General features: G+C 41.0%; 1 protein-coding gene across 22 annotated transcripts; it reads right to left on the minus strand.

The window, feature by feature from the left end:
- Nucleotides 1–13776: 13776 nt before the first annotated feature.
- LOC104231137 (uncharacterized) lies at nucleotides 13777–40805 on the minus strand. Of its 22 annotated transcripts, none has more exons than XM_070168307.1 (8): nucleotides 40655–40805; nucleotides 38915–38965; nucleotides 37508–37701; nucleotides 17532–18835; nucleotides 17223–17437; nucleotides 16788–17152; nucleotides 15032–15099; nucleotides 13777–14058 (listed from the first exon to the last, which is right to left on the minus strand). In XM_070168307.1, the coding sequence occupies exons 6-8, from the start codon at nucleotides 17010–17012 to the stop codon at nucleotides 14043–14045; spliced, it is 309 nt and encodes a 102-aa protein (XP_070024408.1). In that variant the 5' UTR covers nucleotides 17013–17152; nucleotides 17223–17437; nucleotides 17532–18835; nucleotides 37508–37701; nucleotides 38915–38965; nucleotides 40655–40805; the 3' UTR covers nucleotides 13777–14042. The 22 variants fall into 22 exon arrangements, 21 of the variants coding, with proteins under 21 accessions (XP_070024408.1, XP_070024410.1, XP_070024407.1 ...); XM_070168309.1 differs by having other exon boundaries at nucleotides 37508–37728; XM_070168306.1 differs by having other exon boundaries at nucleotides 38915–40458.
- Between the last annotated feature and the right edge of the window lie 31284 nt (nucleotides 40806–72089).

Consider the following 72089-nt stretch of genomic DNA (forward strand, 5'->3'; position numbering starts at 1 on the left):
GTTCTTCAATAGACTACGGAGGTACAACCTGAAACTAAACCCCGCAAATTGTGCATTTGGGGTTCCTGCTGGAAATTGCTTGGTTTATTGTAAGCCGATGAGTAATAGAACTGGATCCATCGAAAGTCAAAGCCATTCAAGAACTACCACCGCGAAAGAACAAGAAGGATGTGATGAGTTTCTTGGTAAGACTTAACTATATAAGTCGGTTCATAGCACAGTTTACAGTTATCTACGAGCCAATCTTTAAGATGTTGAAGAAGGACGCCGCTACCAAATGGACCGATGACTACCAAAGGGCATTCGACAGAATCAAGGAGTACCTGTCAATACCACCAGTCTTAGTCCCGCCCAAGCCAGGTAGACCCTTATTACTCTACCTTGCAGTGTTAGATGGAGCTTTCGGCTGCATTCTGGGGCAGCATGATGAAACAAGGAGGAAGGAACAAACCATCTATTATCTCAGTAAGAAGTTCACCCCGTACAAGGCCCGATATTCTCTATTGGAATGCACCTGTTGTGCCTTGACTTGGGTAGCTCAGAAGCTGAGACATTACTTCTGTGCTTATACTACGTATCTCATATCGAGAATGGATCCTTTAAAGTACATCTTTCAAAAGCCCATGCCCGCCGGTAAGCTAGCCAAGTGGCAAATCCTGTTGAGTGAGTTCGACATTGTTTACGTAACTCAGAAAGCGGTCAAGGGACAGGCACTGGCAGACCACCTTGCTGAAAACCCCATGGATGAAGGATACGAACCCCTGAAAACGTATTTTCTTGATGAAGAGGTATCATTCATAGGAGAAGACATTGCAGAATCCTATGACGGTTGGAGAATGTTCTTCGATGGAGCAGCAAACTTCAAAGGAGTTGGCATTAGGAGCAGTCCTAATATCAGAAACCAATCAGCATTATCCAGTGTCTGCCAAACTCAGGTTCCCCTGCACCAACAATATGGACGAGTATGAAGCCTGCATCTTAGGACTCAAAATGGCCATTGACATGAACGTTCAAGAGCTGCTAGTAATTGGAGATTCAGACTTGCTTATACATCAGGTACGAGGAGAATGGACAACCAAGAACTCCAAGATACTCCCGTATCTACATCATGTACAGAAATTGAGAAATAGGTTCACAAATACGGAATTCCAGCATGTTCCTAGAATCTAGAATGAGTTTGCCGATGCATTGGCTACCCTATCATCTATGATACAGCATCCAGACAAGAATTTCATTGATCCCATTCTAGTGAAAATACATAATGAGCCATCTTACTGTGTCCATGTTGAAGAGTAGCAGACAGAAAGCCTTGGTTTCATGATATCAAGGAATATTTGGCAAAGGGAGAGTACCCAGAGCTTGCAAATCCCACTCAGAAACACACATTTCGGAGATTGTCCAACAATTTCTTTCACAACGAAGGAATCCTGTATAGGAGGACTCCCGATTTAGGATTATTAAGATGTGTCAACGCAAAGGAAGCATCCAAGCTACTAGAGGAAATTCATGCTGGGACCTGCGGTCTACATATGAATGGTTTTGTCTTAACAAAGAGGATACTTCGGGCTGGTTACTTTTGGATGACTATGGAAACGAACTGCATCCAGTATGTCTGGAAATGCCACCGTTGTCAGATACATGGAGACATGATAAAGGTACCTCCAAGTGAGCTTCACACGACAAGCTCACCGTGGTCATTCGCTGCCTGGGGAATGGACGTTATTGGACCAATCGAGCCTGCTGCTTCCAACGGACACGTGTTTATCCTAGTAGCCATCGACTATTTCACCAAATGGGTCGAAGCAGCATCTTACAGAGCAGTGACTAAGAAAGATGTGGCAGACTTTGCCCGTGACCGCATTATTTGTCGATTTGGGATTCCAAAGTCAATCATTACTGGTAATGGCTCCAACCTCAACAATGACTTGATGAAAGCTATGTGTGAAACTTTCAAGATCAGACACAAGAATTCCACAGCCTACAGGCCTCAAATGAATGGAGTTGTAGAAGCCGCCAATAAGAATATTAAGAAGATATTAAGGAAAATGATGGAGAAGCATAAGTAGTGGCACGAGAAGTTATCATTGGATCTATTGGGGTATCGCACCATAGTCCGCACATCAACCAGAGCAACCCCCTATATGTTGGTTTACGGTACGGAGGCTGTCATTCCCGCTGAGGTAGAAATTCCTTCCCTAAGGATCATACAAGAAGCTGAGCTCGACGACGCAGAATAGGTAAAACGTCATTACGAACAGCTAGCCCTTATAGATGGAAAGAGAATGAATACAGTATGCCATGGTCAACTCTATCAAAACAGAATGTCCAGAGCCTTCAACAAAAGAGTCAATCCAAGACAGTTCACACCGGGGCAACTGGTGTTAAAGAAAAAATTTCCGCATCAAGATGAAGACAAAGGGAAGTTCTCTCCCAACTGGAAGGGTCCATACATGGATCACCAGGTTTTGATCGGAAGAGCCCTCATACTTGTAGAAATGGACAGAGAAGTCTAGCCAATGCCGATCAATTCAGATGCAGTCAAGCATTACTATGTGTAATCTTTATGCTTTTCTTATATGATGTAAATTGAACTACGCCTGACCTGATTCCCGTTTAAGAGGGGATACGTAGGCAGCCCTAGGGGTTCGGTCACAATTCAATAAAAATTTCATTCCCCCCGCAATTAGAAACTGGGCCAGAATTTTGAGGAGGACCCTCAAAATTCCGAAGTAATTTCAGCTGATCGCCACACGAGCAACAGTCAGAAATGTCAACCCATCAAACTGGGGCATAATTTTGAGGAGGACCACCAAAATTCCGTAGCAAGAGAGATTGCAATGTCTTTAACTACGTCATAGTCGTCGGTTCATCTGAAAGCTATTTTTAATTATACATTTATGCCATACTTTTACAAAATCATGCATGTTTATTATTGAAACTGCTCTGTTTAGCAACGCTACCCCAATAATACAGATGGTATCACTAGATCAAAGCAGAACGAGTCAAGCAAAAGCCAGCGGGGATACGAACTAACCTCCCCCTTACAAAACTCACAATTTTTCTTTGGATGCAGGCACTAGGATTGCGAAATCGTTAAACATACTGTATGCCCAGGGAATACGAATCTCCGAACCGTTGCACTTGCCAACATTTACTATCAACACATACCAGTGATGTTCCGTTCGTCATAGTGCTCCCAGTAATCACAATGCTGCAATCTGCTATCAGCTAAGAAAACTGTACTGTCATTTGTTATTTTATTTCTTACATAAGGCTACCATTCTTCCTTCTGAGTTTAAGCTCTACCTCCATCTGCATTCTTGCATAAGGCTACTATTCTGCCTTCCAATTTGCATAAGGTTGTCATTCTGCCTTTCGGGACTAAATGTTGTTTCCATCTGCATCTGCATTGCATAAGGCTACTACTCTGCCTTCCAATTTGCATAAGGCTACCATTCTACCTTCCGAGACTAAATGTTGTCTCCATCTGCATTGCATAAGGCTACTACTCTACCTTCCAATTTGCATAAGGCTACCATTCTGCCTTCTAAGACTAAATGTTGTCTCCATCCGCATCTGCTTTGCATAAGGCTATTATTCTGCCTTCCAATTCGCATAAGGCTACCATTCGGCCTTCCGAGACTAAACGATGTCTCCATCTGCATTGCATAAGGCTACCATACTACCTTCCGAGGTTAAGCTCTACCTCCATCTACATTCGCATCTTTGCATAAGGCTATCATTCTGCCTTCTGAGGCTAAGCTCTACCTCCCATTTTCTTCGAAACTATGCACTATCCCAACCACTATTTATCTCGATTCTCTTACGGGCTAAGCTCCGCCCTTCAATTCACAAGACTAAGCTCTGTCTTGTCTGCATCATGCTACTACATCTTTCATGGGATGAAATATCGCCAACTCATCCAAAGGCATCATCGTTCGGAGGCACCATCTTCATAGCCCGAGAACACCATGTCATAGCCTAAGGATCTCTTTCAATCTTTTACATATCATTATTCAAAGACGTCATGGTTCGGAGGCACTATCCTTATAGCTCGAGAACATCATTTCATGGCTTGCGAATCCTTTATCATATGCTTCATGGCCCAGGACATCATGGTCTAAGGACATCATTCTCATCGTTCGAAGACAACACTCATGGTCCAACGGGAATTTGCATCATGTTTAAATTTATGCACAATATACGCTTATATTATTCCTAATTGCAAGTAAACCGGCGAGAAACAGCTACCCCAGCAGGAGCGATTCTGCTCTAGTTCCCTCAGCCATATCAAACCTAACTCGTAAATCTCTCACTCACCCGGCCCTAGATATTGCGTTCGTTCTTCAGCATACTCCGCAGGTGAATCCTGAACTATATACGGCCTGATTCGTGTAAAACCAGGGATATATAGGTAGCTCAGAAGCCAGGGTACGGCCTAACCTCTTCAAACCGTTTCACTCGGTCAAAATTGGCCATCATTTCTTTACCCGAAAACTCTTTCATCTTCCCGGATAAAGAGGGGCAGCCGTTGATACCCAATTTTTTCCTATATATATTTTCAATATGCAAAATACCTTCAAAATAGCATATGTATGCATATATAAGCATGTCCAAGGGTTTTATTATTTTTCCATAATTTTAAAGGTTTAAAATTGATTTATTGTCTCCCTTTTTATCCATAAAATCCCCAATAATTATTTCCAAAATTATGGTTTTGATAATTCATCTATTGTATTTCTATTTACGCCAAAATATGGCTACAAAAATTTTTATAATTATTTTTTATTTTTAAAACTAAATTGCACATAATTGCAATATTAGCCATTTTAAGGTTTAATTATGTTTTATACGCATAAAATTGGATCCTGTATTTTTAAATTGTTAATTATATGTTATAAATCATTTTAGGCCTTTAAATTAATTTTCAGAAACTATTTACTATTTTTTATAATTTAAATAGGGAAACAATGACTATTTAAATTATAGCCAAATTTGGCTTTTAATTATAGCCAAATCAATACCCCAATTCCCAGCCCAATTAAAACCCACCATACCCAAGCCCAAACCTAATTTTATAACTCGTCCCCCCAAACCTTTCAATCCTTGCGGTTGATCACAGAGATCAACGACCACCGTTCACTCTTACCATAATTAATTCCAAACGACCCCCCAAACCCCCCCCCCAAACCCTCTCATTCTTACAATTCGCCGCCCTTGAATCCCCTCTCCTCTCCAGCTCTCTCAGAAACCTAAAGCTAACCCTAGCCGCCTCCACCCAAACTAATCCTAATCCCTTCAATCCTCACTCAATCCATGGACTCTCATGGCTGTTTGAGACGTATACTTGTCTCTTACGTCTCCTGGTTGCCTGTTTTCATGATTTTGTGGAAAGATCTCAAAGAGATCTAGTCCAGATCTTGTTCAACTTCTATCCATGGTCTTTTATGCTACTTTCCGGCCATCCATGGCCGTTCGTGTAAGGTCCATGACTTTTCTGGCTGAAACCGGTAACGATCTAATGTTTTCTCATCCTCTTTGGGTTCTCTGAAACCCTAGCTCTTGAGATTTTTTTACTTATCTTTAGATTTGTCTTCGATCTAGGTGTATCCATGAATTTTTAACTGATTTTTTCTTCGTCTCTGCTATTTTTGAAAAAACCTAGCTATAAATCTTCCGATCTTTTTAGATCTGTGATGGATCTATGGGTTTTAAGGTTTTCACTTGCTTTCCTCAAAATATTTCTCCGATTTCAAAACGATTTCTTCATTTTTCAGACTAGGGTTTCAAAACCCTTTTTGCAAAAAACGATCCTTTTCTAATTTTAGCAATTACTTTGTTCTTAGCATGTTTAAACATTACCCGAGTCTTTCCTTTTTGCTCGATTCCTTTTGTCGGGAAACCCTAATACTTATGGGTTCGATTCGAAGTTTTAATTTGTTTGCAGTATGCCTATCATGAACGTTCTAGGCTTTATGTGTGTTCTATATGCTCTTGTGCTTCCTGTTCTAATTTGTCCTTAAGGTTTTTTTGATTTTGTCCAAACCCATGTTATTTATTGTTTAATAAGTCCGACTATTTGTTTTATTGATCGTTCACATAATTTATGTTGATTCTGTGTAATCTCCTTAAACCTACATCTTTGATTTTGTATATTTTCCTTGTAATTCTGTATTAATTTTTCGAAATAGCTTCCTTACTTTTATGATACTTTCCTTAGTTAGTGCTGATTCCCTGTGATTTTCAATCTCATCCGTGATTCTTTGAACTAATTTTCATAATCAAATTGTACTCTACCTTGTTTATGTGCACAAATATGCTGTTAACGTGCACTTTCCTAATGTTGAAACTATTCTGTACTTAGACCTTATTACATGCGACATGCTTTTACTATTCCTATTATGGTAAAATCAGTCTTACAAGCAATTCTTTTCCTTATTTGATACAACTTATGCCCGTTTGAACTATGACTCCCTAATTGAAGGGAGTCTGGGTCTTTAATTGATTCTGATTTGTATTATTTCTATAATTATGCTAAGTTAGTACTTATTACCGTATTTTCCTGTCTGTTCTCAAAAACTATAAATACTCTACCCACTCTTTAAACACACGAACAATAGTTCAGAACACACACATACACACTCAAACTCTCTCTTATTTCTTTACTACTTGTGCTACTGCTTTGTCTAGCCGTCTGAAATCCAAGGCTAGACTGTAGGACTCTAGTTGCTTTGCTTTTTCTACACTTTGCTTCCTTAACTGGTATGTTCCTAGTTCAATTTTGAAACTCAACTCTATGTGCCCCCCCCCTATTTGTCAGTGTCTGTCTCTTTCTGCATTAACTTAATGGCTCATGTTGTTTAATTGCACTTCTTGTTCCCTGCTTTACTCAGCATGTTTAAGTTTTGCCCTTTCTTGTTCAAGTATAACCAGTATGTCTACTTGAGTTTGGTTAAGTCCCTCAGTTAGTATGTCTCCTAATGTACTTGATTAATGCTAAGTCCTGAATAATTATATGTAATAGACCCCTGCATGATTACTCTCATACCCTGTCCCTATGTCTTATCACAATTCTAATTTCAAGCATGATTCTCTTGTTAACTCTTTGAAGTAATTGCTTGTGTTCTAAAGGCCAATAAGTCCATACTTGTTCCTTGTATTTGCTGGTCTATATGCATCTCTTCTCAGCCATGTTTATGAGTTTTTTTATTAGGTTTCTCTACGTCCCCAACCCCTTACTTCCTTGCCTGTGAATGCTGGAATGATACTGTTCTTTGGATTTGTTCTGTGTGTGTTGTCTTATTGGTCCTATTCCCTTCTCCTTTTCAAAAACTGTTCTGTTGTCTTTTGCAAACTCACTTCAAACATGACTGTTTTCAACTCCTTTAAATCTATGTCAAGCACCCTCACATATACTCTTAGACCACTGGGTTATGCCCCTTTTGTGTGAGCCTTTCTTTGGGACCCTTGAGCTTCCTCTGAACCTGGACACATAAAAGTTGGCCATTCCACACTGCACTCACTCTATTTTGGTTATGAAATCTGGGTGTGAGCACTGCCCGGGATCCCTTGAGGTCCTTAGGGAACTCTAACACACCTAGATATGAGAAGGGCTATGGAATAACATTGGCAGTTGAGGTGGTCTATTACATAACTCAGAGAGGAAGTCCTAATCAGGCTTCCTATAGTGTAACTTCTTATTTTCATTACATAATTCATTTCAATGTTGGTCTGTAATAACTTGTTGTAAACCATGCTTAGGGCTCATGCATGCATTAGAAATCATGCCTTTAGGTCTCATGTTTATTGTTTCAGCATGTGCACCCTTTCAAAATCATGTGTTAAAATCTGCTAATAATTAGCACTTTACTATTATCTACAATCCTGCCATATGCACTTAGAAATCCTGCTCTTAGAAAATTTTGCAATCCTTCCATGTGTATGTAGAAATCCTGCTCTTAGAAAATTCTGCAATCCTGCCATATGCATTTAGAAATCTTGCTTTAGGAATTCTGCGTCATGAGTTTTATACATGCACCTTAGATACCATATTTTTGGATCTTATTTGCACTTGCATTCACACTTAGTGTAAATTGCTGATTATAAAAGAGATAAAAAGAGCTTCACACTTGATTATCCCATTTAAGATAACTGGTAATAATCTCTACATTTGACTAGAACAGCATGCTCTTAGGGTAAAATAATTTCCACATCGCCTTTCAATAATTCTGAATAACTACTGCATATTATTTTACGCCTAGGCAAGCCTTAGGTAATAGATTAAATAAAATTAGAATCGCCTTTGTTTAATTATCAACTGTTGAAATCAGTAGGCAAACCTGATTCAGACTTCTTTTCTGAGTCATATAATAAATCTGGTTATGTTGTTATCACTTAGATACCATGCTTTAGAATTTAAATATGGACCTTAATTGTGTATGAGTCATGCCGTCTATGTGTATTATTTGTGGAGGTATATCTGATCCTTCTACTTGTTTCTATGTTTTTCCCTTTAAATGCAGTCATACTTGTTTTGTATGTCGCCTTAGTATTTTTCCCCTTTAAACCTGAGGGTCTGCCTAGAACCTCCTTCTTATAGGATAGGAGTCCTAAATTCTTCCGGGACTAATAGGAAGGGACTAGTAACAGCATGTAATCGGGGTCGAGAACAACCTTCGCTTTAATTACCTTCACGGGCGGGGTAGATATGGATATGATGATCGGTGCGCTAATACCACGTTTAGCCCCTCTTTTGAGGAGTGTCATACTGGGTTTTGCATTGATGTGATCTATATTACAAACAAACCTAGGACACCCCCTTTACATTCATAAGCATGCTTTAGATTGTAACTCTTTTCAAAATTTCGCCTTTCACTAGTTGTTTTCTTACGTTTGTGTATCTAAACTTAAATCTCCTATTATTTGAGTCATACTTGTTTATTGGTTAATTGTACAAATTCACAAAAAAAACTGTCTGGCTGGGAACCACACTACTGGATCCTGAGGCGTGCCTAACACCTTCCCCTTAGGATAATTTCAAGCCTTTACCATGTCTCTGGTTATCAAACATAGTTAGAAATGAACCCTATAGGTGCCCTAACGCACCTTAAAATCATTAGGTGGCGACTCTTCAAAATTGCAAAACCCCTTTCCTAAAAAGAAAGAGTTGTCCCATACCAAAATGTCATAAACCCGATTTATGCGAAGGGAAAAAAGGGGCTCGACACCCACAATCAACATATCATCCACATATAGCAAGAGGATGATAAAGTCATCATCAGAAAATCTTTGTACAAACACACAGTGATCAAAAGAAGTCTTCTTGTAGCCTTGCTCCCCCAAAACAGACTCAAACTTCTTATACCACTGTCTGAGAGCTTTCTTCAATCCGTATAGACTCTTCTTAAGTTTGCATACAAGATTTTCAGTGAAGAAAAGCAGTCTTCACCTCCAGCTACTCAATCTCAAAAATCAAGACTAGCAGTCAAACCAAGAACTGTCTGAATGGAGGACATTTTCACGACAGGAGAAAATATTTCGTCAAAGTCAATACCTTTCCTTTGACCAAATCCCTTGAAAACCAATCTAGCTTTGTATCTGGGCTTCAAACTATGTTCTTCAGCTTTAACTTTGAACACCCACTTGTTTTTCAAAGCTCTCATGCCCTTAGGCAATTTCACTAACTCATAAGTATGGTTCTCATGTAGAGATTTCATCTCATTTCACATGGCTTCAATCCTTTGATCCTTGTACTCATCCTCTATGGCCTCCGTATAACATCCAGGTTCTCCTCCATCAGTGAGTAATACATACTCATTGGGTGAATAACGGAAGGAAGGAGTACGAGGTCTAGAAGACCTCCTGAGTGGAATATTTAACTCGTCCACAGCTTCGTGAGTAGGAGCATCTACCTCATCAACATTAGCATTATTATCACCATCACCATCAGTATGCTTATCTGGAATATGATTTTGGGCATCATCATCATCATTAAGCCCACCAACGTCATCCGTATGTGTATGAGGAACTTGATCAAGATTAACTAAACCTTCAGAACTTTGAGATTTTAGCTTCTCCACTTTGTTAATATCTTCAATGGTTTGATCCTCCACGAAGATAACATCACTGCTTCTCACGACCTTCTTCTCAATTGGATCATATAGACTGTAACCAAACTCATCAAGGCCATAACCAATGAAGATGCACTGCCTTGTCTTAGCATTTAATTTTGACCTCTCATCTTTAGGCACATGTACAAAAGCTTTGCAACCAAAAACTTTCAAGTGGTCATAGGAAACATCCTTGCCATACCAAACTCTATTTGGACATCACTTTGCAAAGCAACTGCATGGCATAGATTAATAACATGTGTGGTGGTCAACAAAGCCTCACCCCAAAAGGAATTTGGCAACTTTGCTTCAGAAAGCAAACATCTGACTCTTTCCATCAAGGTCCTGTTCATCCTTTCTGTTAAACCATTAAGCTGAGGAGTCTTAGGAGGAGTCTTCTGGTGTCTGATACCCTGTTGCTTGCAGTATTCGTCAAACGGTCCACAATATTCACCACCGTTATCAGTACGAATACACTTCAGCTTCTTTCCAGTTTCTCTTTCAACTGAAGCCTGAAACTGCTTAAAGACACCCAACACTTGGTTTTTAGTCTTCAAGATGTAGACCCAAAGTTTCCTTGAGCAATCATCAATAAAGGTAGCAAAATAAAGTGCACCACCCAAAGTTCTTGTCTTCATTGGGCCACATAAATCTGAATACACCAACTCAAGCAACTCTGTCTTTCTTGAAGGAGGATGAGACTGGAAAGAAACTCTTTTTTTGTTTTCCAGCCAAGCAGTGCTCACATTTTTCTAATTTTGAACTTTTAAAATTTGACAACAATTTATTCTTGACCAGAATATTTAGTCCTTTCTCGCTAATGTGGCTAAGCCTCTTATGCCATAACATTGAAGAGCTATTGCTCTCAACGGCATTCACCATATCAACACAGGTAGAGGCCGTAGTCCAGTATAGACCACGACGTTTTTTCCCACGAGCCACAATAATGGAACCCTTAGTGAGCTTCCACTTTCCAGCACCATTGGTACTGACATATCCCTCATCATCCAAAACACCAACAGAGATCAAGTGCAAACGAACATCAGGTGCATGTTTTACATTGTTTAAAACTAGTTTAGTTCCAATAGTAGTTTCCAAACAAATCATTCCAACACCAGCCACCCTAGATACAGTCGCATTACCCATACTCAAAGTTTCAAAGTTACCTTGAGTATAGGATGAGAAAAATTTCTTCCTTGATGTCACATGAGATGCGGCACCACTATCCACAACCCAGCTTGACTCATCACAAGCAATATTTATCAGATCTGCATTAAGGACAGTAACAAAATCTTTTGTAGTGATGGTGGCCACACAATTGCCATCTTCTTTCTGTTCTTCCTTGTCTCTATTCTCCTTTTTCAAAATCCGGCAGAACTTCTTTGTGTGCCCTTTCTTCCCGCAATGATAGCACTCAATATCTTTAAGTCTGCTTCTGGATTTGCTTCTATTATGTTCTCTATTTTGAGAACTCCGATTCCTGCTTCTCCCTCTAGAGTCAGTCACCAAGACATATGATGAGGAGGAACCCTGAGATTTTCTTCTCATCTCTTCATTTAAAAGGCTGCTCTTGGCAAGATCCATAGAGAACACATCATCCGGAGCAGAATTTGATAATGAAGTTTTAAGAACTTCTCAAGAATCTGGTAAGGAACCAATTAGAAACAAGCCTTGAATTTCTTCATCAAATTTAATGTCCATAGCAGATAACTGGTTCATGATCCCCTAAAAATTATTCAGATGATCTGTCATCGCGGAACCATCATGGTATTTTAAACCCAACACCTGCTTTATCAGAAACATCTTGTTTTTTTTTCAGTTTTTCGAGCATACAAACTTTCAAGGTGCTCCCATAGGGTCTGAGCATGTATCTCCCCAGAAATATGGTTCAAAACATTATCGTCAACCCACTGTCTAATAAAGTTGCAAACCTGCCTGTGTAACAAATTCCACTCTTCATCTGATTTATTATCAGGCTTTATAGTGGTAAAGACAACTTGATAAAAATTCTTGACATAGAGCAAATCTTCCATTTTGCCCTTCCAAATTGCATAATTTGTGTCATTCAAAGTAACCATTCTAATAGTGTTGGTTTCCATCGTTTATCACAAATACAAATACAAATACTATTTATTAGGAGACCAAAGTAATTCTTTCCTGATGTGGAAGTTCAGACTGTGCTGCAACCACAGAGCATACTCAGACAGAACATTGGCTCTGATACCACTTGTTGGGAATAAACCCCGTAAAAATAATATTTACGGCATTAGTGATAAACGCGGAACACTAAGTTATGATTAAATCATCAAGAATAAAAATGCAGCAATAAGGACAACAAGATTTTACATGGAACCCTTCTGAATAAGGGGAAAAACCACAGCCAAGAGGAGCAACTGATATCACTATAGCGAGAAATTTTACACTGTGTAGTAACGAGTACAAATACTCCTAAGACCACTACACCCTCAAAAGAAAGAACACTCTTTTGCTTTTTCCACCTCACTACAATATCTCTCGCACTCTATTTTTCTTCACAAACTATTTTCTTATAGTCTACGGAATATCTTGCTCTTTCTCACTCAGATGTATTGTCTGAGATTTTTGATGTGTAGAAATGAGAGTCGAAACTCTCCTTTTATAGGCGGAGCCTCTCTCTCTCTCTCATGCCTACTACATTTAACATTTTCCTTCTGCAGCCTACCCTTTTTGACAATGCAGAAGAAAAATGTTTGCTGCCAATTTTGAACAATCAACAAAAGGAACAAAGACTTCCTTAATTGATGGGATGGACCCCACAGTTATGGCCAATTACCGACCAAAATGCGATCAAATACGCTTGGATAGTATTTTAATGGTCGTTTTAATATACCGACCAACGTTGGTCGGAAATTACCGACCAACGTTGATCGGTCAATTAAATTCAAAAAAAATATTGCAAAAAAAAAACCGACCAAAGTTGGTCGGTATTTTAATTATGTAATCAAAAGATTCACCATCTGGAAATCGAACCGGGGTGTCTACTGTGGCAGGATACTATTCTATCACTAGATCATTGGTGCATCTTGTTTTAAAATTGTCTTATTTTTTATTTATACTCTTTAATTGTATTTCGCACGAAAGTAAAAAAAAATTAATTAAAATATTTTAAAAAACCGACCAAAGTTGGTCGGTTTTTTGACTGATTTTTTGACTAATCAAAGTTGGTCGGTTTTTCTTGGTCGATTTTTAACGAATTTTTAGTAGTGTTCTGCGTAACAACTATCCAGATGTATTTTGAATATGCAATATGAAATAGTCGGAGTAACATATTTTAGTAGGTGATAATGATGACTATATAAAAAATGGTAAAATAATAATAATAGTGACATTTGTGATACGATGGATGTGATCCTTCCATATGTTTAACGAGAGGTTTCAAATTCGAGCAGTGGGAATACAAAAAAAAAGAGAAATTAACATTATGGGTCAATGTAATATAATTATTTTCAAAAATTATATTAGCGTTGTTTTATTACAAAAATAACATATTCATTTACACAACTAGCAGATTTCAAATAGTATTTGTCACGACCCAAACCCGGATCCGATCGTGATGGCGCCTCTCGTGAAGACAAGGCCATCCGACACTTCCTTTTTTCCTAATTATTAACAATTAAACATTTAGAAATAGTCGAAACATGATAAAATAATCCAAAGTAACAGATAATATCATAAATACGCGAAAGAACAACCCAACACAGCCTGATACCGGGGTGTCACTAGTCATGAGCATCTATATAACCTAACACAAGTCTGAAGAGTCTACAAAATATTAAAAATGTCTAACAAGAGATAGAAAAGATAAAGAGGGAGAAACACGGGTCTGCGGACGTCAAGCAGCTACCTCGTGAACTCCGAATGTCCGCCGAGAGCTCTCAACTCGCACTGGCAGGATCAACAACGCCTGAATCTACACACAGGAATGCAAGGAGTAAAGTGAGTACTCCAACTCAGTGAGTAACAAATGTAAATAAAGACTGAAAGCAAGAAATCACGTAAGGCAGAAAGCATTCTATAATGAAGCAGTAAAACCATTTTAAATCAGTAAACCAGTGAAAGATAGGTAAAATCCTTTAACTCAACGTAGTTTCATGAAAAGCATTTTTCAATAATTAAGCAGGTGATTGACAGTCAATTATGAAAAGTAAACACATAAAGGCTCGCCCCTCGGGCAACATATCAGAACAGTACCAGCCCCTCGGGCAATCACATAGAACAATACCAGCCCATCGGGCTCAATCTCACATCACAATGGGTACCCGCGCTCACTGGGGGTGTACAAACTCCTGGAGGGACCCCTTATGGCCCAAGCGCAATATCAAGCCACCTCGTGGCGTCATCACTAGGCCCTCGGCCTCATAGCAATCAAGCCACCTCACGGCGTACATATCTCAGGCCCTCGGGCTCATAATCAGTATCAAATGTTCCCTCACAACATAGGCCTTCGGCCTTACTTAGTCAAAAATCCTCACAAGCCATACGAGCAATAGTAAAACAGTGTTTCTTAGTCCAAACATTATTTAAAAATATCATTTAAGTATTAAAACTGAGTAAACATGGCTAAGTACGAAAACAATGGAAAATAACATGACTGAGTTCAAGTATAAAGTTAAAATAGTGAGGAAATATCAATAAAAATTCCCGAAGGGTTCAAATAGTTGGCACAAGGCCCAAATATGGCATTCAACCCAAATCATGATGATAGCAAATAGATTTCAGTCAAATACGCGGTAAAATAGTCATTCGGGACGGCCTAAGTCACAATCCCCAACAGTGCACGACCCCACGCTCGTCATCCAGCGTGTGCCTCACCTCAATATAGCACTACAATGTGTTATCCGGGGTTTCAAACCCTCAGAACATCATTTACAATCATTACTCACCTCGAACCGGTCAAATCTCTAGTTCGCGACACCTTTGCCCCTCGAATCAGCCTCCACTCGTATGGAATCTATCCAAAATTAGAATGAGGACGTTAAAATATGCTAAGGGGACGAAGCCCAAGCAAAAATAATCAAAATACGACACTAATCCCGAAATTATTAAAACTCAACCCTCGAGCCCGCGTCTCGAAATTCAATAATTTTTACATCAATAGATTCCTTATCTCCCCACGAGTTCATACATATCAAAAGTTCTCAAATCCGACCCCAAATGGTCCTTCAAATCCCCAATTAAAGGTCTAATTTTTCAAGCCCTAGTTTCCTTAATTTTCACCCTTAATCTCCACTAAAACCATGATTAAACAATGAAAAAGTAATCTTAAACCCAAGTAATTAAGCTTAGGGGACTTACCCAACTGATATCCTTTGATTCCTTTCGAAATCCTATGCCTTAGCCTCTTTCCCGTCTTAAAAAATGGAGCATTTTGCAAAAATTCGCGAAGAAAGAATTATATACCTTCTGGCCAGGGATTTCCGCATCTGCGAGCCCATAGCCGCTTCTGCGGTACCGCACATGCGGCCAAATTAACGCTTCTGTGGTTCCTCACTTAAATGGCCCAATCCGTATCTGCGGTCAACTCTCCGCACCTGTGCCTTCGCAGGTGCGGTCACACTACCGCATCTGCGGTTCCTGACGATTCCTCCAAAATCCGCTTCTGCGGCTCCTCTTCCGCACGTGCGGCGTTGCACCTGCGGTCTCCAATTTGCAGGTGCGGAAATACCAAAAGCAGCTGAGATTCTGCAACTTCACAAGTCTCAACCTCTCCGTCAACCATCCGAAATCACCCCGAGGCCCCCGGAACCTCAACCAAACGCACAAACACATCCCAATATCTTATTCAAACTTGTTCCAATCATCAAAACACCTCAAACAACATTAAATCAACCAAAACATATCGGATTCAAGCCAAATTTCCTAAAATCTTCCAAATTACGCTTTCAATCAAAAATTCAACCAAAACACGTCCGAATGACCTGAAATTTTGCGCACACATCCCAAATCACACAACGGAACTACTGCAACTCTCGAAATTCCATTCCGATCCCTATATCAAAATCTCGCCTACCAATCGGAAATCGCCAAAATATCAACTTCGTCAATTCAAGCCTAAATCTACTACGAACCTCCAAAATTCCTTCCGATCATGCTCCTAAGTCGCAAATCACCTCCCGAAGCTAACCGAACCATCGGAACTTACATCCGAGCCCTCTAACACATAAGTCAACATCCGGTTGACTTTTCCAACTTAAGCTTTCTTAAAAGAGACTAAGTGTCTCAAACCCTTCCAAAATCATTCCGGATTCGATCCGACCAACCCGATACCACATAACACAGATAAACAAAGCATAAAGAAGCAAAATTGGGAAAAACGGAGCAGTAACTCATAAGACTGCTGGCCGGATCGTCACAGTATTAATATACGATCATTTAATAGAAGATTTTTATAATAAATATAACTACAAATATCACCTTATAATAAATTTTCTTATAATAAATATTACCTTATCAATCTATCATATAATCTCTCATCATCTCAATAATGAGATATAGTAGATAAATGTGATAATGTGAACAACTATCCAACTGTAGGAAAATTTCAGCTAAAAACCTTAGCTAAAATATGAACTTCAAAAAGAAAAGAAGAAGAATAGTCAAGAAGGAAGGAAGAGTACCGAAACATTAAGAGTAGATCACCTGTTGCATTCCAGTCATGATAGCAGCCAGTTGTTCTTGAATCCTTTTGGCTACTTCTACATTGATCTGGTTGTCTACTTTCGCATTCACGTGCTCAAGTTGCTCTTCCAACTTCCTTTGCAACTCTTGTTCCATGTTACTTTTTAATTCGGCAGCCATTTGTTCACGTTCTTCTTGCAACTTTCGATTCACCTCAGCTTGCATTTCTTGACGCACAGTTGCCATAGCAGAAGACACACTAGCCTCTTCCTCTCTAATAAATATATTTTCACCGTCGATTCCTCTACTTCTGCAAAAGGCCTTGTACCACAAGTATGCTTAGTTATCTGCTTTTCCCTGTTCTTTCTATTTCTCTCGTTTACAGGCTGCACTAAGTCAACAGATTATGAAACCATTATTCAAAGAGTAGTGAACCAAACACTATTATTAAGTTACCTTAAATTCAGAACTTCCAAAATACTCTACTAGGTATTTCCAGTCCTCGAGCTCAACATCTTCAGGTCGATGAGATAATATATTTTCATCAGCAATGTGGCGAGAGTAGTGACTGCTCAATCGAGCTTTCCATGCTCTAAAAGCCTTTGCATAGTAATGATGACAAAGGTTGGCAACACATGCTCTCGCACACTGTCGAGAACTTCAAACTTATCCTGAACATATATAAATGTAACATTATATTGATTTTAACTACAATAATAAACCATGTAATTTGAAGCCAACACAATATTGAAAATAACTTGTTACCTTAACCTTTAACCACATTGTTACTCCATATTTTGAAGCAATCTTTTGTCAATTCCCATCCCGGAATGAGATAGTGCTCCTCGTGATCAAACCACAGTAATTAACAATATCTCTTGCCCTAGCACCTACTGCTCTATCAATGTCATATGGGATCGTAATTGTGATTTTTCCGCCGTACTTAGTTTTAATATCTACAGTTTTAGATTTATATTTTCCTCTTCCTCTCTTTTTGTTCCCGGAAGAAACTGCAAAGGAATAAAAATATACTGACAAAGTATAGTATTGATACTTGTACCAGTCAATTTAAGAAATAATATATGTGGCCAATATATATATGTGTAGTAATTGTCTGTATTTTCATGCCTGCAGATAAAGTGTCTAATTAGTGTGGCTATCCACTTCTCTTTTAGTTTAAGCTACTTGGCTGTGTTTTATATGTGTATTTGCTACATCTCACTTGGTTTTAATAGATATCACCTGGCTGAAGTAGAGTTCAATGAGGAATATCCCACTTTTCGTTTAAATGTTGTGTTTTATAAGTTTCCAAATAACTCAATGCAAATTATTAGCTGAAATTATATTCTGTCAACTCACAGGCATTCACATACAGGAAACGCCTCAGCCTTGTAGCAAAACAAACCTTAATGGTGCTCCAGGTTCGTCATCTGTAATTAAGCTGCATAGAAGTCATCGGTCTAAGAAGGTTGTGGAAAAAAGGCAAATTGAGATTGTAGAGCTGTTGAACAACAACCATGAAAGGAGCAGAAGTAATTTAATGACTGAAAATGGAGCAGTTACAAGGTTAAATCCTGGTTTAATCGGTTTTCATCCGGTTCATGCAAATGTAAATGCTGATGTTGGAGTATGCAGAGGCTATATCCCTCACTTATGTAATGGTAAAGTGAACAGCACTGAGATGACTCAGGTTCAGGAGCCACAGTTCAAACTGTTCGACAATTTAAAACAGAGTCAGCAGAAACCATCAAATGGAGGTAGTTACACTAAAGGGAAAAATAAAAAACTAACCTGCACTATCACTTTCAGCTTCTGGAGAAGGATACACACTTCTGTCAAGATTTCTTGATGAAACTGTCTCTACAGAAGGTCTCTGCAAAGGGTTGCTTTATATTTTTCCTTTCTCTATAGGTTCTTGACAAGGATTATTTGATTCTCCTGTCTCTAGGGATGCTCTAGTATTTCCCCTTAGTTGCAATTGTGGCTGAGACGTCGCTCCAGAATTGCCACGTCCACGTCCAGTTCCACCTCGACCTTTGCCTCGTCCTATTCCTGTCATGTTGAACCTCCTACATGATATAGAAAAAATTAGTAAGAACAAAGGCACAATTAGGGGTAAGATCTTATCATTATACAAGAAAAATTAAAATTAAGGTTAGTGCACGTAGAAGGAAGGTAAGAGAGAAGAGAGTCCACTGCGTCTGTAGCAGAGATCAAACGACAGAAAGGAATTAACACTTTCTCCTTTTCTTCTCAAATCATTGCTTCAACTTATCACTACGAAACAACCCAAGTATAATGCAGCTACAAGCTCAAACAACATCAGAATACTTCCACTATGAACTATCAAGTCATCATTTTATCTAGGCATTAGAACATATAATTAAGCATCAGCACAATACAAATGTGTCTATCTGATTCATGTACCAACACTTGTTTGGTTAGAACTGCTAGTGATAATATCTCTTTATGTGCCTTTTCATTCCGTTATGGCAGTTAGAAACACTTCTTCTACAAAGGGACAAATACATGAGCTACAACAGACCTTTAAGCACAACGACCTGCCTATTGTCAACTTAATGGGAAAAAATTTGGTGTGAACTTGCTGACAAAGATGAGGTTCATCTATTAAGTATGTTCGAAATTTAAAAATTTGTAAACCGCACACCGACCAAATAACCGATTAAACCGAAAATCGAACAATAAAAAAAAATATCAAGAAAAATGAAGACCCATAACACCTAACATCACATTTCACGGTTTTGAGTGAAATACCAAACATGCAATCATCAAAAGGTCTAAAATTTTAGAAAGAAGTTTTCAACTTAGCAGCGAAAGAGCAGTCGACACTGAGAAAGAGCTTTAGGCGATGGCTATTCAAGAAAAATTACTTCTGATTCCTGCATATTTTCAAATGGGTCAGAGAAATTAAAGGTGAAATAGAAGAAATATTCATTCTTGCTAACTGCATATACCTAAAAACGTAATTGTAAAAGCTGTTTTTGCATTTGGAGATTCGATTGTGGATCAAAAATCAAATCAAAATCAAAATTAGGGATTTGCTAGTACCCCAATTATCTCGATAATCAAAGCATAAACCTAAAAGCAAATCGAAAGCTACAACCTTAACAAGCACAGTAAAGAAGAACCCAGAATTATTTTTAGGATTTGTAGATAAAGATTTAAAGACCAAAACCCCAATAGTCAAAACCCCAAAAATCAGAAACAAAAGAAAATTAAGTAAAAAACTTACTTAATTTGAGAATATAAGTAAAGACTGATAAAGTATCTACCTTAAAGTTTTGTATTGCAAATGTCGGCAACCACTTCAACGTTTTGCAGAAATCACTTGGCATGTCCCGTTTTCTTTTTAAGGTTTAGTTGTTACACGTAAATATAAGTACAGCTTGGGAAAATTAGTTTTAACAAACTTCTGATTCAGTCTTTAAGGTAGATACTTTATCAGGCTTCACCGAAACCGAAAGCTCGGATCAGAAAAACCCAGAATTATTTTTAGGATTCAAACACATACCTAATTTAAGAATATAATTTCTGATTAGGGCTTTGGGTATCGGTTTACATTTGAGATTTAAGGATAGATTCAAGAGATTTGAGGAAATTGAATGGATAATTTTTAATAAGAGTGGGAGAAAACCCCTTTTGTTGAAAGAGATTGAGGGAAGCTGCAGAAGTATCCCATGTTTGTTCTCTGTAAAGGTGTTTTTGCTTTCTTTCTTTTCCTTCTTTTTATTTAATTAATGTTAAGTGAATTTTTTTTTTTAATTATAGTAGCGACCTAGTCGCTTCAAAAGACACCAAGCATCTGGTACTTCTGGCTGCCTTTCCACTCCTCACTTTGGTTTCCACCAAGCCAATCCAATCTGCCTCTTGCGTTCTTATATAATCTTTGGCCTTTCTCTACTTCTCGACTTTACCGATCTTTTTGACATTCCATATAAGGACCTTCAGGGGCGATATTTTTTAAGTCGCTACTAAAATATTGGAGCCAAATTTTTGTTAATAGCGGGAACTAAAAATTAAGGATTTAGTGGCACATATTAGAGGCGACCTAAGAAAGTCGCTACTAAAAAATAAACCTTTTGTATCGACTTTTTTAGAGTCGCCACAGTAAATATGATATTTGTAGCAATAAATAAAGTCGCCACTAAATATTGCCACTAAAGGACAGATTTCTTGTAGTGACATGACTTTGTTTTTTGAGTTACATTAGAATGACCAAGGGTGGGGCAGAGTGTGGGGTGGGGTTCAGGGGGTGGGTCGGGTAGCAGGGTAGGTAGAGGGGCAAGGGAGCATATAGGTTGAGAATCGGGTCATGGAACATAGGTTCACTAACGAGTAAATCCATAGAGTTGGCGAAAATCCTGCAGAAGAGGAAGATTAATATAGCGTGTGTCCAGGAAACTAGGTGGGTCGGATCGAGGGCGAAAAACGTGGATGGGTATAAGTTGTGGTACTCTGGTGTCCTGAGGGGTAAGAATGGAGTGGGTATCCTGGTAGATAGCCATCTTAGGGAGTCCGTGGTAGAGGTCAGGCGGGTGAATGATAGGCTAATGACTATAAAGTTGGTGGTGGGTGAGGGTACTTTAAATGTCGTTAGCGCGTACGCACCACAAGCAGGCTTGGATGAGGATATTAAAAGGCAATTTTGGGAGGGGTTGGATGAGATTGTTCGTAGTATACCGCCTTCTGAGAGGTTATTCATAGGAGGAGATTTCAATGGTCATATTGGGTTATCTGCAGGTGGGTACACTGAGGTGCATGGCGGATTTGGTTTCGGAGAGCGGAACGGAGGGGGCATTGCGCTGTTGGACTTTGCCAAGGCTTTCGATCTAGTCATTGCAAACTCGAGTTTTACGAAGCGGGATGAACATTTGGTTACTTACCAAAGTTCGGTGGCGAAGACTCAGATTGACTATCTACTCCTCAGGAGATGCGACAGAAGGTTGTGCGAGGACTGCAAGGTTATCCCAGGTGAGACCCTCTCAACGCAGCATAGGCTTTTGGTGATGGACATTTGTATTAGGATAAGGAGGAAGAAGAGGTCAGTACAAGGACGCCCCAGGATTAGGTGGGGCGCCTTAACTAAGGATAAAGCTAAAGAGTTGGAAGGAAGGTTATCGGCAATGGGAGCTTGGAGAAGTAGTGAGGACGCAAACACAATGTGGTCGACGACTGCGGACTGTATAAGAAAGGCGGCGAGAGAGGTGTTAGGGATATCTACGGGACACTATGGTGGACACAAAGGAGATTGGTGGTGGAATGCAGTTGTCCAAGGTAAAGTGGAAGCAAAGAAGGCGGCTTACCTAAGGTTAGTAGGGAGCACTGACGAGGAGGAGAAGAGAGAGAACAGTCAAAGGTATAAGGTAGCTAGGAAGGAGGCGAAGATGGCAGTGACAGAGGCTAAAACGACAGCTTTTGCTCGTCTGTATGAGGAGCTAAGGAACAAAGGTGGGGAGAAGAAGTTATTCCGACTCGCTAAGGCGAGAGAGAGGACAACTCGGGATCTGGACCAAGTGAGGTGCATAAAAGATGATGACGGCAAAGTTTTGATGGGAGATGACCAGATTAAGAGGAGGTGGCAGACCTACTTTCATAAACTTCTAAGTGAAGAAGGGGATCAGGATATTATACTTGGGGAATCGAGGAATGCCGACAGTCACCATGAAGTAAGTAATTGTAGGGACATTGAGATCGATGAAGTCATGGAGGCAATGCGTAAGATGAGAAGGGGCAGAGCTACCGGGCCAGACGAGATTCCGGTTGAACTGTGGAGGTGTGTGGGTCAAGCAGGCTTGGAATGGCTTACTGCATTGTTTAGTGTTATATTCAAGACTAATAGAATGCCTGAAGAGTGGAGGTGGAGTACAATGGTCCCGTTGTATAAGAACAAAGGTGATGTCCAGAGCTGTAACAACTATAGGGGCATCAAATTACTAAGTCATACCATGAAAGTTTGGGAGAGAGTGGTAGAAATGAGAGTGCGAAGGACGGTGTCTATTTCAGACAACCAGTTCGGGTTCATGCCGGGACGATCTACCACAGAAGCTATCCACCTTATTAGGAGGATGGTGGAACAGTACAGAGATAAGAAGAAGGATCTCCACATGGTGTTTATTGATCTGGAGAAAGCGTACGATAAGGTTCCTAGGAAGGTCTTATGGAGCTGCTTAGAGGATAAAGGGGTCCCGAGTAACTATATTAGGGTGATTAAAGACATGTATGATGGAGCTAAGACTCGGGTTAGGACAGTAGGAGGCGACTCTGAACACTTTCCAGTTATTACGGGATTGCACCAAGGGTCTGCGCTCAGCCCATTCCTATTTGCCCTAGTGATGGATGCACTGACTCATCATATTCAAGGGGAGGTTCCATGGTGCATGCTATTTGCTGATGACATTATTCTAATTGACGAGACAAGAGGCGGCGTCAACGAGAGGCTAGAGATTTGGAGACATGCTCTTGAGTCTAAAGGTTTCAAGTTGAGTAGGACGAAGACGGAATACCTCGAGTGCAAATTTGGAGTTGAGCCGACGGAAGCGGGAGTTGAAGTGAGGCTTGACTCTCAAGTCATTCCCAAGAAAGATAGTTTCAAGTACCTTGGATCGGTTATTCAGGGGATCGGGGAGATTGACGAGGATGTCACACACCGTATAGGGGTGGGGTGGATGAAGTGGAGGTTAGCGTCGGGAGTTTTGTGTGACAAGAAAGTTCCACCGTTACTAAAAGGTAAGTTTTATAGAGCAGTAGTTAGGCCTGCCATGTTGTATGGAACTGAATGTTGGCCGGTAAAGAACTCACACACCCAGAAGATGAAAGTAGCAGAGATGAGGATGTTAAGGTGGATGTGCGGGCATACAAGGATGGATAAGATTAGGAATGCAGATATTCGAGAGAAGGTGGGTGTGGCCCCCATGGAGGACAAGATGCGGGAAGTAAGACTCAGATGGTTTGGGCACATTCAGAGGAGGAGCACTGATGCACCGGTGAGGAGGTGTGAGCGACTGGCTGTAGTGGGCACGCGGAGAGGTAGAGGGAGACCTAAGAAGTATTGGGGAGAGGTGATCAGACATGACATGACGCGACTTAGGATTACGGAGGACATGGCCCTTGATAGGGAATTATGGAGGTCGAGCATTAAGGTTGTAGGTTAGGGGAGAGGGTGAATATTTCTACAGCACAACTGAGAGAGACTATCTAGTTAGGAGTTAGACTAGGAATGTCAGTGGTCGTCTATTGATGCAGGGCTTTACCTTCTAGTTGTACTATACCAGCCATCTAATTCGTATTTCGTATTTCGTATGTCGTATCCTGTATTTCATATTTCGTATCTCCTATATATTGTTGTTATTTTATTACGCATTTTTATGGTACTAATATATTATCTCCTATTGCTTTTTTTGAGCCGAGGGTCTCCTGGAAACAGCCTCTCTACCCTTCGGGGTAGGGGTAAGGTCTGCGTACATATTACCCTCCCCAGACCCCACTTGTGGGATTATACTGGGTCGTTGTTGTTGTTGTTGTATTAGAATGACCAATACTTTCTGCTTCTGTGGTATTGGAAACTTCATTTCTACTGCGTTAGGTAAATATTAGAACAAAAACAAAAAAATACTATGATTAAATATTAATAATATACAAATCTAACAAAACTGAATACTATAGTTTAATATTAAGAACATAAAAAGTTCACAAAACATTTAATTCAAGAGTAGGGTTGAGTAGTTCTTGCTAAAAATATTTCTCTTCATATGCAATTTCTCCCATCCATTATATGCAAGTAATTATATAGTTGAGGATTCATTTTGTATTTCCTTTTCAGGTATTGTTGTCGCTTGCTTCAGCTCTTTATACCACTGCAACCAAGAGGAAAGAGCAAAGAAATATATCATATTTTTTTGCTTTTGTTCCTAATATAATACTTATTGATTACGGAAGGGTACCCAAGGTTGGTTCAATCTGAAAGTTGAAACAGTAAAAACTAAAAGGAGGGAAGAATCCCAATTTTATACAGAATCTTACAGAACATTGTCCATTTAACTTAAGGAAAAAAAATTAGATGACTGTTGTCTTTAGAGTTGCTGGAGCAAAGCTAACATATGTAACATAAGGTGTAATCTCTTCATCGCAGGTTCACATGTGCCAAACAATCATTGTGCAATGCTCAAAGCTAATGACTTTGGGTGGGGATTTTTCTACTATTCCAGCTTATAGATAATTCAGAGTTTAAGAAACAGAAAGTTCATATCATTTTATTGCATAAGATAGGTCTTCAACTTCTACTGTAGATTAGTTGAATTTCCTAGACACTGAAATGTCAATAGCATAATTATGTGTGGCTGCTTCATCAAACAGAGTCTCCAGCAATTATGCTAATGGTATTTTAAGTTAAAATCAGCCATAAGATCACATTCTCTAATTTCTCTGGTTCCTCTGAGCTCATCCAAATTAATGACATGAAGTCCAAACAACCAGCATAAACAGAAAATCGAGATAATTTTGTATGACTAATCAGAGAGTGACACTTGGAATAATTTGTCAAGCAAAGCAGTCTGGAAATGTCAAATGGGTGAAGTTAATTTTTCAAAAGACATTAATACATTATCAACTTGCATTATTTCAAAGCGCTAAATCTAATCAATTGAACGGTACAGAGAAGTTAATAGGGGCCAAAGTTTCTAGAGTGAGAACCTCCCCCTTCTCACTAAAATCCCAAACATGAACAACTCAATAACCTCTAACTTAATCCCTCCTAAGCCCCCTGACATAATCCATCACAACCTACCACAAGATGTTTTGGAAAATCCAGCGTCCTTCAAGGACAAATTGACGGAAACAAACCCAATGGATTTTGCTCCCACAATTGAACAAGAATACATACTCCACACCACCAACTCAACGGATGAGAAGGAGATTGTGCACAACCCAGTAGGCAAAAAAAATGGTGTCCTAGAAATTCCTCTTTCAACGGAAGATAGACAACGTATCTATGAACTGTGAAAATTTTCCATCATTAGTAGTAGGAAAACGTATGCTACATCATTATCTAAAAAAGAAAATTCAAGATCTATGGAGTCCAACAGAAGACTTCTCTCTCATTGATCTTGGAGAGGACTATTATATTATCAAATTCAAGAAGAAGGAGAACATGGATAAAGCCATCCACTCAGGTCCATGGTTTATAAATGACCACTTCCTGTCCATCTCCAGATGGGAACTAAACTTTGTGGCTAAAAATGAAAAATTAACCACATCAGCTGTTTGGATTAGACTTCCTCAATTGCCAACAGAGTTCTATGATGGCAAGATCCTGGAAAAAATTGGCAATGCAATAGAACGCCTACTAAAAATTGACATATGTACATCAACTACCCTTAGAGGTCGATATGCAAGAATTTGTGTTGAAATTCCTCTGAAAATCCCAGTCCAACCCTACCTTTTTGTTGGAAAACATAAGCAATATATTCATTATGAAGGGGAAGACTTTCTTTGCAAGAATTGTGGTCGTTTTGGTCACACAATGAGGCAGTGCAGTTATATCTAGAAACAATGCACTGATCCTCCCCATGCAGGACAAGCTCATCAACCTATGACTACAAATGAAGGGAAAGAAGAGGAATGAATCACTGTTTCATTCAACAAAAAGAAAAATCAAGGCAGAAAATTCCCTACTCAACCTTCCATCAACCAGGTTAAAGGCAATGGTCCAGGTATTTCGGTTAAATTTTTCAGTGCTAATACAGGTAAATACTTGGACACTCAACTGCTTCAATATAAAACTAAAGATCATCCTCCCCCTAATCAACCCTCAAAAGTCACTGATCAGCCTATTAAGAAACAATATAATTCTCCATCAAAAAACCACTACATTGACAATAAGCAAATGGTTTTGCCAAAACCCACCATGGCTAATACTAATCTTCTTAGTAAAAATAAATTTACTCATTTAAATGATGACTTGGCATTAGAAAACATTGACACTTGTATGAGTGATTTACAAGTGGCTCCAACTGATACTAACCAAATAGAAAATATCGATGCCATGCAAATAGGCCCTATCATGGACGTTTCTAACCCTCCCTCTAATCCTACCCCTACTGCCCTAAACCCACCCCTTAATAACTCAAAATATTTTGTTATCCAAAGGATCTCCACAAGATCCTCCCTTAAGATATGGCAAGATCCCCCCGCACCTTGCATGTTGGCCAAATGGCAACGATTGTAGAAGAGAGTAGCCAAATGGACACTCCCTTAGAAAACTTAAAAATAGCAATTAAGTGTCCTATAAATCAAGACCTAGAGCAACCAAAAGACATGAACTTGTAAGAAACAATCATTGGTTCTCCAACCAATCGGCTAACCTCTTCTTCTACCCAAAATCCCACGCCTACTACCAGTGCATTAAATACTTCTTCCCCTACCCAAAATGCCAAGAGTTCCTTCATCCCTAAGAAGAAGGAATCACCTAATCCAAATCCTACGACAACACAGACCTCTCAACATGGAAAACATTCCCCCCCTCCCCCCATCCTCAAGAACAACCCCAGATAATTTACGCTCAATCATCCCAATCTCAAGACTACCAACCCACGAGTTGGATGGAACTAGGTCTCATGGGCCATGCAATATCGTTCACGGTCCTAATCAATGGCCAAGAGGCTATTGTGATCCTCCACAACACCTAATATCTAGCACAACTCATCACGGAGGGAATGAGGTTAGCCATGAACAACTATCTCAATCAAGTATGGCTCAACAACATTATCCACCCGATGGCGCCATCAATGAAGCCTCAAATGGCTCAAGTAATGAGAGAATAATGGAGCATGTCACCCCAGTTCAGCCCCATAAACCCTCAAAATGCCCTGTTGGATCTTCCCTTCTTTCCAACAGAGATGTATACTCAGCTCAACCCCATCTTTCTTCCTTAGGACATCAACCAGGGGAACCAAGAGATGCCAGTCCCCCCTCTACCCCCTCTAGTACCCCCATATCAACCACAAGTCGACCCCATACCCGAGCTAGTGGAGGCAGAAATGGAGGAGGACGATGTCCCTCTAAACCTACACTTAGGGCCAACCCTAGAACTCTCAAATCTAGACGGAATAAGAGGCACGAGAAGAGGCATGTGCTCAATTGCCCGTTGGCCCTATACAAGTGCTCAATGGATATCCGTCCTCCATACGACCCAACAGTGGGCAACAAGGCGATGATTCTAGTTCCTTTGATGAGAAGGAATCTTGTCCAAACAGGAGGGCTACGAGAGAATGGAGAGATGGTAAACCCTGAATCTAATTTAGCCATGAATCATCCTACAAATTTTATAATATGGAATATACGGGGAGGGAATAATGACAATTTCCGGAGAAACTTTAGGGAGATGCTTGACACACATAGGCCGTGTATGGTGACTTTGTTGGAAACAAGGATGGGTAACTATGCAGCCATGCTTAATGAGTTTGGGTTCACTGAGATGATTGAAGTTCCATCGGAGGGGCAGTCTGGTGGTATGGTAATGATGTGGAAGGATGACATAATCAACGTTCAAAATGTTGTTCGTAGGGGTCAAGAGATCCATGCAACCATAGAGGTAATTCCTATACGTAAACCTTGGCTTTTTACTTCCATATATGCTAGTACTTGTATTCACAATAGAAATATTATGTGGGAACACCTAGAAAGTATTAGCAATTCTTATAAAGGACCTTGGTTAGTAGGTGGTGACTTTAATGACATTTTAGCCGCTAGTGAGAAATTTGGTGGCAAACCTATTAAGGAGAGTAAAGCTAGATACATATGGTCCAAAATCAATAAGTGTAACTTGATCGACCTAGCCTTCAAGGGAAGCAAATATACTTGGACAAATAATAGACATAACAAGAAGGGTCGTTTTTTAAAAAGACTTGATAAAGTCTTCGAAAATGAGGAATAGATTGAACCCTTTCCTAAAAGCTCTATTATTCACTTGCCTAGGACCCACTCTGACCACAATCCTATCCTTATAGAATTGATTCCAAGGAATAGGTCACCCTATAAGGTTCCATCTAGACTAGAAACCTTTTGATGTAAACATCCGGAGTTTCAGACAATTGTCAAAAATAATTGGAATGATAGAGATTACTTTAAAGCTAGCCTCAATTTTGTAGATAAGTTAAAACCTTATAAAGATAGTACCTTTGGCAACATCATGGGAAGGAAGAGAAAATTGTTAGCTAGACTCCAAGGCATTCAAACTTCTAATAGCTATGCTACCGGCTCTTTCCTTAGGAATTTAGAATTAGACCTTCAAAATGAATTCAATGATATTCTAAGAATAGAGGCAGATTACTGGAAGCTTAGGTCTAGGATCATGTGGCTTAATGACGGAGACTCAAATACAAAATTCTTCCATGTCTCAGCCACCAATAGGAAAAGAAGAAACAAAATCAATTACTTCAAAGATGAGGCAGGTGATTGGATAAATGATCATAGCCAAATTATGTCTCATGTTCAAAATTATTTTACCTCTACATTTACTTCTTCTCACTCACATTCTATCTGGGCTAACCCCCTAAATCCCCAATCCAGATGTAATAAGATAAACCTAGACAATCTAGACACCCCCTTCTAGACAATGAAATTAAAAGAGCTGTCTTCTCGTTCAAACCTTTTAAATCTACTGGTCCAGACGGTTTGCACCCCTTCTTTTTTCAAAAATATTGGTATCGCATAGGGCAATCAATTAGCAATCTTTGTCATGATATTTTTAACAATCAAGAAATCCCTCCGGAAATAAACAAAACTCTTCTCTGCCTCATTCCCAAAATCCATAATGCCAACAACATTAAAAATTTCAGACCTATTGGCTTATGCAATACTATCTACAAACTAATCACCAAGATTCTAGCCAACCGTCTTAAACCTTTCCTAGATCAATTGATCAGTCCATATCAGGCTAGCTTTATGAAAAACAGAAGAGCGTCTGATAATGCTATCATCATCATCCAGGAATTGATTTCTAAGTTTAACAAACTGAAAGGCAAACAGGGCCATATGATTCTTAAAATCGACTTAGAAAAGGTTTTTGATCGTTTAAAATGGTCTTTTGTTTGTCACACCTTGGATTACTTTAATTTCCCTCCAAAATTTTCCAAATTATTATTGAGTTGCATTTCAACCAGTAAAATAGCAATCTTAGTTAACGGATCTGTTACGAATTACTTTCAACCAAGTAGAGGTATTAGACAAGGAGACCACATCACCCCCTATATCTTTTTCCTCTGCCTAGAAATGCTCACTATATATATAGAACATCAAGTGGACATCAAGAATTAGGACCCTATATCCTTAGGTTATAAATGTCCAAAAATCTCCCACTTATTATTTACTGACGACCTTACACTAATGGCTAGAGCTAATGATAAATCTTGTCAAGCTATTAAAAATGGCCTTGACCAATTTTGTTCTCTATCTGGTCAATGTATCAACACTACAAAGTCAAAATTATTTTTCTCCAAAAATTGCAACCATACTCTTATCAGAGACATTACCACTATGTTAGGAATTAAGAGAAGTAACAGTTTTGGCTCTTACCTAAGTTTCCCTATCTTACACCATAGCCCAAAACCTAGGGACTATCAATTCCTTATTGATAAAATGAGAACTAAACTTGTCTCATGGAAAATGAAATTCTTTAATTTGGCAGGAAGAACAACCCTTGCAGCTTCATGCCTTAATTCCATCCCAAACCATTACATGCAATACACCCTCCTCCCCAGGAAAACCCTAAAAGATCTTGATAAAGTCCAAAGGGACTTTATATGGGGTAGCACAAGAGAGAAAAGGAAAATTCACATGGTGAACTGGCCTACCATATGCCAACCTAAACCATACGGTGGCTTAGGCATCCACAAGGCTCTTAATAAAAATCTATACACTCTAGCTATCTAAAGTTGGAGACTTCTCACAAATGCATTAACTCCTTGGGCAAAGCTTATCATCTCTTACTATTGTAATAGTTCCTCTATGAATAGATCCTCCTTCATTTGGAAAAGCATTTGCAAAGGGTGGAAAATTTGCTCCAAGGGCATCTTATGGTCCCCCCACTTTCAATCCAATCTTAACTTATGGGAGACCAATTGGATCCCAAATTTTGGTAATCTAAGGAATCATATAATAGCCCCCCCTTCCTCCAAGGATATTTCAACAAAAATCAGAGATATCTTTGATGGTTCCAATTGGAATTTAGACTGCTTAACCCTCTCTCTTCCTCCGGACTTACTAGCTAATATCACTAAAATAAAAGTCCGTCTTAAAGGTCCCTCAATGACTTACCTATTTGGTCTCTCACCACTAAGGGGGTTTTTACTACCAAGTCTTGTTATACGCTTCTGGAATCTCCTAATAACATTAATTTAGACTTAGACTGGATTTGGAAATTGGACTGTCCCAATAAAATCATATTCTTCCTATGGCAATGCCTTCACAATCAAATTCCTTGCAGAAAATACCTTTCATAGATTGGACTAAACATTAACCCTAACTATCCCATCTGTAAAAGCCCTTATGAAGAATCAATTGAGCATATCTTCCTAGAATGCAAAGTTGTCAACAAATTTTGGTCCGACCTTCAATGACACCACCATATTAATCAAAATTGGAAACACTGGCTTACCCAAATAAAGGACCTAAACTTTCCCTTAATCATGATTTCCTAAAATGGAACACTTACTTTCCCTTCATCATTTGGCACCTGTTAGCGGAAACGTAAAAGAAAGAACACAAGATTTAACGTGGTTCGGATCAAAATAATCCTACGTCCACCAGAGAACAATTGTCCTTTTAATATTAACAAAGGAAGGGGAGATTTCCCAATTACACTTAAGAGAATTTCTCTCTTAACTCTCTACTCACTACAATGTATTGTATTATTTTGGGATGATTTCTACAAGTGAAGGAGTGCATCTATTTATAGAGGTAAAGACCTCCTCTTGATGTCATTGCTGACATCAAACTACCTCCTCTTGATGTCATGGGTGACATCAAAGGAGGAAGCTTCCTCCTAGCATCCACACCAACTCTTTCCACCAACTCTTCCAATTGGCATGCCATTGTTGACTAAACATAAACCAACATTTTCAGCATGCCATTGTTAACTAAACATAAACCAACATTTTCAATCTCCACCTTGGTTTGCGTTTCGAGCGTGTGAACAACTCTGGCCAAAACTTCTAAGCTTACTGGGCAACCCCGTTGTAAGAAACAAGAAGAATCAAACCATTGTTGAACATACCACCTCCACCTAGCAACTGTTCTCTTCGGAGTTGCATCAGTTGATGCACACCCCCGCCAAGTCCTTGCAGTGTGCAAACTTAGCGAGCGGGACTATCTTGGTCAACATGTCTGCAGCATTATCATCTGTGATAACCTTCACGACCTTGATAGTTCCCTCATCAATAACATCTCGAATAAAATGAAATCTGACATCAATGTGTTTAGTGCGCTCATGAAATCTCTGATTTTTCATTAGATGAATAGCACTCTGACTATCACATCTAAGAGTTGATTCCAGCTGAACCAAACTCAATTCCGCTACTAAACTTTTCAACCAGATAGCTTCCTTTACCGCCTCCGCTGCTGCCATGTATTCTGCTTCTGTCGTAGACAAAGCGACAATCGACTGCAAAGTCGACTTCCAACTGACGGCACTGCCAACGAGGGTAAAGATGTATCCAGTTGTGGACCTTCTTCTGTCAAGATCTCCTGCATAGTCAGAATCCACATAACCGAGAATTGAAATACCTGTACCACTTTTTCGAAAGGTAAGACCAACACCAGAAGCTCCTTTGAAATATCTCAATATCCACTTGACAGCTTCCCAATGCCTCTTTCCTGGGTTGGACATGTATCTACTTACCACACTTACAGATTGAGCAATATCTGGACGTGTGCATACCATAGCATACATAATACTACCAACTGCACTGGCATAAGGAATCTTTGACATATGCTCCACCTCATCCTCGGACTGAGGCATTTGTGACTCTGAAAGTTTAAAATGAGGAGCTAATGGTGTACTTACAGGCTTGCACGTTTGCATATTGAATCTCTCGAGAACCCTTTCAATATACCTCTTCTGAGAAAGATGTACAACATCGTCTTCTCTTGAAATCTCCATACCAAGGATTTTCTTTGCAGCTCCTAAATCCTTCATGTCAAATTCCTTACTCAATAGTTTCTTCAAAGCATTTATCTCTGTAATGTTGTTAGCAGCAATAAGCATATCATCAACATACAACAGTAAATAAATCATTGAGTTACCAGACATCTTCTTGTGATACACACAACTATCAAATGCACTCCTTGAGAATTCATGTGTAGTCATGAATGCATCAAACCTCTTGTACCACTGTCTAGGGGATTGCTTCAAACCATACAAAGACTTCTTTAGTTGGCATACGTGATCTTCTTTTCCCTCAGCTAGGAAACCTTCAGGTTGATCCATATAGATTGTCTCTTCTAGATCACCGTGTAAGAAAGCAGTTTTGACATCAAGCTGTTGAAGCTCCAAGTCAAATTGTGCAACCAATGCTAGTAGCACGCGAATTGAGCTATGCTTCACGACCGGAGAGAAAATCTCATTGTAGTCAATTCCCTCCTTTTGGCTGAAACCTTTTGCAACCAATCTCGCCTTGAACCTAACATCTTCCACTTCAGAAATTCCCTCTTTCTTTCGGTAGACCCACTTGCATCCAACTGTCCTCTTCCCCTTTTGTCTTTTCACTAAGACCCATGTCTGATTCTTGTGAAGAGACTCCATCTCTTCAGTCATGGCTAACCGCCATTGTGCGGCATCCTTGCAAGAAGTTGCTTCAATATACGAGGAGGGCTCCAGATCTTTAATCTCTTCTTGTGCAGCTACGAACGCATATGCAATCAAGTTTGCTTGATTTATAAGGCGTTCCGGTTCTCGTGTTTGCCTCTTCTCCCTCCCCTTCGCAATTGTGTATGGTTCATTGACAGCAAGTTCTTCAACGCCTACATCTTCTGACTCATCTTTAACCTGGAGTCTCTTGATCCTTTTCCTTGGCAAGCTCCACCGGAAGCTCCACCTGCTCGTTGTTCTTGTTTCCTGAAAACTCCACGGAAACTTTACGGGAATCAAGTATAGAGGATTCATCGAAGGTGACATCTCTACTAACTATAAATTTGAGTAAAGACAAACACCAAAGTTTGTACCCTTTTACTCCATCCACATACCCTACGAATATGGCCTTCTTAGCCCTTGGTTCAAGCTTTCCTTCATTAACGTGATAATAAGCTGGACACCCAAATACTCGTAAGTATGAATAGTTAGAGGGTTCACCTGACCATACCTCATTCGGAGTCTTAAAGTCAATTGCCGATGCTGGAGATCGATTGACAATATGAGCAGCAGTGTGAACTGCTTCAGCCCAAAATACTTTGGACATTTTGGCTTGTAAGAGCATACAACGAGCCTTTTCAAGAAGAGTTCTGTTCATTCTCTCGGCAACTCCATTCTGCTGTGGGGTATGCCTGACAGTCCTATGTCTTGAGATCCCATGAACCTTGCAGAATTCATTAAACTCTTCATTGCAAAACTCCAAGCCATTGTCTGTGCGAAGATACTTGATTTTCCGCTCCATTTGATTTTCAATCAAAATCTTCCACTCTTTAAATGCTTCAAAAGCATCACTTTTTGCCTTCAAAAAATACACCCAAACCTTTCGTGAGAAATCATCAATAAAAATGAGAAGATACCTCTTTCCGCCCTTCGATGGAAGTTTAGAAGGACCCCATAAATCTGAATGGATGTAGTCTAGCACTCCTCTTGTCTTGTGTTTGCCAGTGCTGAAGCTGACCTTCTTCTGCTTCCCTAGAACGCAGTGCTCACAGAAGTCAAGCGTGCTGATCTTCTCACCTTCCAAAAGTTTACGATTGCTCAACATCTCCAGTCCACGTGCGCTCATATGACCCAGTCTCATGTGCCATAGTCTTGCCTTGTCATCATTAGATAACTGCACTGTAGATGCATTTGCAGAGCCAACAATGGTGCTTCCGGCCAATGTGTAAAGGCCATTCTCCAGCTTGCCTTTCAGCATGACTAAAGAACCTTTAGTCACCTTCATAGTTCCTGCTTCGCTCATGTACCTGTAGCCTTGTTCATCCAGAGTACCCAAGGAGATCAAATTCTTCTTCAGATCAGGAACATGACGGACTTGTGTAATAGTCCTCACGATTCCATCATGGCAGCGAACCCGAACTGAGCCAATGCCAACTATTGCACAAGTTGCATTATTGCCCATTACTACGGTTCCTCCACTTTTCTCGTAGCTGCTAAACCAGTCTTTTCGGAACGTCATATGCAGAGTACAAGCAGAGTCTAACACCCATTTGTTTTCATAACTACTATTATTATTACACGATGTTGTTAGTACATAATCATTATCAAAATTATGTACCTGTTCAACTGTAGATGCACTCGCCTTTTCCTTGGACTTTGACATTGGGCAATCTCGTTCAAAGTGCCCCTTCTTGCCACAACCCCAACACTCTGTATTCTTCTTGTTCACACGAGACTTTGATCTGTGCTTTGATTTGGTCTTTCCCTGTTGGCTAGTCCGGCCTCTTACAAAGAGGCCACTTGCCTGGTCATCTCTATCTCCTTCAATGTGCCTCCGCACATCACTAGAGTTAAGTGCCTGCCGCACTTGCTCAAGCTTGATAGGCTCCTTGCTATACATCATTGAATTCTCAATATCACGATATCCTGAAGTCAATGAGAATAGCAAAGCACATGCAAGCGTCTCCTCCTCCCTTTTAATTCCTGCAATCTGTAAGTCCATGACAAGTTTATTAAACGCATCTAAATGATCTTGTAACGAAGTACCTGGCCCCATCTTAAATGTGTGAAGACGCCGTTGTAACAACATTCTTGTTGTCACTGATCGGTCTTGGTATAGCCCTTCTAGCTTTTCCCACAACTGTTTGGCCGTCTCTTCGGTACCCGTACTCACTTCACAAAGCACGTTAGGTGCAAGGGATAGTTGGATTGCACTCAATGCATCCCCTTCAATCTTCTCCTTGTCGGGAGCTGATATATCCGTAGGATACTTTCTGTCAATAGCATGGATTGAACCTTCCCTCCGCAGTAACGCCATCATCTGGATCTTCCAGATATTGAAGTTGTTGCGTCCATTGAATCTATCAATTTCAAACTTCATGGAACTCATATTTGCTTGTTCTTCCTCCTTGGATCGTTAAAGGATCCTGTCGCTCTGATACCAATTGTTAGCGGAAACGTAAAAGAAAGAACACAAGATTTAACGTGGTTCGGATCAAAATAATCCTACGTCCACCAGAGAACAATTGTCCTTTTAATATTAACAAAGGAAGGGGAGATTTCCCAATTACACTTAAGAGAATTTCTCTCTTAACTCTCTACTCACTACAATGTATTGTATTATTTTGGGATGATTTCTACAAGTGAAGGAGTGCATCTATTTATAGAGGTAAAGACCTCCTCTTGATGTCATTGCTGACATCAAACTACCTCCTCTTGATGTCATGGGTGACATCAAAGGAGGAAGCTTCCTCCTAGCATCCACACCAACTCTTTCCACCAACTCTTCCAATTGGCATGCCATTGTTGACTAAACATAAACCAACATTTTCAGCATGCCATTGTTAACTAAACATAAACCAACATTTTCAGCACCTTTAGGTTAACAGAAACAGTAATAATCACAGTAATACTACCAACTAGATTAGTAGTTCTCAAATCATGCAAAGGGCCATAGACTTTAAATTACTCACGGAAAAAATCTCTATTCACCCTCCCAAATTACCAATAAAAATAAATTGGTTCAAACCTCCTAGGGGTTGGTTCAAATTGAATGTTGATGCCACTTTTCATAGCTATAATCAAAATTGTGGTTTAGGTGGTGTTTCAGAAACGTAAATGGTAACTGGGTAGTTGGTTTTACAAAACCAACCCATGCAAATGGCTCACTAGCAGCAGAATTGAAAGCTCTACGAGAAGGTCTAAGGACAGCAAATGAGTGGAATCTCTACCCAGTTGAAATAGAGACAGACTGCTTAGAGGTAATCCAGGCCTTACAGAAAGGTAATAAATTATTTAATAAAACTGTTAATGATTACAGGTCCTTAATGCACCAGCAGAGGGTTACTCTCCAGCACACTTTCAGGCAGGGGAATAGGATTGGTCACCAACTAGCAAAAAGGAGCCTAGGAATAGATAACCAAGTTTTTGGAGCAGCAGGAAGAAGTAATGCTCAGAAAACCAGTAAAAACGTTTTTGTTGAACCACTAATGGATGTAATAGATTTTGTGGAAAGTGATAGACTAGAAACTACTACCCATGAAAAGTTGTTATGCAATGAAGCTTGCCAACTGTTAGCAAGCTTAGGGAACCAATGCGTCCTTCGTGACGCATCTTATGTTAACCATGTACTAAATGTTCCTTAGTTATATATATATCTAAATCTAAGCAATCTAAGAGGTAGTTTTACCGTATGACACATTATATAACAAGACAAAAAAGATAAGTTCCCTGTCTAGTACCGTCTTGTATAGCTACTTAACTCTCTTCCCTCAATAATCTAGAGTGCAGATATATATCTAACCCAATGAAGTTCAACTTATTATACTTTCAAAAAGAAATCAAGAAGCAAAAAAATTGAAAATATTAAAATATTACTCACATTGACCATAGGCATGCAGAGGGCTGTATTTCTTGCACTAGCACCATGAACAAATCTTTCCAAATTAATTACCTCCTCAATGCCAAGTAATTTGAGCAAATATTCGTTGTAGTTTTCATAAGAAGGGAAATTGATAGCCTTAAAAGGAGTTGTCCGTAGAATAACAACTATCTTGATGAGGTGCAAAAGATTTTCTGCTCAACACGAACTATATGCTTCAGCTTTTTTGAGCGAAAAAAAAAGCAACAAAAGTTTTGAACCAAAAATAGTTCAGAAAAACAATGGCAAACAGTCAGAAGGTCCACAAAATATGGAACACACTGCAATTATAAGTACGGATATTAAAAATATAACACACTCAATACCAAAGTACAAAGCTTCAAGCTAGTATTACTATCATTCAAATTGCAAATTTCAGATTCGCAACCCATAAAGCAACACTTTAAGCACATAAAAAATATTTTTGTTCAAAATGCATCAAGTTTGTTCAGCATTAAGATATGGCATCGCATTGATCCATATTCATCAAATAAAAAAATAATATGCTTGACTGTTTTTTTAATAAGTATAATATGCTTGTGTTGTCTTTGCCACTGGATTACACTATTTTTATAAGAGGAGGTTAAATTATCAGCCCCTCTATAAGATAAGAACGGTTGAGTCTCTTTTAACTCCAGAGCAATATCTTTCATAAAGAGAAATATTTGTAATCATATCCCCGATATTTCTGAGTTTTGGATCAATATGCAGCAAAAAATGTAATAGCCAACTGCAAGCAAGCATCGGTTTGTGATGCCACCTTTTTTTTCCATCCATATTAGCAACCATTTTAATAGAAAAATATAGATGATCCGCATTATTTTGTGAAAACTAAGAAAGAGTAGGATTTCTCACTACATTAAATAATGTAGGCGATGAATCAGCAGTTTTCTACCATAAGGAGAAGGCTTTAATATCTTCTCTAAAAAGGATATGAATTGTTCTCAATTTAATCGCAGCTCTTATATGAATTAAAAGTGAATCTATGTTTTTGCAGTCAAAAGCTGGAAAACAGAATAGAGTCAACATATGAAGCTCAAGCACTTCTCCAAAATAAAAGATAGTATGACTTACGTTGTTAAAATCTACTTCTTTCATAATAATAACTGAAACTGCATGCAACTCCTCTTTCAGTAATATTTATTTTAAAATGGCTTTATCATTTGTGTCTCTTTTAATTTATATAGTTGAGGAGAAATATAACTTCTAATGGCAGGGAAACCCTCATGACCCTCTAGTAAAACTCAGTTTCAGTGCCTTTTTTTGACAAAGCAAATTTCTAGGCTAACTGGTAGTCTTTACAGTTGTCACTTTATAAAAAAAACAGTCCGAATCTGAGAAGTTTTGAACAGAGGATCTATTACGTACATTTCAAGATGTGATAGTAAATGCCACATCCTCAAAACCGTTTTATGAAACCTGCAATAAAGTTTATTAAAATAATAAAAAGATTTTCTATTTCAAATAAAGGATTCGTATGCAGGAAAAAGTTGTATATTCAGGTCATTGGTTAAAATTTGGTTGACTACATAATATATACGAAATTCTTCCGACATGCATAAGTTGTTAGTTAACATTCACAAGTAGAAAAGCTCCTCTTATTGCTAAGTCTAAGAAAGTTTTCATTTCGGAAGAACATAAATATTCTTTTGAATTTCTTGAGTTACCATTTAAAGGCAAATGAAACAGATAAAGGCGCAGCTTTATAAGACTTGCTTGTATGGCTATAAGAAAGAGGAAAAAGTGACAGATATCTCTTGTAAAGTCATTATGAGCATCATCTATTCTCTTTATACCAATGACCCCTATTTTAGGATAGCTGAAATTTTATCATATACCATAATTTTGTCACATATAGGGAATCAGTAACAAAACAATACATGCTTGAACCTTTTTTAGTATCAAATTACGGCATGCAAATAGGGATTATTTTTTAACTGATTAAAGAAGTTTGTGGACATGTTATTCTGGAAGGTTGATAATCCTGCACCAGCTAATTATCTATTCATTTCAGCCCTCATGAGACTACATAAACCCGTCAAAAACTAAATCTTTCGCTTTAATTAAAAGCTAACACAATTTATTTGTACCAAAGATACAAACTTTACCCCATAACAGCACCAAATAACAAAACTTCAAAAGGTTTTGATACTTCAATTACCATAACAATAACATGCATGGACGGAACCAAAGGTAAAAATACAGAGATAAACAACCAAATGGGATATAAAGAGATTGAGAAACAAAGATTGATTTATTTGAGAAGAAGAGCGTTGGAGGAGACAAAATGGGTAGATCTTGCAAACGGTGGTAAGCTTCCAATCTGATTCTATTCTTAAATTGATTATGGACATGCATGTCCTTAACAACATGAGTCAACTTACATGTGCAATAATATGAGAAATCCCATATAAATTTGGAATTAAAAGAGAAGTAAAGCTCAATTTGCAACAGAAACGCACTTTAAAAAAAGTAAAAATATCACCCAGTTGTTTCAAGAATATTGTCAAACAACCTCAGCATTATTCAAATTGATACCCCGTAAAATTTCATAATTAATAATTGGGTGAACCTAAAAAGGGAAAAATAGGGGAAAGAAAACTTAGCAGAACTGAAAAAATTAGAGTACGCATAGTATTTTTCGAGAGTGAAGCTAGAATGACAGCCAATGGAAACCCTGAATGCTTCAATAATCTTGAAAAGCTTCGAAGAAATGTATAATTTCAGTACCTTTTGGGGAAATTTACTATTCCTCACACAATGCAAAATCAATAGTAGCTTTACTTACCAGTTAAAGGAGATAGTAAATAGAGAAATTCATCTGAATCACCAAATTAAGTGTACAATCTGTTGCGATTTTCGTTAAGGGAAGAAGCATTAACTTTGATTATCCAAAAAATTGAATTGTGCACCTGTTTTCAAACCAAACCAATGTACAAATTGATACTATCATCACTATACATGTAGAGATCCAACAGAAAAATATTCAAAGGAGCACAAAAATTAACAGATTTCAATTAAAGTGCCATCATCAATAGCCGGGTGCGTTAAACAAAGAAGAAAATGCAGAAAACTCACTAATTGGAAGATAAAGAAATTACAACTAACTTGAAATCAACCGGAGAAATCTGAAAGAAAACGAATTCAATGTCTCTAGAGGAGCAATGGAAAGGAGGATCATAATTAGTTCTAATAGTAGGAGTTTCTAGATTGTACTACGGATAGCAGTAGGGAAAGTGAAAAATATACGTGTTAGAAAGGAAGAGATGAAGGAATAAACATGTATTCATTTAATAAAATGGGCCCAACTTACGGTACACTTCACATTGAATTTAGTACAACTCCTCAAATCTGTGTTCGTATCACCCCACTCTCATTTCTATATAATAGATACAAGAAATTTTTATCTTTATATTTCTTAATCCTCCCTTTCTTTCATGATAAGTTTTGACCCCTCTTTTCTGTTTTGTTCGTATATAATTTTCTTCGCATTAAATCACTCCAAAATTTTACTCATATCCTCTGCTCCAAAGCTCCATTCATACCCAAGATATAGTAAAAATAAAAATGTCAATCTAATATACTAGAATACTGTAGGTCATCACTTGTGTTACAAGTAAATTCAGTATTTCGAGGCTTAAAACCTTCTTTTTATCTCACTTTAATTTGCGTGCATGGTCTGGACCCATATCCGGAAAGCCTTCTATGTGAAAAGATGAGAAATAGAAATTTCTTGAGTTAAAAATTTGATTTTTGGTTGACTTTGGTCAATATTTTGAGCAAACGGACTCGGATCCGTGTTCCGATGATCCAGGGAGGTCCGCAGTAAAATATGGAACTTGGGCGTATGCCCGAAAATGAATTCCGAGGTCCCAAGCCTTAGAAATTAATTTTTGAAAGAAATTATTTTGCGGAATTATCTAAGAAATGAAGAAAAGAATTAATGTTTGAAATCATTAGTATCGGGTCCGTATTTTGGTTCTGGAGCCCGGTACAAACTTGTTATAGTATTTAAAAGATAACCGTAAAATTTGGTGAAAAACGGAGTTTATTTGACGTGAGTTGGACTTCCAGTTGAAGAGTTATGAACTTTGAGAGTTCTTGATGAAAATGTTGAGTTTTGAGGTTTAATTCATGATATTACATGTTATTTTGATGATGTGATCGCACGACTAGGTCCATATGATGTTTTGAGCTGTATGCACGGTTGGTTTGAAGTCCCGAGGGCTCGGGTGAGTTTCGGGTAGGTTCCGGGATGTTTTATGATTAAAACATAGTTGTTGCAGGTCCAGAGATGTTGCAGATCTCTAAACCTGCCAGTGCTGACCGCATTGATTTTGTGCTGACCGCGAAGGGGCCTTTGCGGCCGCACTCCTTTTTGTGCGGTCCGTGGTGAGGAAGAATTTCATTGGTCTGACTTCGGAAGCCTATATCATTTGATCTACAAGGAATTTTGAGATATTTCAAAAACGAAAGTTGTAGCCCTTCGTGTCTAGTTTCCACAAAGGTAAAGAAATCACAATTGGGACATCTGTAGAAAAGGTTATAGCCAAAATACTAAAGCATATCACTGCAGTCAACATTATGAGCTCCGCGGCCGCACTCCTTTTTGTGCGGTCTGCACAGGGGGTCTGAGAGAGGTATATTTAAACGGGATTTTCAGTTATTTTTTATTTTTCAAAACTCTAAAAACTTAAAAGGCGATTTTTCAAACGACCTTTCTTATCCAAAACATTAGTAAGTGATTTCTAACTCGTATTCTTTACTCCTTAATTTTTTTTTACAAGATTTTATCCTAGAATCTAGGGTTTTCATGGTGGAATTAAGGAATTTAAGGTAAAACCTAAGAATATTGAAATTTGGGGATTTAGACCTCAAGAGGTCGGATTCCAAAACCAGTTATATATCCGGGCTTGGGGGTGAATGTGGTAATCGGATTTTGGTCCGAATTTCGAGTTTGGACCAAGCGAGCCCGGGGTCAATTTTTGACTTTTTGGGAAAAACTTTAGAAAACTTATTTTCATGCATTAGAAATGTTTCATTTAGCACTTATTAATATTATTAAGTAATTTGTGGCTAGATACGAGCGAGTTGGTGGTGGAATCAAGAGGTAAAGCGATAGTTGAGGCTTGAGTTGTGTTCGTGGCATCGAGGTAAGTGTTTGGTCTAACCTTAGCTTGAGGGATTAGGAGTTGTGTCTTATTTGCTATATGCTAATTTTGGAGTACGACGTATAGGCATGGTGACGAGTATCTATTCGTCGGTGTCAAGCATGCCCGTGAGTCTTGTGTTGTAATTGTTGTGACTCCGTTGAGATTTATTGTGTTTCATATGAGGATTATTATTATTGTTCCCTTGCCAGGATATTGTTGTCATATTGTTATTCCCTTGCCGGGATGTTGTTGTTATATTATTGTTCCCTTGCCGGGATGTTGTTGTTATAGTATTATTCCCTTGCTGGGATGTTGTTGTTATATTATTGTTCCCTTGCCGGGATTCTGTTATGATTGATATTAATAATTGAAAAGGGAGCGGGTTGCACGCCTGCAACAGTAACATATGAAATAGGAGCGGGTTGCACGCCTGCAAAGGTAACATATGAAAAGGGAGCGGGTTGCACGCCTGCAATGGAAATATATGAAATGAAAGCGGGTTGCACGCCTACAACGGTAATTATATGAAATGGGAGTGGGTTGCATGCCTACAACGGTAATATATATGAAATGGGAGCGGGTTGCATGCCTGCAACGGTATAATATGAAATGGGAGCAGGTTGCACGCCTGCAACGGTACTACATGAGATGGGATCGGGTTGCACGCCTGCAACGGCATTACATGTGTACTTGTTCTTCTTATTTCCTTATCTTTGCTGGTAATTGATTTAAAGCATTCCTTACATTTCTCTACTGTTGTTCTGTTGCTATTTGTTACTCCCCGCAGCATGTTTCCCCCGCCCAACTTTAGTCGTAATTATCTGCTTCTATTTCTAATATATATGATTTAACTGCACTGGTTTATTTGGTAGTCTGGTCCTAGCCTCGTCACTACTTCGCCAAGGTTAGGCTAGCACTTACCAGCACATGGGGTCGGTTGTGCTGATACTACACTCTGCACTCTTTTGTGCAGATCCTAGTGCTGTAGATTTCAGACCGCAGTGAGATTGCTGTTTCTTGTTCATCAGGCGACCCGAGGTAGTCTTGCAGGCGTCCGCAGGCCTTGGCGTCTCCTTCTATCTACTATTCCTATTTCTTTCATGTATTTCCAGAGATAGTGTTGTATTTATTTCTTTCAGACCTTTACTTGTAGTACTCCTAGATAGTCGTTGTGACACTAGTCTTGGGTAGATTTGTTTTGGAATGGTATTTGCAGTATTATTAAACTTGAAATTTAATCTTCCGCTTAGTAAATTTTGTTGATTGATAACTGATGTTTCTTAATTGTTAATGGATTTAGAATGGAAACAAGGTAAATAATTCAATTGGTTGGCTTGCCTAGCTTTCACTAGTAGGCGACATCACGACCCCCGAGGGTGGGAAGTCCGGGTCGTGACAAGTTGGTATCAGAGATCTAAGTTACATAGGTCTCACAATTCACAGACAATCTTAGTAGAGTCTGAGGGATCTGTACGGAGATGTTTGTATTTATCCCCAAAGGCTACGGAGTTAGGAAAAACTTCACATCTATTATTTCCTGTCGTGCGGTTTGGTTTCTCAATGGTGATTGGATTTCTACTCTGTTCTTTCGTAGATGCCGAGAACACGAGCTTCCTCATCCGCTGATCAACAGCCCGAGCCCCCAGCAGCAGCTCCCACAAGGGGCAGAGGGCGAGGCCGAGGCCGTGCTAGAGGCCAAGGTAAGGGCAGAGCTCAACCCAGAGCAGCAACACCAGCGGCGGAGCCTCAAGTTGACTTTGATGATGAGGTTCCAGCCCAGACAGTTCCGGTGGGCCCAGCTCAGGTCCTAGAGGGGTTTATTGCTACCCTAGTACTCAAGGATGCTCTGGTTCATCTAGTGGGCCTTATGGAGAGTGTCACCTGGGCAGGCTTGCTTCCTGTAGCACCAGCCGTCTCTCAGGCTGGAGGAGGAGCCTAGACTCCTGCTACTCGCACTCGGGAGCAGATGGCTCCCCAGTTCCAGACTCCAGTAGCTCAGCCAGTTGGAGCAGTTCAGTCGGGTGTGGTGCTCAGACCGGTGATGGAGCAGCTATGTCTGCCGATTCTTTGTGGAGATTAGACAGGTTCACCAAGCTCTTCACTACTACTTTCAGCGGTGCATCTTCTGAGGATCCCCAATATTATCTAGATAGCCGTCATGAGGTTCTCAGGAACATGGGGATAGTGGAGACCAATGGGGTCGACTTTGTAACTTTTCGCTTATCTGGATCTGCCAAGACTTGGTGGAGAGATTATTGCTTGGCTAGACCAGTCGGATCACCAACTTTGACTTGGGAGCAGTTTACTCAGCTATTTCTGGAGAAGTTTCTCCCTATCACTCAGAGAGAGATCTACCGGAGGCAGTTCGGGCGTCTCCAGCAGGGTTCTATGATTGTCACTCAGTACGAGACCAAATTCATCGACTTGGCCCGTCATACTCTTATCATACTTCCCACCGAGTAAGAGAGGGTAGGGAGGTTCATTGAGGGACTTATTCAGCCTATTCGACTTCAGATGGTTAAGGAGATAGGGAGTGAGATTTCTTTCCAGGAGGAGGCCAATGTGGCTAGGAGAGTTGAGATGGTTCTGTCGTAGGGAGGTGGTCAGGGGTCTAACAAGAGGCCTCGTCATTCAGGCAGATTCAGTGGCGCCTCGTCTGAAGGCAGAGATTCTTCTGGTAGAGGCCATCTTCCTAGGCCTTTTCAGTCAACACTTCAAGCTTCTCACAGTGCCCTAGGTGGTCGTGGTTCTCACATGTAGTATTCCGATCAGCAAACATATAGTGCATCACCAGATCCTATCAATGCACCTCCACTTCAGAGTATTCAGGGTCGTCAGCCCCAACACCCGAGGGCTTGTTTTACTTGTGGAGACACGAGGCACATTGCTAGATATTATCCTCGAGCATCGAGCATCGAGCAGCTCTCAGCATCCGGGTTCCCGTGCCATGGTTCAGGCACTAAGTGTTCCACAGCCAGCCAGAGGTGGAGGTAGAGGAGCTAGAGATGGAGATAGAGGTGTTGGAGGTGAAGCTCAGGCCGCTAGAGGTAGAGGCTAGCCTGCTGCAGGCTGTCCAAGAGAGGTAGTCCAGGGTGGTGGGGCCCAGCCCCGATGTTATGCTCTTCCTGCCAGGCCTGAGGCTGAGGCTTCCGATGCAGTTATCACATATACGGTTCTGGTTTGTAGTAGGGATGCTTCAGTTCTATTTGATCCAGGGTCTACATACTCTTATGTGTCATCTTATTTTGCGCTGTATCTGGTCATGCCTAGCGATTCTTTGAGTGCTCCTGTTTATGTGTCTATACCGATGGGTGATTCTATTGTAGTAGATCGTGTTCATCACTCTTGTGTAGTTGTGATTGGGGGTTTTGAAACCCGAGTAGACTTATTACTGCTGGACATGGTTGATTTTGATGTCATATTAGAGATGGACTGGTTATCACCTTACCACGCTATCTTGGATTGTCATGCCAAGACTGTGACCTTAGCCTTACCGGGTCTACCTCGTCTTGAGTGGAGAGGGACTCCTGGTCATTCTACCAGTGGCGTTATCTCATATATGAAGGCTCGGTGTATGGTCGAGAAGAGGTGTTTGGATTATTTAGCATATGTTCGTGATTCTAGCACTAAGGTTCCTTCTATTGATTCGGTGCCGGTAGTTCGTGAGTTCCCTGAGGTATTTCTGTCAGACCTGCCTAGTATACCACCCGATAGGGATATTGACTTCTACGTTGATTTGGCTCCGGGCATTTAGCCTATTTCTATCACGCCGTATCGTATGGCCCCGCCTGAGTTGAAAGAGTTGAAGGAGCAGTTGCAAGACTGGCTTGAAAAGGGTTTCATTAGACCTAGTGTTTCGCCTTGGGGTGCGCCGGTGTTGTTTGTTAAGACGAAGGACGGGTCGATAAGAATGTGTATAGATTACTGACAGTTGAACAAGGTTACAATTAAGAATAATTATCCATTGCCGAGGATTGATGATTTGTTTGATCAGCTTCAGGGTGCCAAGGTATTTTCGAAGATTGACTTGAGATCTGGCTACCATCAGTTGAGGATTAGGGCGTCCGATGTCCCTAAGACAGCTTTCCGCACTCGGTACGGACATTATGAGTTCTTGGTTATGTCATTCGGGTTGACAAATGCCCCAGCAACTTTTATGGATTTGATTAACTGAGTATTCAGGCCTTACTTGGATTCGTTCGTGATAGTCTTCATTGATGATATTTTGATCTATTCCCGCAGCCGGGAGGAGCATGAGCAGCATCTTAGAGTGGTTCTCCAAACTTTGAGAGACAGTCAGCTGTATGCCAAGTTTTTGAAGTGCGAGTTCTGGTTGAGTTCAATTGCATTCCTAGGTCATGTTGTATCAGTAGAGGGTATTTAGGTAGATCCGAAGAAGATAGAGGCAGTCAACTGGCCTAGACCAGCATCACCTACATAGATCCGAAGTTTCTTGGGATTGGCGGGCTACTATCGTCGGTTTGTGGATGGGTTTTCATCTATCGCAACCCCGATGACCAGGTTGACCCAGAAGGGTGCCCAGTTCAGGTGGTCGGATGAGTGTGAGGAAAGCTTTTAGAAGCTCAAGACAGCCTTGACTACGGCGTTAGTGTTGGTTTTGCCCACAGGTTCAAGGCCTTATACAGTTTATTATGATGCATCTCGAATTGGACTTGGTGCGGTGTTGGTGCAGGATGGCAAGGTTATTGCATATGCTTTGCGTTAGTTGAAGATTCATGAGAAGAACTATCCGGTTCATGATTTGAAGCTAGCAGCCATTGTTCACGCGTTGAAGATTTGGAAGCATTATCTATATTGCGTGTCATGTGAGGTGTTCACGGATCACAAGAGTCTGCAGTACTTGTTCAAGCAGAAGGACCTAAATTTGAGGCAGAGAAGGTGGTTGGAGCTATTAAAGGACTGATATCACCATCCTATATCATCCGGGAAAGGCCAATGTGGTGGCCGATGCTTTGAGTAGAAAGTCAGCTAGTATGGGTAGTCTTGCATATATTTCGGTCAGTGAGAGACCGCTTGCCTTAGATGTTCATGCTTTGGCCAATTAGTTCGTGAGTTTGGATGTTTCTGAGCCTAGCCGTGTGTTAGCTTTCACAGTAGCTCGTTTTTTATTATTGGAGCGTATCCGAGATCGGTAGTTCGATGATCCTCATTTGTGTGTCCTAAGGGACACGGTGCATCACAGAGGTGCCAAGCAGGTTACATTAGGAGATGATGGAGTTTTGAGGCTGCAGGGTCGAGTTTACATGCCTAATGTGGATGGGCTTCGAGAGTTGATTTTAGAAGAGGCCCATAGTTCCCGGTACTCTATTCATCCGGGTGCCGCTAAGATATATAAGGATTTGCGATAGCATTATTGGTGGAGAAGGATGAAGAAGGATATCATTGTGTATGCGGCTCGTGTTTGAATTGTCAGTAGGTTAAGTACAAGCATCAGAGGCCTGCTAGTTTGTTTCAGAGTATTAAGCTTCCCTATTGGAAGTGGGAGCGGATCAATATGGATTTCGTTGTTGGACTCCCACAGACCCGGAGGAAGTTCGATGTAGTGTGGGTTATTGTTGATAGGTTGACCAAGTCAGCGCATTTCATTCCTGTGCCAGTCTCCTATTCTTCCGAGAGGTTAGTTGAGATCTATATCTGGGAGATTGTTCGTCTTCATGGTGTGCCAATGTCTATATTTTCGTACCAAGGTACGCAGTTTACCTCACGTTTTCGGAGGGCAGTTCAGCGAGAGTTGGGCACACAGGTTGAGTTGAGCACAACATTTCATCCTCAGACGGACGGGCAGTCCGAGCGTACTATTTAGATTTTTGGAGGATATGCTCCGAGCGTATGCCATTGACTTTGGAGGCTCGTGGGATCAGTTTTTGTCTTTAGCAGAGTTTGCCTACAACAACTACCAGTCGAGTATCCATATGGCTCCTTATAAGGCTTTGTACGGTACGCAGTGTCGGCCGCCAGTTGGATGGTTTGAGCCGGGAGAGGCTTGGTTATTGGGGACAGATCTAGTACACGATTCCTTGGACCAGGTCAGGATTATTCAAGATAGGCTTCGTACAGCTCAGTCCAGGCAAAAGAGTTATGCTGACCATAAGGTTTGTGATTTGGCTTTCATGGTCGGTGAGCGAGTATTACTTCAAGTGTCGCCTATGAAGGTGTGATGAGATTTGGAAAGAAGGGCAAGCTTAGCCCTAGGTTCATTGACCCATTTGAGATTCTTGATCGAGTGGGGGATGTGGCTTACAAACTTGCATTGCCGCCGAGCTTATCAGCCATGCACCTAGTGTTCCATGTGTCCATGCTTCGGAAGTATCACGGCGATCCATCCCACGTGTTAGATTTCAACACTGTCCAATTGGACAAGGACTTGTACTACGAGGAGTAGCCGGTAGCTATTCTAGACCGGCAGGTTCATCAGTTGAGATCGAAGAGTTTCCCTTAAGTTCGTGTTCAGTAGAGAGGTCAGCCTACTGAGGCATCGACCTGGGAGTCCAAGTCCGATATGCGGAGCCATTATCCCCATCTTTTTCCCGACTCCGGTACTTCCTTCTTATGTCCGTTTGAGGAAGAACGTTCGTTTTAGAGGTGGAAAATGTGATGACCCTTCATCACTTGTGTTGCAAGTAAATTCAATGTTTCGAGGCCTAAAAACCTCCTTTTTGCCTCACCTTGATTTGTGTGCTTGGTCTGGACCCATATCCGGAAAGCCTTCTATGTGAAAAGATGAGTAATAGAAATTTTTAGAGTTAAAATTTTGATTTTTGGTTGACTTTGGTCAACATTTTGAGCAAACAGACCCGGATCCGTGTTCCGACGATCCCGGGAGGTCCGTGGTAAAATATGGGACTTGGGCGTATGCCCAGAAATGAATTCTGAGGTCCCAAGCCTTAGAAATTAATTTTTGAAAGAAATTATTTTCGGAATTATCTAAGAAATGAAGAAAAGAATTAATGTTTGAAACCGTTAATATCGGGTCCGTATTTTAGTTCTGGAGCCCGGTACAAACTTGTTATAGTATTTAAAAGATAACTGTGAAATTTGGTGAAAAACGGAGTTTATTTGACGTGAGTTGGACTTCCGGTTGAAGAGTTATGAACCTTGAGAGTTCTTGATGAAAATGTTGAGTTTTGAGGTTTAATTCATGATTTTACATGTTATTTTTATGATGTGATCACATGAGTAGGTCCATATGATGTTTTTGAGCTAGTATGCACGTTTGATTTGAAGTCTCGAGGACTCGGGTGAGTTTCGGGTAGGTTCCGGGATGTTTTAGGCTTAAAACATAGTTGTTGCAAGTCCAGAGATGTTGCAGATCTCTGAACCCGCCAGTGCTGACCGTATTGATTTTGTGCTGACCGCGTAGGGGCTTTTTGTGGCTGCACTACTTTTTGTGCCGTCCGCGGTGAGGAAGAATTTCACTGGTCTGACTTCGGAAGCCTATATCTTTTGATTTACAAGGAATTTTGAGATGATTCAAAAACGAAAGTTGTAGCCCTTCATGTCTAGTTTTCATAAAAGTAAAGAAATCACGATTTGGACATATGTAGATAATGTTATAGTCAAAATACTAAAGCATGTCACTGCAGTCAACATTGTGAGCTCCGCGGCCGCACTCCTTTTTGTGCGGTCAGCACAGGGGGTCTGAGAGGGGTATATTTAAACGGGATTTTCAGTTATTTTTCATTTTTCAAAACCCCAAAAACATAAAAGGCAATTTTTTAAACAACCTTTCTTCTCCAAAATTTTAGTAAGTGATTTCTAACTCATATTCTTTACTTCTTAACTTCTTTTTAGAAGATTTCATCCTAGAATCTAGGGTTTTCATGGTGGAATTAGGAAATTTTGGGTAAAACCGAAGAATATTGAAATTAGAGGATTTAGGCCTCAAATTGAGGTCGGCTTCCAAAACCAATTATATATCCGGGCTCGGGGGTGAATGGGTAATCGGGTTTTGATCCGAATTTCGGGTTTGGACCAAGCGGGCCCGGGGTCGATTTTTGACTTTTTGGAAAAAACTTTAGAAAACTTATTTCCATGCATTAGAAATGTTTCATTTAGCATTTATTAATATTATTAAGTAACTTGTGGCTAGATACGAGCGAGTTGGTGGTGGAATCAAGAGGTAAAGCGATAGTTGAGACTTGAGTTGTGTTCGTGGCATCGAGGTAAGTGTTTGGTCTACCCTTAGCTTGAGGGATTAGGAGTTGTGTCTTATTTGCTATGTGCTAATTGTAGAGTACGATGTATAGGCATGGTGACGAGTATCTATACGTCGGTGTCAAGCATGCCCGTGAGTCTTGTATTGTAATTGTTGTAACTCCGTTGAGATTTATTGTGTTTCATATGAGGATTATTATTATTGTTCCCTTGCCGGGATGTTGTTGTTATATTATTATTCCCTTGCCGGAATATTGTTGTTATAGTATTATTCCTTTGCCGGGATGTTGTTGTTATATTATTGTTCCCTTGCCGGAATTCTGTTATGATTAGTATTGATAAATGAAAAGGGAGCGGGTTGCACGCCTGCAACAGTAACGTATAAAATGTGAGCGGGTTGCACGCCTACAACAGTAACATATGAAAAGGGAGTGTGTTGCACGCATGCAATGGTAATTATATGAATTGGGAGCGGGTTGCATGCATGCAACGGTAATATATGAAATGGGAGCGGGTTGCACGCCTTCAATGGTGCAATATAAAATGGGAGCGGGTTGCACGCTTGCAACGATACTATATGAGATGGGATCGGGTTGCACGCCTGCAACGGTATTACATGTGTACTTGTTCTTCTTATTTCCTTATCTTTGCTGGTAATTGATTTATATCATTCCTTACATTTCTCTACTATTGTTTTGTTGTTATCTGTTACTCCCCGCAGTATGTTTTGATGCAAAGGTTCAGTCAAATCTTTTTCAAAAAAATGCTTCACACGGAGTACTCAGACGAGCAAAAATCGCCTGCTTTGTCTTTGCGCGAAAACCCTTCGTGTCTTCGAGCAAAGAGGGGCAGCTGTAAGCACGTGATTTTTGCTCCACGAACAATCACTCCAAAAGAAATCAAAATAATTGCAAATGGCCTCGCCGTAAAAATTTTCAATTTTTATGTGACATGCGCTGGTAGCCCTTTGTGTTTATATCCATTTTTCATTAAATCTTATCAAATAAAAATACAATAAGTATGCCGCGTGTGATCGAGCCGTAATTCGGTTTTTAAAAGAAAATTCACAAAACAATATGCAGCTTTTACTCTAGGCTGTGATTTAACCATTTTTTTTATTCTAATATATGTGTGTTAATCGTTGTAGGTGTCACCCTATATGTGTATAAGTTTATTTTAATTTTTACATTGTTTTAGGAATTTTTGTTTAATTTGTTGAATTAAAAAGGGAAAGGAAAATCGGTTTGGACCCCAAAAATTAGGCCCAAAGCCAATGCAAAAACCCGGTCCAGACCAGGCCTGCCCAGGCACCTCCCGAAACGATGTCGTTTCAGGCAAATCGATCTGAGCCGTCTAAGCCTCTTGATCCAACGGTCCACATACGCACCCGTGACCCGACCTGTTTAGCCGGTCCAACCCAATCCATCCCTTAAACCCAAACGACACCATTTTAATACCAAACGGCTTCGTCTCACCCCTCACCTCTCAACGGCTCAGATCTAAACCCCTAGACCATATATAAGCCTTCCCTTACACCCCACGCCCCCCAAACCAAACCCCACCTTCCCCACTGTACACCCTCGTCCCAAAACACAACCCCTTCCCGTCCCCGAACCCTAGCAGCCGCCCTAGTCTCCCTCGCCATTAAAGCCGGCAGCATGGACGCCGGTGACCACCTCCTGAACACCCTAGGACCACCTCACTGTCCTAAACATGGATCTGCTATCCATTTGCCTCGAATCACCTTCCTTCGTCTCGAATCTTCATTTGAAGATTTGAGACGAAACTCGATCTATACCAAACCACCCCATCTTCATACCAGACACTCCCCGGACCCTCCTCGTGACCAAACCAGACTTGGTTTGGTCCGAATCTACCCACAACTCCTAAAAAACCAGATCTGAAAATCCAAAACCTAGAACACGGATAGCCTTGGAATCCAGCCGGCCTTAACAAGGGTTTGAGGTTTGATGGATCTTAACCAAGGTGTTCTCATGTGAGAACACCCTGGTTAAAATTTGTTCGGCCTCAAATGGTCAAAGTTGAGTCAGATTTGGGTCAGTTTGGTTTAAACATTTTTCGGTATGTTTTCCTTTCCCTTTGTTTAGTTCTAATTAAGTTGTCAACATGTTTCGTTGTGTTTGTTTGTTCTTTTTGTTATTTTTCTGATTTCTTCCATCTCTGTCAAAGACCTTTTATTTGGTCGATTGTTTTCTGTGTGTGATTTGAATGTATCCTATGATAAACATGTTCGATTAGGATAGTCGTCGCATAAATAATTCATATAGGTTCCCAGTAATTGAACAAAAGTTGTCTGATGCCCTTTGGGTCCCTGTACGTATTGTTTATGTGAACGATTGATTATTACCTGTTGTATTTAGTATAGTCGACTCGATAAACCTCGTCGATTAGTTTTCTATAACTAATGGATCAAATGAGCTAATAATTTCACATGACTAATTGAACCTTGTCACTGACTGAATGCCCGGCATCGTCTGAAATGAGTTTGTTTGCATTGAAAAAATGACTGAAAAGGTTCAGTCCAGGGCAGTCCTGAATTTGAACTTTCGTGAGTTCAGAATACCCTGATGCTGCAATGGGCAGGGCAGTAATAAGCAAGGCTTAACAAGGGTAGTCTGGGGTTTGAAAAGAACAAAAAGGCTTAGTTTAAATGAGCTGACAAGTAGGGTACTAATTTGGGATTAAACTAATACCAATGGGGAACAAGACACAAGAGTATGGGGTTTGAAATGAATACTTAAATGAACCCATAACCTTTGATTAAAGAAAAAGCCAGGCGTGGGGAACAAAATGGCTGGCATCAAAAGATGGTTAAGCATGGGTTTAAAGAGTATGGGCAGTCTGCAAGTGGGAGGATCCAGGCAGCTTAGCTGCACTGGGTCGTTTGGCTTATAAATAGGCCATTTCAGAACATAAAAGGGGCTGGAAAATTTTAGTCTAAAGAGAGGTCTTGTTGAGTTTAGAGAAAAACTGAAAACATAAGGAAATTTCTAGTAAACGCTGTAACCAAACACTGTTTGAAAGCTACGTAAGAGTTTGTATTTGGCCAAGTTGTCTCGGCCAAGTTCTGTTGTTTGCACTGATTGAGCTGCTTGATTGTTGGACTGCTGGTGTTGCTACATAGAACACTCTGTTACTTCTGTTTGTTTCATTACTCTTTCTGGGATTACTTGTTTGGTGCTCGACCATCTGCTGGTTTTCTTTGTTCTGGAAACTATTGCTGGTTGTCTGTGGACTGTGGAAAACACTTGTGGTTGTTGGTTTTGTTGCTGTGTTGTTGCTGTGTATCTGCTGTTGCTGTGTTTATTGCATACTGCCCAGCTGATCATTCCTTTCTTCTTTTGTTCTTCTATACCAGGTACACAATTAATACTGTCAATGTAATCTGAAGTTGAGTACGAATACAAAAAAAAAGGGTTGAAGATCATTTATTTTATGCATAGCCTGTACACTGAATGATCCGGGATGTATGATAGCTTGTATTTTGTTCGGATACTGGGTTAACTTTAACACATAGCAACTGTATATGCAGGGTAATTTGACATCCAATTGTATATGCAGGCTGGTAGATAAAAGCACGCCCAATGCAATAGGTTGTATCTTAGATTTAGTTTAATGGTGTAGTATAATTCTGTAAGGTATGCCAAGCATGAAAATCGTACTCTACTAGTTAAGTTCTTTCCTTTCCGATAAACTGTTTCATATAACTGGTAAACCATGTTTTAAGACAAAGAACACATAGCTTGCAATCTCAACCTCGCGAAGGTCGAGCCCAGGTCGAAACGGACCAAGCAGGCCCGCATCGAGCAAACCATGGCCCAGGTATGGCCCATCACGCATGGGCTGGATTTGGGCCCGTGATTATTTGTTCGGCTGACTGTGCGCGCAACCTCGTTTCTGATTTTTAAGCATTTCTGAATGCTGTTATAGATAACTTGCAAGCACGTAATTAATTAGGACCATCTATTGTTTTCAATTAGTAGAGACAACGCGACAAGAAACGTAGTTGCTATAGGATATCCTTTTAAAATAAGAACGAGATGAGCCTCGACAAAAAATAAATAAAATTGCACAAGCTGCGGGGCCCTCGTTAAATGTATATTATCGAAGCATTCAGTTTCCAGGATGGGTCGTTTAGCAAATCTCATGGCCCTCCCAGAATAATAACGCGATAGTCTCTTTAAGCGCGTACTTAATAATGTTATATCCTTAAACTCGGGTGCACATTTATGTGACCCAAATCCAAATCTCAACGGAATCGAAATGTGTCTCTAACCACGGGTACATTGATTGTGGCGTGGTCTGAGATGCATTTCCATGACGTTGCAAATTCTTTTCATAAGGAATGAGACGAGCCTCGACAAACAAAGATGTACAAAGTGCGGGGCTCTCTAAATGTATATACATAAAAATACTTAGAATTCGGGACATGCCGTTTAGCGAATTTCATGGCTTTTCCCCAAAATAACAATACGCTAGTTGCTTTAAGCGCGCCTTTAATAATTTATTTTCCTTAACTCGGGTGCACATTTATGTGACCCAAATCCAAATCTCAACCGAGTCGAGATATGTCAACAATCACGTGTACATTGATGTAACGTGATTCGAGGTATGTTTTCACGACGTTGCAATTCCTTGTAAAAAATAATAATAATGATAAAAGCGGTTAAAAGTTAAATTTTGCACATAAGTTCACACTTGTATAAAATCAGATAATTAAGCCGAATATAACAGTTGAGCGACCGTGCTAGAACCACGGAACTCGGGAATGCCTAACACCTTCTCCCAGGTTAACAGAATTCCTTATCCGGATTTCTGGTACGCAGACTGTAATATGGAGTCATTCTTTTCCTCGATTCGAGATTAAAATTGGTGACTTGGGACACCCTAAATCTCCCAAGTGGCGACTCTGAAATAATTAAACCAATCCCGTTTCGATTGTCCTTTAATTGGAAAAAACTCCCTTGTCCCCTCGTGGGGCCGAAAAAGGAGGTGTGACAGCTCTGGCGACTCGCTGGGGATGAAACCCAGAACCACTGGTTCAGGGTTCAAGAATTCGAGCTTAGAATAATTGTTATATTTGGCTTTATTATCTGATCTTTATTACATGTTTTTGCATAACGTGCTAAATGTTGTCTTTTACCGCTTTGATATTATCTGAACTGTATATAAACTGTGCCGAAACCCTTCTCTTCTTACCTCCGGGGAGAAGCTCGCTGGTCGAGACTCCCTATTCTGTTAGTGTCAATACCTGAAATAAGAAAGAGGTCGGACAAGTTACAAAGCCGGACGATCTCGCGGGTCCCCGGTACGTAGCCCCCTCCTCGACTCGAGTTGTCCGCTCGGGTACACAGTCTAGAACAAATACCCAGGTTACGAACCTAGAATAACTTGACTTCATGCCGGATCCCTAGTAGGAACGCTTATTTGCATCATGTTGCATTTGACTTAGGGGACTCAACACAGGGGTTGGGTCCGTCTAGGACAGGCAACCTGAAATGAAAAGACCATCCTGCTGCATCATATTTGTTTTGCGCATTTATTTGCTTCAGTTCCGCATGCTGACCGGTTTTTAAAAAAAAATTAAAAAGGAAAAATAGCAGCGTAGGGAGATAATTACTTCTTTCGGAAAAACCAATGTCCAAGTAATGTCAAAACCGCGCCAAAAAAAAATAAAAATAAATAAATAATAATAAATATTTTCTTTAGTCTTTATCTCTTTTCAAAAATAGTATAAAAATATATATTCTTGTTTTCTAGGTTTATTTGATTTTCTCTATTCACGATAGCCCGAACTACGCCGGTTTGATTCTCACCGGATGTGAGATACGTAGGCAACCCTCGTCGGGTTCAACCCCATTTTGCTAAAAAAGCCAAAATCAAAAAAAAAAAAGAAGTTGTGTCAATTTTATTTTTAAAAAAAGAGTCGTAAATAAGTCAGGTGATGTTGTTTTGTCATAAATAGCCGAATGTTCCCGAAAAGGGACGCCGGAAGGCTGACTTTGCATGAACAACCACCTTTGGGTCTTGTTTAGCATTTTTGTCCAGTTCACCCATACAGCCTTAAAATCTTCGTCCCCAAAGTGTTTAAAGGTCGTGTTCAAAACTTGATCCCCTTTGTAAAATATTTTGGAGTCAAGTCATTTTTTGTTAAAATCACCTTAATAAATGTGCAGGATGAGCACGATGCAAAATGAACATTTTTCAATAATGACCAAAATCCCTGTCAAGTTACGGCTATGGTGGAATGATCTAGGTGTTGAAGGACAGAATGAGGTCAAGAAATATTTGAAAGGTCTTGTGGGTTTGTTGGAAATCCAGCCTCGGGGAGATATCATAAGAGCTTTGGTTACCTCATGAGGAAGATCTTAGCACTCAAGCAGTTGAGATAAGTCCTGACAGACAGTTTCCAGAAGCGAAAATTTGCCAAATCTGGAGTGAGTGTCAATATTTGAAATCAGATACTTGCGTACGGGATCGAGCCAAAGGTGAGACAACACCAGGTTACCTCGCGTGGTATAGAAGGGAACTTGAGCATGAAATGCCGGCTAAGAGACCCCACATCCTGAATTTCGCTGAAACATCGCAAAAACAATGGGATTGGCTAGCAAAAGAAAGAGGCTATTGCGCCGAAATCAGCAGGTTGAAACAACAAGTGGAAAGCTTGAAATATGAGCACAATGTGCAGGTTGCTGCCAATCTGGGAGAGCGGAACAGGTTAATTCAGGAAAACGAAATGCTCAGAGCCCAGATCAAACAGATAAGGATGGATGCGGATGAACAGCCAAGGCGTCGATCAGACGAGCAGCTAATAAAAAGGCTAAAAAGTGAAATCAGGGAATGGCAAGATGGTTTGGAGAAATCCGAAAACGTCATAGCAGAGCTCAGGGCACAGTGGGATACAAGAGTAAATAAGCATCGCCGATGCTTAAACCAATTGAAACGTGACCACGAGAAGACTGTTGTCAAAATAAAGAGAGAGATGGCTACACTTGAGTTTAAAGCAGTTAAGCGGGCCAGGGATTTCCAATTGGAGAGTAGATGTTGTTACGACCTGTTGGCCCAAATGAAGACAGAAGTGCGGCAGCTGAAGAATCAGCATATACAAGACTCACAGGTATTCAAGACGTGCAGCGATCAGATAAGACACCTACTCATAGAGAAGAAACAAACCAGAGATAAGATCAGGGCCATTGCCCATGCCATCATCAAACGGTGTCGGCGGTGCGAAAACATGACCTGCGTTACCGTTCTCCCAGCAGTGATGGGTTATGTCAAACAGACCATGCACGAGTTAGAGCAGCTCGAAAGGGGTCTCGCACCTAGAACCGTGAAAAGGCCGAATGATGTCTCGCGGGTCCCTAAGTTGGAAAATTAACCTCTGGTCGAGTCTTGTTTTATTTAAGCTTTGATGTTTTCCCATATGTTGTTTTCTATTTTTCCTTCAATCAAATAGGGTCAAAGAACCGTGGAGTCTGTATTGTTGCTATTCCTTGTTTGAAGTAATTTGTAATAGCAAAATTTTGAGAATGAATTTAATGATTTCACAAGAATTTTGTATTTCTTTACTTTGAGGCAGAACTACGCCTGGTCTGATTCACGCGGGGACGTGATACGTAGGCAATCCCCATAAGATTCGACCGCTTTTAATAAAGAAAGAAAAGAAAATACATAATAAAATAAAACATAGGGTTTCCCAAAATACTTTAAAAAAGGGACGAATGAGCAAACCAGGATGACGCATGTTGTTTGAAGCAAAGCATGTAGAAACGGTTAACTGCCTAGGTGCATTGCATCCTCTATGTGTTATGATCAAATCTGTTAAACTCTAACGCTAACAAAGTTTGTTGTTGTCTGATCCAGACAAGTTAGTTGTTAAAGAACTCTGGCAACACACTCATACCAAACCAGATCCAAAGGACCGGTAGCAACAAGCATGACTACTTCAGAGAATAGTAATGAGGAAGAAAGGCCAATGAGCCAGTTGCTAAAAGAAGCGATGGAAAAGATTGAAAGGATGGGACTAGAGATGAATGCAATGCAGCTAGCCCTAGCCAAAACACAAAAGAGCCCTGAAACACTGGGACACATGCCGGAATACCCTCACTCTGGCCCTTCCACAAGCCGTCCAAATCCCCTTTATCATCAAGAAAGAAGCCCTCATGATTCCCAAGCTCCACCACCCCATCAACCTCTCCCAACACCCAATATTCCCATTTTTGTGGGACCAACATCAGCCCCTTTGCAAAGAACGACCAGTGAGCCATTGTTTCAGGCTCACGATACACAATACTACCCCCCCGAGCCTACGTTTCATGCCCCCGAACCACAGGCTTACAATCCACATTTGGAAGTGCCGGCAGAGATTGAGAAGCCGGCTAAGGCCCCTGAACAGGATGAAGTATTGAGAAAGTTCAAAAGCCTGGAGCAGTCCTTCAGGAACTTGCACGGGCTGGGCAATCAAGTCAGCGTAGCATACAAAGATCTGTGCCCTTTCCCAGACGTCCAACTCCCGGCTGGGTTCAAGATGCCTAAGTTTGATTTATATGAAGGGCACGGTGATCCCATGGCACATTTGCGGGGATTCTGTAGCAAAATGAGAGGGGCAGGCGGCAAGGATGAGCTGCTGATAGCTTATTTCGGCCAAAGTCTGAGCGGATCTGCACTAGAATGGTATACCAGGCAGGATTCCAGTAGGTGGTACACGTGGGATGATCTGGCGCAGGCTTTTGCAGGTCATTTCCAGTACAATCTCGAGATAGTCCCTGACCGTCTCACATTATTGAGAACTAGGAAGAAACCCCGCGAGTTCGGGTTCCGCTGGAGAGAACAAGCAGCTAGAGTCGATCCTCCCATGAGAGAGGGAGAGATGGTGGACTATTTCTTGCAGACACTAGATCCAACCTACTTTGGTCACTTGGTGACAACAGTTGGAAAATCTTTCAACGAGGTGGTCAAGATAGGGGTCATGATAGAAGAGGGTCTGAGGTCTGACAAAATCTTGAACTATTCGGCACTCAAAGCCACAACCCAGGCTATTCAAAGCGGCACGGGAGGTGCGCTGAGAAGAAAGAAAGAAGAGGTTGCCACGATCGAGGCAGGCAGTTGGTCCAGGGCTGGCAGGCCGCACTACAACCAACCCAGGCCTCACAGGTCAAACTACCCATACAACCCACCACAAAATTTCTATCCACCTCGAGAACCACATTGTTCCGTACACCAAGCCCAGGTATACACTCAGCCTCCGGTTCGCCCACAATGGCGCGCACCGGCTCCCCAGAACATATATGCACCACCACAAAACACCTACCCTCCACCAAGGGCATATAGAAACCCTTCAGGGGCAGGCTTCCGGGGAAATCCAGATGCTAGGAATGACAGGTTGCGGAAGCAGAGAACTTTCACGGAGTTGGGAGAAACCTACACCGCTTTGTTCCACAAGCTGAGGCAATTGGGTTTGGTTAGTCCTGTCCAGACTCGAGAACCAAATCCCCCACCTCAGAACTTGGATCGATCAATCAGTTGTGAATACTGTTCAGGGATGCTCGGGCATGATACCGAGAAGTGCTGGAAATTAAGGCATGCCATACAGGATCTTATTGACACCAATAAGATCGAGGTCCAGACACCGGAGGCTCCTAACATCAACCAAAACCCACTGCCAGCGCACCACGAAACTCACATGATTGAGTTGGTGTGTGAGGGAGGAGAATTGAGAAAACCCTCACAAACAGTGATGATGATCCAAGCCGCCCCGAAAGAAGTCTCAACCAGTGGAGGAACGAGTGTACAGTCGCAGGGAGAAGGCGTCAAGCCGGTAGTGATATTGGGAAAGAGCCCGTCCGCCATAACAAGCAAACCCGAGCCAAGCAAGTTGGTAATACCAGGGATCCCGCCCACACCGGCGGTCGTGTTGAAAGGGGTATGTAGAGAACGGGTGACCATAAAGCCTGTGGTCCAGCTGCCGATGATTGACAGCAGGGCTGTGCCTTGGAAATATGAAAAGGCGGTGGTGATGTACAAAGAAAAACAGGTGGAAGAAGTCAGTTGTGAAGCGCAAGGGTTGACTCGATCAGGTCGATGTTTTGCCCCGGTAGAGCTAAGAAGAACCAACCCAGTTGCAACCAAGAAACCTGTGTCCGAAGAAGAGGCTGAAGAGTTCCTGAGGAAGATGAAAGTACAAGACTATTCTGTGGTCGAACAGCTGAGAAAAACACCGGCCCAGATCTCACTGTTGTCATTACTGATCCATTCTGAGGAGCATCGTCGGGCCCTGTTGAAGATATTGAACGAAGCTCATGTACCCAGTGAGATTTCTGTAAACCACCTGGAAACCATTGCCAGCAAGATTTTCGAGGTGAACAGGGTAACATTCTCAGATGATGACCTGCCGGTGGAAGGTACGGAGCATAATAAAGCTCTATACCTAGCTGTCAAATGTGAAGACTCGGTGGTAACTCGAGTATTGGTGGATAACGGCTCAAGCGCCAATATTTGCCCACTATCTACCTTGAACCAGTTAAAGATCGACCACGGAAGGATCCACAAGAACAGTATCTGTGTCCGAGGGTTTGACGGAAACGGAACAGCCACTGTGGGGGATGTTGTACTTGAACTGACCATCGGTCCAGTCCTGTTTACCATGGAATTCCAGGTATTAGACGCCACAGTATCTTATAACCTGCTGTTGGGACGACCCTGGATTCATGCAGCCAAAGCGGTGCCTTCCACCCTACATCAGATGGTGAAGTTCGAGTGGGAAAGACAAGAGGTCGTGTTACACGGCGAGGATACAACGTGCACCATGGGCGGAACCATTGTACCTTTCATAGAGACCGCTGATGACAAAGGTCCTTGGGTCTACCAGATTTTCGATACAGGGTCGGCCAACAAAATTTCTGAAGGAGAAATCATCCCGCACCCTAGGGTAGCTGCCGCAACAGTCATGATGGTCTCAGAAATGCTGGGTAATGGATTTGTGCCGGGAAAAGGCCTGGGAGTCGAGCTTCAAGGGATTGTCCAACCTGTCTCCCTTCCTAAAAATCTGGAAACTTTCGAATTAGGGTTCAAACCAACCGCAGCAGATAGGAGGCAAGCGCGAAAAATGAAAAAGAGGGTCTGGTTTCTGCCTAAACCAGTGCCACGTCTCTCACGGTCTTTTGTTAAAGCAAGTGCCAAGGGGTCACCGGTCCCAAAGATTCTAGGACCTTTGATCGGTATAAATGAAGACCTGAATCAGAGTTTTGAGAGGCTATTCGCGGATGTCAGTATGGTGGAAGCTGGAGAAGGTTCCAGCAGAGCAGAGATACAGTTTGTGGGGCCTGAGGCCAAGACCAACAATTGGACAGTTACTCCTCTTCCTGTCCGAGGGGAGTCTTGGTAGTAGGCTTTGATTTATGTTTTGTGTGTTTTGTTTTGTCCGGATTATTCAAGGGTGTAATCCAAATTTTACTTTCGTTTTTGTAAAAGTGTGAACCCTTTTATCCCGCAAGTTTAATAAAGTTCTTTTCTTTTGTCCCATTTTAATTTTGTTTTGTTCTTTTTCTTTCTGAACAGTTCTCTTTTTACTGGTTCTAATGACATGGCATGCACAGCGGATCTTCGACCTAGTCTAATAAATCAATCTGAATCCGACTCAATGATGCAAGAGGTCGTTTGTGATGATGAATCTGAATGTGACGAAGGTGAAGCCTTCGAAGAGATAAACCGAGAACTGTGCCAATTTGAAGAGAAACCCAAGCCTAACCTAAATGACACTGAGGCTGTGAATCTAGGAGACGCTGATAACGTCCAAGAGACCAAAATTAGCATCCACATTGAGCCGAATGTCAGAGAAGAATTGATCAAAACCCTCATGGAATTCAAAGATGTTTTTGCATGGTCATATGACGATATGCCTGGATTAAGCACCAATTTAGTGGTTCACAAATTGCCCACTGACCCGGCATACCCTCCCGTCAAGCAAAAATTAAGGAAATTTAAAACAGAGATGAGTGTAAAGATCAAGGAAGAAGTGATTAAGCAGTTGCAAGCGAAGGTCATTCGGGTCACTCGATATCCCGAGTGGTTGGCTAATGTGGTACCAGTCCCAAAGAAGGATGAAAAAATCAGGGTGTGCGTCGACTACCGCAACCTCAACAAAGCAAGTCCCAAGGACAATTTTCCATTGCCCAACATCCATATCTTGATTGATAATTGTGCGGGGCGCGAGATCGGATCCTTTGTAGATTGCTATGCGGGTTATCATCAGATCCTAATGGACGAGGAAGATGCGAAAAAAACAGCATTTATTACGCCATGGGGAACTTACTGCTATCGGGTAATGCCGTTCGGACCGAAGAATGCCGGGGCAACATACATGCGAGCAATGACTGCTGTGTTTCATGACATGATACACAAAGAAATCGAGGTGTACGTCGATGATGTGATCATCAAATCTTGGCGTCAGGAAGACCATGTAGCAGACCTAAGGAGATTTTTCCAAAGACTCCGAAGGTATGATATCAAGCTCAACCCGGCCAAATGCGCATTCGGGGTTCCATCAGGAAAGCTGCTAGGATTCATCGTCAGTCGACGGGGGATTGAGTTAGACCCATCCAAAATTGAATCCATCCGAGATTTGCCACCGCCAAGGAACAAAACAGAGGTAATGAGTTTGCTGGGTAGACTCAATTACATCAGCAGGTTCATCGCCCAACTCACAGCAACTTGTGAGCCCATATTTCGGTTGCTGAGAAAGGATGCTGCGGTAGGTTGGACGGCAGAGTGTCAGGAGGCCTTCGACCAAATCAAAGGGTATCTGTCTAATCCACCCGTATTGGTCCCGCCGAAGCCTGGGAGGCCCTTAATTCTTTACCTAACGGTCTTGGAAAATTCATTTGGTTGTGTATTGGGGCAACATGATGACACAGGAAGGAAGGAGCAGGCCATCTACTATCTTAGCAAGAAATTCACAGTACATGAGGTCAAGTACACTCAACTCGAGAAAACATGTTGTGCCCTAACTTGGGTAGCTCAAAAGTTGAAGCACTACCTGTCTTCGTATACTACTTATCTCATATCCCGTTTGGACCCTTTGAAGTATATCTTTTAGAAACCTATGCCCACGGGAAGGTTGGCAAAGTGGAAAATTCTGCTCACCGAGTTTGATATCGTCTATGTGACGAGGACGGTCATGAAAGCCCAGGCGCTGGTAGACCATTTGGCGGAGAATCCCGTTGATGAAAAATACGAGCCCTTAAGAACGTATTTTCCTGACGAAGAGGTAATGCATACAAATGAGTTGGAGTTACTTGAGGAACCGGGTTGGAAGCTTTTCTTCGATGGAGCTGCAAACGCAAAAGGGGTTGGAATAGGAGCAGTACTCATTTCTAAAACAGGACGCCATTATCCTGTTACGGCTCAACTACGCTTCTATTGCACCAACAATATGGCCGAGTATGAGGCTTGCATTCTGGGTCTGCGCTTGGCTGTTGACATGGATGTCCAAGACGTCTTGGTCTTGGGAGACTCGGACCTCTTGGTACACCAGATACAGGGTGAATGGGAAACACAAGATCTAAAACTCATACCATACCGACAATGCTTGCATGATCTGAGCAAGCAATTTCGATCGGTGAAATTCAAACACATCCCGAGAGTTCACAATGAGGTTGCAGATGCCTTGGCCACCTTAGCATCAATGTTGCACCACCCTGACAAAATGTATGTTGATCCTCTGCACATCCAGGTCCGTGATCAGCACGCCTACTGCAATGCCGTAGAAGAAGAAGCAGATGGCGAACCCTGGTTTCATGATATCAAGGAATACCTCAGAATGGGGATATATCCAGAACATGCCTCTGGAGACCAAAAAAGAGCCCTTCGGCGTTTGTCGAATGGTTTCTTCCTCAGCGGAGGAGTATTGTACAAAAGAACCCCGGATTTGGGATTGTTGAGATGCATAGATGCCAGTCAAGCAACGACGGTTATGGCAGAGGTACATGCTGGAGTTTGTGGGCCACACATGAGCGGATATGTATTGGCAAGAAAGATCCTTCGAACAGGGTGTTATTGGCTCACCATGGAACACGACTGTATCACTTTCGTGAGGAAATGCCATCAGTGCCAGATACATGGAGATTTGATTCATTCTCCGCCAACAGAGTTACATACGATGTCAGCACCCTGGCCGTTTGTGGCATGGGGCATGGATGTCATTGGGCCCATCGAGCCGGCAGCATCCAACGGTCATAGGTTCATTCTAGTGACCATTGATTACTTCACCAAATGGGTTGAGGCTAAAACCTTCAAATCAGTAACCAAAAAGGCAGTGGTGGACTTTGTCCATTCCCATATCATCTGCAGATTTGGGATCCCAAAAGTGATCATCACGGATAACGGTGCGAATCTTAATAGCAGCCTGATGAGAGAGGTATGCCAACAATTCAAGATTACACACCGCAATTCCACCCCATATCGTCCCAAGGCGAATGGAGCAGTCGAAGCAGCCAATAAGAATATCAAGAAGATACTGCGAAAAATGGTGGAAGGGTCCAGACAATGGCACGAGAGATTACCCTTTGCTTTGTTGGGTTACCGCACTACCGTCCGAACTTCCATAGGCACAACTCCTTATTTGTTGGTGTATGGAACTGAGGCCGTAATACCAGCGGAGGTCGAAATTCCGTCCCTCCGAATTGTCGCTGAAGCCGGGATTAATGATGATGAATGGGTCAAAGCTCGATTGGAACAGTTGAGCCTGATAGATGAGAAAAGATTGGCAGCAGTGTGCCATGGTCAGCTGTACCAGAAGAGAATGGCAAGAACATATAATAAGAAGGTGCGCCCCAGGAAGTTTGAAGTAGGGCAGCAGGTATTGAAGAAGATCCTCCCACATCAGGTCGAGGCAAAAGGCAAATTCGCCCCAAATTGGCAAGGGCCTTATATCGTGACCAGAGTATTGTCCAACGGTGCTTTGTGTTTGACAGATGTCGAAGGTAGATGTGTCGACATGGCTATCAATTCAGATGCGGTCAAGAGATATTATGCGTAATTTCTTTAATTATGGCAATTTTTGGTTTATTTGTTTGTATTTGGCATTTATTGGATAATGAGATGACGGAGGCAATTCTTTCTTCTATCCAAACACTTTTAACCCTTGCTTCCCCCTTTGAGCCTTAAGTTATTCTTTCATACCCCTCTTTTGGAATCACTAATGGAAAAGACATGAAAAAAAAAGAAAAGAAAAGAAAAAGAAAACGAAAAGAAGGAAAAGAAAAAGGAAGATAAAATCATAAGAAATACAAAACCGTGGGAACTACGTTTGACCTGATTCCTCAAAGCGGATACGTAGGCGCCTCACGGCTCGGTCATAGTATGCATCATAGTGAATATAGGATGCATAATGTACATAGTGTGCATAATAGGCATAGTGTGCGTAACGCACATAGCGCAACATAAGTGTAAAAAAATAAATTTCCCAAGCAAGAAAACTGGGGCAGAGGTTATGTTTTAAGTTCCAACAAAGGTTTGATTCCAAAAGTTGTAGCACATCACCCATTAAATTATTTTCATTTTTATAGCCTTTCTTTAACCCCACACCAAAACCAACATCGACGTCCAAAAGACCTCCCGATCAATATCCAAGAGATGCCAAGTCAGGCAAATAAAGTCGAGAATAATACACCGATCCCCAGCAAAGAAGAGATCATAAGACTGGGGTTGAATTGATGGTCAAAGGGATCTCCAGAAGAGAGGGTCGTATCGACAACACCCCGATTCTTCAATAAAGAAATAAAATGAGAGAGTCTTATCGGTGAAAACCTTCACAGGCACCGAAAGGCGATGTAAGATAAGAGATATGAAACGAGAGTGTCTTATCGGTGAAAACCTTCAGAGGCACCAAAAGGCGACGTAAGATGAGAGATATGAAATGAGAGAGTCTTGTTGGTGAAAACCTTCACAGGCACCATAAGGCGCCGGGAGATGAGAGAAAAGAGAGAGTTTCATTGGTGAAAACCCCTCGAAGGGCACTATAAGGCGACGAGATAGATCAACAAAAAGCGACCACATTCGCAATGAAATGGACAATCATTTATCATCCCCAGCAAGTCAGACCATCGGGCAAATCGATTGATACAAATAGACTGGGTCAGGAATCTATGGTTCACGTCATGATCACGGGGACCAGTCATGTCCTCCAGATAAGTTCTTATGAGTTTCTTCTCCCCACCAAATATTGGTTCAGAAAGATTTTCTCCTTTCCTAGCTTTTATTTCTCTTCCTAAAATTTGTCTTGAAAAGGATTTTTCAAAGCTTACTACCAGAGACCGAAGGGGAATTCATCCAATGCAGGATAACACAAACAGTCTTAAAGGCCGGCACCAGGCAATGCAATGATCGTGCCTCGCAGTTTTGGAGGAAGTAAGCTCCCAAAGGGAATGGTTTCGGGAGTAAAAGCAGATTCCCACAGCATGTGCTTAAAGAGAAAGCAGAAAAGGGAACAAATTGAAAACCAGCCCCAGCAGGCTAGAGACCCCCAGCAGGCAATTTTGTCCACTAACCAATTATGGGGACATAGAGCAAGAAAAGGGGAAGAGAGGAAAAATCATCCGCCGGAAAGGCACCCTCTACCACCACGATTAAAACTAATTAAATCCTTTTGTCTGCTGCAGGAAAACAAAGGATTGATGATGGCAGCGAGATGCAACGCCAGGCAAATCACCAAAAACCGGGGCAGAAAATTTTCTGCCGATTGTCAAAAATTTTCTCAGAAGAACGGGGAAACAATTTCGAATACATTTAAGTTCTAGGTCGCCCACCAGTATAATGCGGGAATACATTTAAGTTCTAGGTCGCCCACCAGTATAATGCGGGAATACTTTTAAGTTCTAGGTCGCCCACCAGTATAATGCGGGAATACATTTAAGTTCTAGGTCGCCCACCAGTATAATGCGGGAATACTTTTAAGTTCTAGGTCGCCCACCAGTATAATGCGGGAATACTTTTAAGTTCTAGGTCGCCCACCAGTATAATGCGGGAATACATTTAAGTTCTAGGTCGCCCACCAGTATAATGCGGGAATACATTTAAGTTCTAGGTCGCCCACCAGTATAATGCGGGAATACGTTTAAGTTCTAGGTCGCCCACCAGTATAATGCAGGAATACATTTAAGTTCTAGGTCGCCCACCAGTATAATGCGGGAATACATTTAAGTTCTAGGTCGCCCACCAGTATAATGCGGGAATACATTTAAGTTCTAGGTCGCCCACCAGTATAATGCGGGAATACTTTTAAGTTCTAGGTCGCCCACCAGTATAATGCGGGAATACTTTTAAGTTCTAGGTCGCCCACCAGTATAATGCGGGAATACATTTAAGTTCTAGGTCGCCCACCAGTATAATGCGGGAATACATTTAAGTTCTAGGTCGTCCACCAGTATAATGCGGGAATACATTTAAGTTCTAGGTCGCCCACCAGTATAATGCGGGAATACTTTTAAGTTCTAGGTCGCCCACCAGTATAATGCGGGAATACATTTAAGTTCTAGGTCGCCCACCAGTATAATGCGGGAATACATTTAAGTTCTAGGTCGCCCACCAGTATAATGCGGGAATACATTTAAGTTCTAGGTCGCCCACCAGTATAATGCGGGAATACATTTAAGTTCTAGGTCGCCCACCAGTATAATGCGGGAATACTTTTAAGTTCTAGGTCGCCCACCAGTATAATGCGGGAATACATTTAAGTTCTAGGTCGCCCACCAGTATAATGCGGGAATACATTTAAGTTCTAGGTCGCCCACCAGTATAATGCGGGAATACTTTTAAGTTCTAGTTCGCCCACCAGTATAATGCGGGAATACATTTAAGTTCTAGGTCGCCCACCAGTATAATGCGGGAATACATTTAAGTTCTAGGTCGCCCACCAGTATAATGCGGGAATACATTTAAGTTCTAGGTCGCCCACCAGTATAATGCGGGAATACATTTAAGTTCTAGGTCTCCCACCAGTATAATGCGGGAATACTTTTAAGTTCTAGGTCGCCCACCAGTATAATGCGGGAATACTTTTAAGTTCTAGGTCGCCAACCAGTATAGTGCGGGAATACATTTAAGTTCTAGGTCGCCCACTAGTATAATGCGGGAATACTTTTAAGTTCTAGGTCGCCCACCAGTATAATGCCGGAATACATTTAAGTTCTAGGTCGCCCACCAGTATAATGCAGGAATACTTTTAAGTTCTAGGTCGCCCACCAGTATAATGCGGGAATACTTTTAAATTCTAGGTCGCCCACCAATAAAATGCGGGAATACTTTTTAGCTCTAGATTTTGGAATCAGTAACCCCACCTGAAGGCGGAAGGGTACAACAGAGATCCCCCAAGCAGTATACAATAAGATCCCCAGCACCAAGAAGCAGAAAGCTGCAAAAGCAAGCGCGCGATTCAAAAGGAAGAAGGAACGCGTCTCAAAAGAAGCAGTTTGGGAACGTTGTAGCATGCCCAATATAACAATTTTGATGAAGAAAGCCATACCACTGAAGAAACCATTGAAAGATTTAAAGAAGAAAGCCATGTTCCCAGCAGATCAAGCAGAGGGATGAAAACTGGTATTCAGAAAAGGCGATAGACCAGCATCATCTTCCGAGTTCACAAAATAAGGGCATCAGAGGAAAGCGTTAGCAGACAAGAAAGCAAGGCAACAAGAACAAGTTGAAGATAGATGAGATCTCATACTCTAACTTAGCTTCTTGTTTTTCCTTTCAAGAACAATGTAACAAGGAGATCATGTGAGCAGTAGCATCCTACAGCAGCATGCAACAGCGCACAACAACAGCAGGCACTACAGCCATACGGTAGTCCTAGCTACCAAAGCTTCCCGAACTACATTGAGCTGATTCCTGTTCAGCCCAGGATATGTAGGAAACCTTTGATGCAAAGGTTCAGTCAAATCTTTTTCAAAAAAATGCTTCACACGGAGTACTCAGACGAGCAAAAATCGCCTGCTTTGTCTTTGCGCGAAAACCCTTCGTGTCTTCGGGCAAAGAGGGGCAGCTGTAAGCACGTGATTTTTGCTCCACGAACAATCACTCCAAAAGAAATCAAAAATAATAAATGGCCTCGCCGTACAAATTTTCAATTTTTATGTGACATGCGCTGGTAGCCCTTTGTGTTTATATCCATTTTTCATTAAATCTTATCAAATAAAAATACAATAAGTATGCCGTGTGTGATCGGGCCGTAATTCGGTTTTTAAAAGAAAATTCACAAAAAAATATGCAGCTTTTACTCTAGGCTGTGATTTAACCATTTTTTTTATTCTAATATATGTGTGTTAATCGTTGTAGGTGTCACCCAATATGTGTATAAGTTTATTTTAATTTTTACATTGTTTTTGGAATTTTTGTTTAATTTGTTGAATTAAAAAGGGAAAGGAAAATCGGTTTGGACCCCAAAAATTAGGCCCAAAGCCAATGCAAAGACCCGGTCCAGACCAGGCCTGCCCAGGCACCTCCCGAAACGTCTCCGTTTCAGGAAAATCGATCTGAGCCATCTAAGCCTCTTGATCCAACGGTCCACATACGCACCCGTGACCCGACCTGTTTAGCCGGTCCAACCCAATCCATCCCTTAAACCCAAACGACACCGTTTTAATACCAAATGGCTTCGTCTCACCCCTCACCATCAGATCCAAGCCGTTGAGATCATCTGATCCAATGGCTCAGATCTAAACCCCTAGACCATATATAAGCCTTCCCTTACACCCCACGCCCCCCAAACCAAACCCCACCTTCCCCACTGTACACCCTCGTCCCAAAACACAACCCCTTCCCGTCCCCGAACCCTAGCAGCCGCCCTAGTCTCCCTCGCCATTAAAGCCGGCGGCATGGACGCCGGTGACCACCTCCTGAACACCCTAGGACCACCTCACTGTCCTAAACATGGATCTGCTATCCATTTGCCTCGAATCACCTTCTTTCGTCTCGAATCTTCATTTGAAGATTTGAGACGAAACTCGATTTATACCAAACCACCCCATCTTCATACCAGACACTCCCCAGACCCTCCTCGTGACCAAACTAGACTTGGTTTGGTCCGAATCTACCCACAACTCCTAAAAAAACCAGATCTGAAAATCCAAAACCTAGAACACGGATAGCCTTGGAATCCAGCCGGCCTTAACAAGGGCTTGAGGTTTAATGGATCTTAACCAAGGTGTTCTCATGTGAGAACACCCTGGTTAAAATTTGTTCGGCCTCAAATGGTCAAAGTTGAGTCAGATTTGGGTCAGTTTGGTTTAAACATTTTTTGGTATGTTTCCTTTCCCTTTGTTTAGTTCTAATTAAGTTGTCAGCATGTTTCGTTGTGTTTGTTTGTTCTTTTTGTTATTTTTCTGATTTCTTCCATCTCTGTCAAAGACCTTTTATTTGGTCGATTGTTTTCTGTGTGTGATTTGAATGTATCCTATGATAAACATGTTCGATTAGGATAGTCGTCGCATAAATAATTCATATAGGTTCCCAGTAATTGAACAAAAGTTGTCTGATGCCCTTTGGGTCCCTGTACGTATTGTTTATGTGAACGATTGATTATTACCTGTTGTATTTAGTATAGTCGACTCGATAAACCTCATCGATTAGTTTTCTATAACTAATGGATCAAATGAGCTAATAATTTCACATGACTAATTGAACCTTGTCACTGACTGAATGCCCGACATCGTCTGAAATGAGTTTGTTTGCATTGCAAAAATGACTGAAAAGGTTCAGTCCAGGGCAGTCCTGAATTTGAACTTTCGTGAGTTCAGAATGCCCTGATGCTGCAATGGGCAGGGCAGTAATAAGCAAGGCTTAACAAGGGTAGTCTGGGGTTTGAAAAGAACAAAAAGGCTTAGTTTAAATGAGCTGACAAGTAGGGTACTAATTTGGGATTAAACTAATACCAATGGGGAACAAGACACAAGAGTATGGGGTTTAAAATGAATACTTAAATAAACCCATAACCTTTGATTAAAGAAAAAGCCAGGCGTGGGGAACAAAATGGCTGGCATCAAAAGATGCTTAAGCATGGGTTTAAAGAGTATGGGCAGTCTGCAAGTGGGAGGATCCAGGCAGCTTAGCTGCACTGGGTCGTTTGGCTTATAAATAGGCCATTTCAGAACTTAAAAGGGGCTGGAAAATTTAAGTCTAAAGAGAGGTCTTGTTGAGTTTAG

This window comes from Nicotiana sylvestris, chromosome 2 (assembly GCF_000393655.2).
Source record: "Nicotiana sylvestris chromosome 2, ASM39365v2, whole genome shotgun sequence".
NCBI classification, from domain to species: domain Eukaryota; kingdom Viridiplantae; phylum Streptophyta; class Magnoliopsida; order Solanales; family Solanaceae; genus Nicotiana; species Nicotiana sylvestris.

What these genes read in the sequence shown, in the direction of transcription:
- LOC104231137 (XM_070168318.1), bottom strand. Translation starts at nt 17,012, where the DNA reads ATGGCAACTGTGCGTCAAGAAATGCAAGCTGAGGTGAATCGAAAGTTG. An exon ending in TCATGACTGGAATGCAACAG is followed by an intron (nt 15,100 to 16,787) that starts GTGATCTACTCT and finishes AATTTTGGATAG; the next exon opens with ATTCCATACGAGTGGAGGCT.